Raw genomic sequence first — 71936 nt, 5'->3', positions numbered from 1 at the left:
CTCATGTTGATGTGGAGCCTCCTGGGCTCCAGTTTGTACCTGCTGTTCCTTGTCCTGTCACTGGGCACCACCCCAAAGAGCCTGGCACCTTCATCCTGACACCACTCCTCAGGTATTTATCGACATCAACCAGATCACCTCTCAGCTTTCTCTTCTCCAGACTAAACAGCTCCAGTTTCATCACAGGGATAGTTTTGTGTAACATTAAACTCTTACAGCCCACCTTTATGAGCATGACATGTTTAGAACCATCCCTTCCACTGGGAAATAAATTCCATTCTCCAATTTCTTCTTCTTACCACAAGGGCTCAGAGACATTTTTTCCAACTGTTCAGAAAAATCAGAACAAACTCAATATCATCAACAGCAATCAGGAGAAAAACCTAACCAGGAGGCTGAGCACCAGGAAAGCAACAGAGCTCCAAAAAACTCCTTCAGGAGAAATGGCAGTGCAGGAGGACAGCCAGAATGAGGGCATTATTTTAAACTGGAAAATAACAATGAGCCTCTTGGGGCTGGGTTTCAATTAGAAGCCTGGTTCAGTCCTGTTATTTATTATGTGTTTAGCCTTCAGCCTGAGCTGTGGGTCATTAGTAGGTTGGGTGAAATTAACAACCTGGTTACACTTGGCACTACTGGGCACTCTGCTAGTCTTGAATCTCCAATAACAACCACCAAAAAGTCAATTTAAAGAGCTCTAACTACACTGTGATTAACATCAAAAGGCGACTTTTTGCCTCCTAGAGATAATCTTAATGCTCGAATAGTTAAGCTGTGCTTTAAATCAGAGAGTGGGTGCTCAAGTGGATGGTGAATGTAGGAACTGATGTGGCATGTTCTGTAAGTGGACATCACCACTGCATTGCCTAATGGAGCCATAACTCACCAGCTACAGCAGATGCTGATGCACCTAGGATGAAAAGTGCAGCTTAGCACTTGCAATTTATTGTTATTATCTGCTAACAATAAAGTCTTCCTCATTAACAATAACTTTTCCTATCTTTTAACTGGTAATAGAGAGCCTTTCTGCTTTTTCTTTCCCATGCAGTGTTATAAGTGTCCTTGCTGACATTTAATGTGGTCTCCTTATCAGTTTAATGTCTTTTCTGCTTAGCCTTGCAGCAGGGTGTGTTGGGCTCTCTTAGCTCAGGGCTCGGGATGACATACAGCATTTTACTCCAAAGAAACAAACCATCTTTAGGGAAGTGCCATGTTTTCAGATCCCTCTCTCTAACTGCTGTATCTCAGCTCTATGTAGGCTCTGCCCTGGTGAGGCCACAGCTAGAGTATTTTGTCTAGTTCTGGGTCCCTCAGTTCAATAAGGACCTCAGGAAACTGACTGAGAGCAGGAAACTACTGTGTACAGTTTTGGAGCCCCCAACACAAGAAGGATATGGAACTGTTGGAGTGAGTCCAGAGGAGGCCATGAAGATGCTCAGAGGGCTGCAGCAGTTCTGCTATGAGAACAGGCTGTGAGAGTTGGGGCCCTGCAGCCTGGAGAAGTCTTCAAGGAGACCTTGTAGTAGCCTTCCAGTATCTGAAGGGGGCTACAGAAAGGCTGGGGAGGGACTGTTGACAGGGTCTTGTAATGGCAGGACAAGGAGTAATGGGTTTAAACTGGCAGAGGGGAGGTTTAAACTGGAAGTTAGGAAGTTCTTCCAGTGAAAGTGGTGAGACACTGGCACAGGTTGCCCAGGGAGGTTGTGACTGGGACCAGGGAGATGTTCAAAGTCAGGTTGGATAAGGCCTTGAGCAACTTGTTCTAGTGGGAGGTGTTCCTGCCTATGGCAGGGAGTTGGAGCTGGATGAGCTTTGAGGTCCCTTCCAACCTAAACCATTCTAGGATTCTATGAGGGAGTCCATCTCAGAGCCCCCAAGCTGCTGCAGGCAGTGGAATGTCTCTTGTGAGCTCAGGATGAGAGATCTGGGACTTGGAGCTTGGAACAGAGGAGCCTGAGGAGCTGCCCTCATTCATGGAATCTGAATGAAATCAGACTGTTCACATCTTAATTGCTCAAAATCAATCTCCTGTAACCCTTAAAAATTGGCAGTAGTCAGAATCTCTTTGGATTTCAAAGAACTTAGAGCAGCCTTAATTCCTATTGCATTTCGTAGCGTTTACATTCACTGACCTTTACCAACTCCTGGGGAAATCAACAGGAGAAGGAATAATCATTGTGCTGCTTTTGAAAAATGAAGAGGCCATCTGAGTTCTTGGGAATCATCTGAAAGCTCCTGGAAGAGGCTGCATTTGTCAAACACTGACTTTCTCTGCCAGCTCAGCTGTAGGTGCAGCTCCTGCTTGCAGTGCTCACAGGATCTCAGGATGTCAGGAATTGGAAAGGACCGAGGGAGACCATTGAGTCCAACCCTTGTGTTGAGGTGGAACCTCAAGTGCTCACCACTGTCAGGAAGGCAACAGGGCTTGAGAACTCTAAGGAGGATCTAAGGGAACAATGGAACAGAGAAAGAGGCAAAGGAAGGAGTTCCCATTTGACATAAGCCTTGTAACCACAGCCTGTGGAGTACAGTGAGGTCTATGTTCATCACACCACCCATCTCTCACTGCCATCACAGTGACAGGCAGAGCAATCAAAACAAGAGGAGTGTCTTGCAGTACAAAGCACTGTTTAATCACACAGCTGGATTCTGACAGATCAAAGGGAGAAGAGAACTCTCTCTTTGGGGGTTTCATTGTAAAGCAAGGTGTGGTACAGTCCTTACATGCACACACAGCCTTCAGCCAGAGGAGGAATTAGAAAGACAAGTGTGATGGCCCACAGGGGAGCTAGCATTGCTTTCCCCTTCAATCTGCAGGTAGCACCACAGAACTGAGGAATGGTTTGGGTGGGAAGAGGCACGTAGTATGCAATGAGAGTGACCAAAACGATGCTGTGCAGGCAGAAATCATTCAGCTCCCTGCCAAGGGGAAAGCAGCAAAGAGATAAAAACCCCATCTGAGTGGCAGAGGGGTGGGAATGGAAAGCAGCAGTGTGTTTTTATTTCTACTCAAGAATTGCTGACGAAGGTTTCAGCCCCAAGCAGCCTCCGTCTTGCCTACGTTGTCAGCTTATTTAACTCAAGGAGGTGCAACCTGCTGGAGGTTCTAGGTTAGAATCATAGAATCATTTGGAATGGAAACTACATTCAAGATCATCATGTCCATTCATCAACCCAGCACAGCCATGGCCATTAAACTGTGTCCCAAGGTGTCCTGTCTACATGGGTGTTGAGCACTTCCAGGTATGAATCATAGAATCAGTCAACCAGGTTAGAAGAGACCTCCAAGATCATCCAGTCCAACTTATTACTCAGCCTTATCCAGTCAACCAGATCATGGCACTGAGTGCCCCATCCAGTCTTTTCTTGAACACCTCCAGGGATAGTGACTCCACCACCTCCCTGGGCAGCCCATTCCAATGCCAATCACTCTCTCTGACAACAACTTCCTCCTAACATCCAGCCTAGACCTCCCCTGGCACAACTTGAGAATGTGTCCCCTTGTTCTGTTGCTGGTTGCCTGGGAGAAGAGACCAACCTCACCTGGCTTCAGCCTCCCTTCAGGTAATTTTAGTTAGCAAAGAAGTCTGCCCTGAGCCTCCTCTTCTGCAGGCTGCACACCCCCAGCTCCCTCAGCCTCTCCTCACAGGGCTGTGCTCCAGGCCCCTCACCAGCTTTGTTGCCCTTCTATAGACACATTCCAGTATCTCAACATCTCTTTTGAACTGAGGAGCCATGGACTCCATGTGCTAGTTTGTGGCTAATTGGAATATTTTAATGACAAAAATGAGATTATAGGCTGTGAAAAGGAAACAGTGGTGATGCCTACTTCACTGATAGTCTTGCTGAGATGTATGAAAGCAAGGACACAAACACAGATAAGACAAAGTTGTGTCTCTCTCTGTTGGAGTCTGTGTTTCTCCCTGGACTTCTTCTGTGTAACCAATCCTTCTGCTTATATCCCCCCTTGCCGATCCTCTAACTTCACCTCGCATGTAAGGCATACTCTGGGATAAGGTAGAGAGGTGGAAAGAAGTGGAAGGGTGGTTAGGAGCCCCTCCTGGGGACTCTGATTTCTGGGAGAAGTATTGTGTTTCCATCTTACTTTTAATTTGTGTATTTCCATCTATAGCTGTAAATATTGTAATACATTGTAAGTACTTTCTTGTATATTGTGCTGAGCTGTGAATATAAAGCTTTATTCTTTAGCTTCCAGCTGGCTGAGTCTAGTCTGGGTGATTTCATGGGAGGGGAAGGGGGGGCAGGTAACTCCCAAACCATCACACTCCACCAGCTCCCCAGGCAGCCTGCTCCAATGCTCACTGCTGTACTCAACCTTGGATGATTTTTTGTTGCTGCTTTATTGGAGATGTCACTTTACCAGATGGAACAACTGGTGGCAGTGAGATATATGTTTGCAATATGAGTGTACAACGAGGGGAAAGACAAAGGCAACATCAGCCTGCTGCAAGCCACCTAGCGCAGTGTTTTCCTGGGTGATGAAGTTTTAGTGCTACCAATGTTCTCAAAACATTGAATATCCTGAGTTGGAATTTTGGTTCCAATTGAAACGTCTTCCTTTTCAATATCAAATGCATAACTAAGTCAATCCATATGCTACAGACATCTATGGCATCAAAGTGGTGAGCACCCCAAACTTTCTGTGGCCCCTCGCTGCCAGCACCCCTCAGGAGCAAGATAGAAGCAGCTGCTGCTTGCAGTGAATCAGAGTTTCCTGTGCACTTTGCTGCTGCAGCCACCTCAAACTCCACTTTACTGACACTGTCTGCTAGCTGGCTATTCATCAGATATTAGCACACCCTTAACATGCACCCCCATGTCTTTTACTCTCCTCTTGCCATCTAAAAACAGTTCTGGATTTCTCTATTGAGCTTTCCTTGGTGTTTGCAGGTGACTGAATCTGAAGGGTGGAAGCGATCACACTACAGACACAGAAGTCAAAAGGGAAGTATTAGTGAGGGGACACAAACCTCTTTTCAGCCTATCTGGTGCTAAAACCCTTAATTCTTCCCAACCATTGCCTCTCCAGCTCACTCTAAAAAATGCTTTTCCATTATAGAGCAGTCCAGACCACAAACACTTCTGTTTGCTAGTTGGCTTTTTGGTGAATCAGCCTTTTTCTTCACTTTGAGAATCCCATTTTGTGCAGATAGCACAACTGAAGTGCTGTGACATGATCCTTCTGAGGCACATTCCCATCACCATACCTTTCTGCATTAGGAAGGAAGAGATAATTTTTTATCTTCTGTTTTTAATGAAGATTGAAGAAGGTGTTCTGCTTGGCTTGCCTTGGCACACCGTAGACTTTAATGGGTATTGATTTGTATAAATGTCTCATTTAGAACACATTTTTCTTAGTATTAATGGCTCCTGGAGAGATAAGATCAGTCCTCCTGTAATACAGCCAAACTCACTGGTCAGAGTTGAAGAACATATTACTCTGCTCTCAGATGAGAAAGGAGGACAGAGAGACAGCTCCTAAGACCAGAATATCAAAGGATTGATGCCCTCAGCATGAACAGCCAGCTCTACTTTGGACTGTGGGAATTTGGTGCCTGTTCTTGATCATCACTTATTTCCATGGTATCCCAAGCTGATTTGAGCAGGAAACAGATTTATAAAGCACTGCTGAAGGTGAGCTGGAATCCAGCAGAACTTTGATGCTGTCCAGAGGTCTGGGTTTTGTTAGGCTGCCTTCTGCTATGTGAGTGCACACAGCGTATGTAAATGAGGACAAGAAAAGTTCCCATTTTCAACCTGAGCTTCAAAACCTCTTCCTAAACTCCCACTTTCACAATTCAAGTAATCATAGAATCATAGACTCAACCAGGTTGGAAGAGACCTCCAAGATCATCCAGGCAACCTACCCCCCAGCCCTATCCAGCCATCTAGACCATAGCACTAAGTGCCTCATCCAGGCTTTTCTTGAACACCTCCAAGGACAGCAATTCCACCACCTCCCTGGGCAGCCCATTCCAATGGCAAATCACTCTCTCTGTGAAGAACTTCCTCCTAACATCCAGCCTATTCTTCCCCTGGCACAACTTGAGACTGGGTCCCCTTGTTCTTTTGGTGGTTGCCTGGGAGAAGAGACCAACCCCCACCTGGCTACAACCTCCCTTCAGGTAGTTGTAGACAGCATAAAATATAACACTTCCTAACCCTCTGGCCTCACAGTACAACAAAGAAATTAGACCCAAACCACATCCTAACAAGCTGCCCTGTATTTGCTGTTTATTGGGAGCTTTTTGTTACCTACTGTGGCCCGTTCAGGCATCAATGCTTTGTGATGTCCCACATGTGGACTTCTAAACTATATTATTGTGTGACCTCTTGTGTGATCCAAATACAACCTCACAACTTGCAGGTAAGAACCAGATCCTTTCTTCTTATATGACAGAAGAAAAACCAAGAGAAAACACTAACATAAAACACCTAATCCAGATCAAACTGTCTGCCTGTCTAAATGTCATCTCCTAGTTCTTTTTCCTTCTCATGAGTCACCACCTTCTAATTCCTGATGGCAAGCAAAGACACCTCAGCAATGGTTTAACACAGCCCTGTCTGCCATGGGTATAATCTCCTGGCAGAGTGACACATTGGAGAACTGTGATTGATGTTTCTCCAATATTCCAGCTGCTGTGACACTTGAGAGGTTCCCTTGCTGAGCAAGAAGCATCTTGATCTTTCATGTCAGACTGCAGAGTCCTCAGCATGTGACTGGCAATCCCATGCTCACCTGTCCTACAAACTGTGTGAATGCTCAAAACTCTCCTTTTGCTTCCTCCAGCAGATAAAATCCTTTGGGGTTCACATGAACTTCCCTAGGGATCTGACTACTTGCAATCAAAATGAGTCAACTCCTGTTTGCAAAAGCTGCTCTCTTCCTAGGCCATCCTCTCCTACCATAAAGACTCAAAGCCATTATAGCTGCAACCAATACATCCTGAGCCATCCAGCACTACCTGTGCCTGTTACCACAGTGAGATCATCTCATGCACAAATTGCCCATTTGCAACCTGACCCCTGCCTGTTGTTTCATTTTTCACCCAAGCAATGCAATTACAGATCAATGATGCTCTTTTTCTAGACCCTCTTAAGTGGATTTGACCATCCACACCCTTAATGGCCATCTCCTGAAAGGCACCATCCCTTCTCTGACAACAGATGTGGAGCAGAACCACAGGGCATGGAAGTACAAATGGAGGACAAACTTGAAATGCAATGTTCTAGAAAGAAAAGAGTAAATCAGGGAAACTGAGATGTGAAACACTTGCCAGCAGGGCAAGAGGGGATTCTGCCACTCAACTCTGCTCTGCTCACCTCCTATCCTGCCTCCAGTTCTGCTGTACTTAGCAGAAGAAGAATACAGAGCTGCTGAACTGAGTCCAGAGGAGGCCACAAAGATCATGCAAGGGCTGGAGCAGCTCTGCTGTGAGCACAGGCTGAGGGAGTTGGGGATGTGCAGCCTGGAAAGGAGAAGGCTCCAGGAGGACCTCAGAGGTGCCTGCCAGAGCCTGAAGGGATCCTGCAGGAAGATTGCAGAGAGACTTCTGCTGAGGGTGTTTGGAGACAGTACATGGGGGAATGGTTTGAAGCTGAGGCAGAGCAGGGTTAGATTGGAGCTGAGGAAATTCTTCAGGATGAGGGTGGAACAGGCTGTCTCCTTTATGGAGGCATTGAAGACCAAGCTGGATGAGGTCAACAGCTAGGACTAGTTGAGAGGTGTCCCTGGGCATGGTGGGGAGGTTAAAGTAGATGATCTCTGAGGTTATTTCCAGCCTGAGCTATTCTGTGATTCTATGATGACAATGAGTTTATGGGACTGACATCTGGACAGTCAAAGGAAGAAGGATTTTCATCAGAAACATCCTTACAATACAATGGTAAAATTCAACCACCTCCTTGAAATTCTGCCAACATTTAGCTTGGAAGGGAAATAAGAGAACTTCTTTATAGTAATTCTTAGAGATAACAATGCAGACAAAGATGATCCAAGGGCTGGAGAGGACAGGTTGAGGGAGCTGGGGTTGGTCAGCCTGGAGAGAAGAATACTCCAGGGGGACCTAGAGCTGCTTGCCAGTGCCTGAAGGGATTCTTCATGAAGACTGCAGAGGGACTTAGCTGAGGATATCTAAAGACAGGACAAGGGGGAATGGACTTAAATTGAAGGAGAATAAGTTTAGATTGGAACTTAGGAAGAAATTCTTCACTACGAGTGTGGCATGACTCTGGAATGGGTTGCTTAGGGAGTCTCTGGATATCCCCTTCCTGGAGATGTTCAAGATGAGGTTGGATGAGGCCTTGAGTAAGTTAGGCTAGGTGAGAGGTGTCCCTGCCCATGGCAGGGAGGTTGGATTAGATGATCTCTAAGGTGTTTTTCAGGCTGCACTGTTCTATGATTCTATGATGCTGTGATGGGAATGACATAGATAAGGTTAGAACATCTCTGGGGACCTGTGGTCCAGCCAAGGAAAGCAGTGGAACAAGTACCTCATTTTAAGTATAATTGACTAAAGTAACTGAAAATGCACACCTGCCTAAGTGCCTGCATGGCTCCATGCCTAATGAAATATTAATCACTAATGGGAGGGAGCCATGACACAGGGGAGCTCTTATTTATGCAGAATTGAATTACATCATAATTAAGGTACACATAATCAGCCACAGTAGTGTGTCTGTCACTGTTCTCATCTGAATCAGCACCTTTCAAGAGTGCTGCACCTCTAGTGAAACATTCCTGCCTCTAATTAACCTTGTGAGTGATTTCGTTTTGTAAAGAAGCTTGTAAAGCACCTGCAGCAGACGCAGCAACTGCTGGCAGCATCTTGCTCCTGAGGTGAAACTTTGTTCCCAGAGCCAGAGGAACACAGGACTGCAGGGTCAGGGAGCATTCACAGCTGAAAAGTGAGACTGACTTAAACTGCTCCAAATGATACAAATAGCGATTATGCTGTGCATGGGACTGGTAGCAAACATAAACACTGCATGGGGGGGGTTTAGTCTTTCTACTGCCTGAAGGAAATCAGAAGTGTAGCAAAGGTTTTCATGCCTCATTCATAGAATCACAGAATGGTTTGGGTTGGAAGACACTGTACTGTTTTGAGGCTGATTGCAATATTTTCAATGAGAGAAATCAGATCATTGGCTGTGAAGAGAAAATAATACTGATGTCTATAACACCCATTGGTTCTGCTGAGAGATATAAACACAGAAACATAAATAAAGGTCAGTCAGTCTCTGTCTGGCTGTTGCCTGCTTCATTAGTCCCTCTGTCTGGACCTGCATAACTCAAACTAATCACTTTGCTTCTAACTCCTTATCTGGCTTCACACATCTCACCTCTTGCACGGAAGAGATTCTGAGCTAAGGGAGGAGGGCTGGAAAGGAGGGGAGTTGGTTTGAAAGCCCTTCTGGGCAGTTCTGCTGTTCAGGAGGGGGTTTGCATTTCTGTATCACTTTTACTTTATATAATAATATCTAGCTGTAAATATCTGTATGGATTGGGTATATATGCTTGTAAATTGTGCCACACTCTAAATATAGCTTCAGTCCTTAACTTCCAGACAGATGAGTTAGTTTGGTGAATTTGTGGGGATATGAGAAACTCCCAAACTAGCACAGATACCTTTGAAAGTTGTCTAGTCCAACTTCCCTGCAGTGAGCAGGGACACCTGCAACTAGATCAGGCTGTTCAGAGCCCTGTCCCCTGACCTGGAATGCTTCCAGGGATGGGACTCCTACCACCTTGACCTGTGCACAGTGTTTTGCCATCCTCATTGTAAAACATTTCTTCCTTGTGTCTAATCTAAATGACAACAGACAAGTGTCATACTGAATGTTCTTCAGATCTGACACCAGATCTCTCAGATTGTTGCCACTGCACTGCACAGAACAGTCCAGCACTACTGGGAGCAGTGTCCCTGCTGACTCCAGTCACACTGAAACCATTACCCATTTTTACTCCTGACATCAAGTAAATAATGACAGCTGAGATAGAAAAAGCAGAGAAACCATTTCCTTCTTTACCACCTGGAATGCTAAACAGCTTCAAACAGCTTCGGAAACCTGTGCTACATAATCCCAGCACAGTGGGGTTGGCAGTGATCTCTGGAGACCTTCCAGTCCAAGCAGCAGCTTGCCTAGAGCTTCACAGAGTTGCTCCAGGCCCCTCAGCATCTTTGTAACCTCTGCTGGGACCTGTTAAGCAGCAAAGGAGTTCATTGTTCTGTGAAACAGAGGGAAATTGCTGCAATAAGGAGTGACAGCAGAACCAGAACTGAGTGTTTCCCACAGCAAGGGTTTCCCAAGGTGAGGCTGGTTTATAGACTACTCCTTTTCTTACTGTTTTGAAGTATAAAATATAATAATGGTAATTCAGAAAGAACCTTTTTCTTTTCTCTATATTTTGTAGATATGACTAAATTATGTTAGCAAATTTATCATAAACCCAGATAGATCAGAGTAGGAAGTGGCCCCAGATCTTATTTGGAGCCCTTCTTTGCTCAGTATTGTGGCAATTACTGCTCCTGCAGACTCTGCTTAAGATGAGGCTGCTGCTGCTGCTGGGCATTTGGTTTCTCAGCTCACAAGTGGAAGAGTCAGATGTTTTCCACAAGGTTTTCATGTGTCACAAATATTTTGTAACTAGGCTGGAGCACCTTGCAGATGAAATATTGCTCTGCCATCGGATCCAACCAAATGAATTCCTCCCAAATGGGGCTAGTTTTGCTCTGTGTGATTTTTGATGTGTGCCTGCCAAAGCAAAGACTGATGAGAGCTTGTACGTGTGTTGTATCTTGAGTAATCTGCTCATTCATCTCAATCTGGCAGAGCATTTGGGTTTAGAAAGATGAGAGCTTGGACAAGATAACCTTATGAAAATAAGATTTCACTGCACTGCAGAAAACAAACTCTTGCCTGAGGAGAGTTACTGATGTTGCTGCTTTTAAGTGTTGATCTTCTCAGAAGAGGAAACGAGTCAGGACTCTTGCCTGGTTTTATTCACGTTCCCCACATAAAGAGCACCTTGGGGCAGAAGAATTTACATGGTGTGACCCAGGTGCCCTGGGCTCTCTGTGCCATAAATCCACCCTGCACAAACAGTGATGTGGATCTGATGAACCAGCTGTCAGGCACTGCTCAGCCAGACTCAGCTGTGATGCTGGGGGCAGGGTGGGGGACTGGCTCTGGTGGGACTTGGTGCAGAATACCAATGTACAGAGCACAGCCTGACTGTTGAAGGGAGGATTTCCAGTTGGACTCGGGAGTGATTGGTACCAGATGAGGCAAATCCAAGGCACACCTGTTAGCTCTGGGAGGAAGGAATGAAGCTGAAGCTGACACCATAAGGCGTCACCAGATGAGTCACTGCAACACAAAGCAAGGAACAGCATTAAAGGAAAAGGCTGAATTCTGCCTTCAGATCTGCCAGCTACATAAGAATGTTTAATATTTGTCACATTCTCTCTAGTGGGACAGTGACTCATTTAGATCAGGATTCTTTCATAATTCATCTCCAAGTACATTACAAAAAGAGCTCTCAAACAAAGAAGGCAGAGAGGGTGAGTTGAAAGAAGACAACGCTCCAAAGGAGCGCTCAGCCACAGATGCTCCCTCAGACACTGTCAGCCTGTGTATAAATAGAGCTCGCAGGGAGGTGTTAGCAGCCATGTCTTGGCAGCTCTGAGGACACCTTGGAGTTTAAGGCAGGTGCAGAACTAAGCTTCTGCAATATAGACTACCAAGTGGATGACCACCACTGTGCTGGAAAGCAGGTGAGCAACCTGGGTCAGCAAGCCCAGAAGTGAGGCCACAGAATCACTGAGTGGTGTGGATTGGAAGGGACCTCCAAAGCTGACCTAGTCCAACCTCCTCTACAGTCAGCAAGGACATCCTTAACTAGATCAGGTTGCCCAGAGTCCTGTCCAGCCTCATCTTGAATATCTCCAGGGAGGTGATCCCAACCACCTGCCTGGCCAACCTGTTGCAGTGTTCTAGGTCTGTGGAAAGGTCTTCGGGGTGGCAGCTTGAATGTTACAGAGTGCATGGGCACAGGGCAAACCCTCCAGGAGGAGCTATCATTTAGCATGTTTGCTTTCTCTTTATAATCAAGCTCAGGGAAGGTTTTAGGTCCAAGTTTATAGTGAACCTTCTTTCTAACTACCTGAACAATGTGAACCATAAATACAAGCCCTGGCTGAACCCACACAGTCTCAAAAACCTAGAGTGTTTTAAGGCTGTGAGTTGGATTCTTCTTTTCATTCCCCAGACAGAAGTCATTTGTTACTCAGAGTTAAAATACTTCCTTTACAAATGCACTCAGGCTTTGTGTTACTGCAGGAGCAACACAAATGGCAGTTTGAGACATCCAGCTGTGAGGAAGCTACTGACCTACCTTAGATCATCTCCGTCATGTTTCAGAGCTTTCAAGTATCATCTAGAATGAAATAGGTCAGAAATAAATGGTCTGGGAAAACATTTAAGATTGCTGCAAAATCAATTGAGCACAAAAAAAAAAAAAAAGGAAGCCTTTTGTGATGTCTAACAATGCTGAAATGGAATTCCTGCTTTGATTCAAAATAATGATGATCAGCCAGAAACATCTTCTAGCACAAGTGAGTTAATGAAGGCCATCAATGGAGGGGTCAAAATTGCTTAAGCTCCTTTTGGCAGAGATGCTGAAAAGGTTAATTAAGGAAAGTGAAATGAAAATCCACCTCCAACCTACCCTCTGTCTGCTACATTTCTGCCATGTCTGTGCAAGCAAGGAGCTCCTGAGAGCCTGGTGTGGATGACACTGCTATTAGCAAAGGGTGGACAATAATAATGCCATCTAGGTCATAAAATCGTCTTGGTCTCCAGAATGTTGGCAGAGATCCCTGACAAGAAAAGCTCACATGGATTATTTTGGGAACCCAATGAACTGTGGGCAACTCCTGTCTGTAGAAGTTATGTTATTACAGGATTTAGAATATTAGTGCCTCTGAAAAATCCAATGCACTCAAAGACTTGTCCTGCTCTGAGTGGGACCAGCACCAGTTCTGCTAAGGGCTGGCACTGCCCAGCTTAGGCTCTGCTCACTCAGCCACTTGCTGAAGCTCAGGCTGCTGCTAACAGGGAGAAGCTGATGGGCACAGCTCCTGCCAAGTGCTGGGGGTAACAAAGGCTATGCCTGACATTTGCTCCTCTGCACACCAAGGGCACTGCCACAGCTTGGGGAGCAGAAAGTCAGAGGGGGTGTCTGTGGGTAGGACCAGCCAACACAGAGACCCACAAGGGATTGCAGCCCATGGATGACATCTTTGGAAGCAAGCTGGGGGATCCCCAGGGTGCCCCATGCTGCTGTCCCAGACGGATTCTGTCCCTTCTGCCTTCTATCCCCATCCCTGTGTTCCTGAATCTAGCTCCAGAATCCAGTTCCCTTCTGCTGCTTAATCCACTCTGGGACTTGCCTAGTGCCTGCCTCCTGCATCAGTGGTGACAGTGGTGCCATCCTTGCCTTCAGGGGTTGGGTTGCACATTGGTTTCATAGAATCATAGAATCAACCAGCTTGGAAGAGGCCTCCAAGCTCATCCAGTCCTACCTATCACCCAGCTCTATCCAATCAACCAGAGCATGGCACTAAGCACCCCATCCAGTCCCTTTATGAACACCTCCAGTGGCAGCAGCTGGGTTTGTGTCTGTGTGTTTCTATCCCATGGCATTGTTCTTCTTTCTGTCCCAGCTGGGTTAGTTTCTTTCCCAGTCAGTCTTTCTCCCTTCTTCCTTTTCTCTTCCCTTTGGAAAGTCAGAGAGGTTCCCAGGGAGCCTCTTGTATTTGTCTTCCCATCGTTCAGCATCCGTAGCACCATCACCAAACAGTCCCTGTCACACCACATCTCACCTGGAAAATGAATCTGACTCTCAGAGGTGGATGAGATCACTTCTCGTGCATTCCCTAGGAGTGCTGTGACAACACACAACAGCAGCAACCAGTCTGCTCCGAGTTGATCTTCCCCTGGTGTGAAGAGCCCTGCTGTGTGGCCCAGCTTGGGCACAGGGAGCAGAGAACTGTGCGCAGATGGCTCCATCGTGCCATGATCTCCTCCTGAAGGGAAGGCACCGCCAGCATTTACCTAAGCGAAATGAACCACTCCTGGAAGGTGACTCCCTGCCTCACTCATTTCCTTCCTCCCTGTGTCAGCTCTGGTTTGCTGGTGCTGTTTGCCTGGGGGCTGACACACTTCACCTCCTGTCCCCAGCTCGGGCAGCAGCTGCACTCCCGCGGTCCCTTTATACCTCTGCCGCCAGCCAATCCTGCTGCAGACGTTGCCATTATCCAGATAAATGTCTAATCCCTTTCTGAACCCCACTAAGCTCCTGGCTTCCCTCAGCTCTCCTGGGAGTTAATTCCACAGGTTAATTATGCATTTGTGTAAATACTTATTTTCCTTAATGGTTTTAATTCTGCTGCCTTTGGGTTTCATTACAAGTCCCCTGGTTCTTGTACCATAAGAAAGGCTAAGTGGATGTGCCAGATTTACCTCCTGTCTCTGCAATTCATTATTTGCATATCCCCAGCTTGTGCCCTCTTTATGTCCCCTCTCTGCACTAAACCATCCCCGAGTTTTAATTCTTTCCCCACGCAGAAGCCTTTCAAGCCATTTGCCATAATTAAAACAATTAATTTCAAGAAAAATGCAGAGTGCTACCCAGAGAAAGGGATGAGGAACAAGTGGAAAGGATGACTAAGCTGTCTCCATCTACTGGGACTTTCTGCAGGCCCTGCACTGCTCACACATCCACTCAGAGCCCTTCTGCTCTTAGGTTATTTAGCTAATAATATTTAAGGGATTTAATAATCCTGTAAAGTGAAATTAATGTCTTTAATTTATTAAGAGTTTCCTCAGCAGCACTGCTGGATTTAAATTTGTGATTACAAGAGCTCCAATTTGTGCATTTACTTCTCTGCCTAAACTGAAGAGCCTGTGCTAATTGTGGGCAGGAAGCTGAGAAGAAGAAAACTGGAAGGAAAAAAATATCTCTCTCCCCAGTAATCTTTGGGTACAGCACTAAAAACCACACAGTTGCTTATGCAACACTGAGACAAAGCCTTTCTGTAGCTGAGCTTCAGACCTTTAGTTCAGGTTCCATTTGAACAGGAGAAACCTCTTTGGTGTAAGGGTGCTGGAGCCCTAGAGCAGGCTGCCAGAGAGTTTGTGGAGTCTCTTTCTCTGGCTTTAAGCCACATGGGAGAGCATTTAGCAACATCAGTGAAAATAAACAGTGGATTTCCCCAGCATTCAGTGCTGGAGCCTGGCCTCTTTAGTGTCTTTGTCAGTGCTCTGGATGAGGACATCGAGGCAGCCTCAGTAACTCTGCAGATAGCACCAAGCTGAATGGCTGTGTTCATCTGCTAGAGGATAGGGAGGCTCTGCAGCAGGACCTAGACAGGGCAGAACCATGGGCCAAGGCTCATTGTGTGAAGCTCAACAGGGCCAAGTGCCAGGTCCTACACCTGGCTCACAACAACTCCACGGGGAGCTGCAGACCTGGGGCTGTGTGGTTGGAAAGCTGTGACTGGGAGAGGGCCCTGAGGGTGTTGGTTGGCAGTGACTGAACATGAGCCAGCAGTGCCCAGGTGGCCAAGAAAGCCAATGGCAGCCTGGCTTGGGTCAGAACAGGGAGATGACTCCAAGCTGTCCCAGGAGAGGTTCAGGCTGGATGCTAGGAAATATTTCTCCCCAGAGAGGGTTCTCAGACACTGGAATGGTCTGCTGAGGGCAGTGCTGGAGTCCACATCCCTGGAGGTGTTTGAGCAGCCTGTGGAGCTGTGCTTAGGGACATGGTTTGGTGCTGGCCTTGCAGTGCTGGGTCGAGAGTTGGACTGGGTGATCTTGGAGGCCTCTGCCAACGGGATGTGTTCTGTGATTATCTGGGATGGGTACTAGACAGGTGAGAGAATTAACATCCCTGTGTATGGAATGAGGCAGAACACTCAAACCAGAATGGTTACCTCACTTATTTCAGCAAGCAAAAGCCTTCAAATAAACCAATAGAAACTCCTTTGTTGATCTTCCTTGATAAATACAATCAGTACAGTCTAAACTTGTGTTGCAAGCAGTTCCACTCTGCTTAATTAGCCTGTCAGCCAGGGAAGCATCCCCAGCAGAAAGCTTTGATACTTTCCTTTTATTGCACTGAGAGGAAAGCAAGATGTTCCTGTGTAAGCCTCATCCAAAGGACAAGCACTGCAAGTTTATCAGGCTGGGGGCCACCCACCTCTGTGCAGTACCCTGGTGATTTGTTTCATTAAGCTAAGCTCCCCACCAAAACTCTGCAGAGGGGCTGGAAGTACTCTTCAAGATCATGAAAAGCCCTAAACAAAGATCTGTTTGAGCTGAACCATGTCTTTATTTGGCTTGCTTTGTAAATTCTCTTTATGAGAAACAAAAGCCTTTGGTTTATCTTTTATTTAGATAATCTACAGCAGAATGATTATTCTTTGCCTTGCTCTGAAAATAAGCAATGACTCCACATGAACCTATGACAAGGAAGCTTTGTTCTTGCAAAATACTGGGATCCTAGAATGGCTCAGGTTGAAGGGACCCCAGAGATCATCTGCTCCAACCCTCTGCCATGGACAGGGGCACCTCTCAGCTAGACTCAGCTGCTCAAGGGCTATCCAACCTGGCATTGAACATGCCCAGCAAGGAGGCAGCCACAGCCTCCATGGGCAGCCTGTTCCAAAGTCTCACCACTCTCCTACTGAAGAGCTTCTCCCTCAGCTCCAGTCTATCCCTGCTGTGCCTCAGTTTCAAAACATCCCCCTTTGGCCTGTCCCCAGACACCCTCAGCAAAAGTGCCTCTACAGCCTTCCTGCAGGATCCCTTCAGGCACCATCAGGCAGCTCTAAGGTGCTCTTGGAGCCTTCTCTTCTCTAGGCAAGAATCCTACACCCTGACCAGCCAAGTATCCTTTTCAAACGGTTAACTGTCAGTGAGAGCGCGTCCAGAGTAATGACTGACACCAACATGGACAGATCATTCTCCAGCTTCATTGCTGGTTTACAGCTACCTTTATGCTAAACTTAAAGAGGCATATTCAGCTAGCTTACTTAAGGTTGGTTAACATAGTACATGTGGAAGGCACAGATAGGCTGAGGCTGGGACACAAACAACAGTGGCGCCACCCGCTTGTGGTCAGCAGATCCTGTCCTTGCATCTGGAAAGTGGAGGTCTCTTGGGCTGCATCATCCTCTTAGCTCCTGCCTTCGAGGTGGGCTCAAGAACACTCTTCACAGCATGGATTGCTCATGTTTGTCAAAGCATGTCCCTTATCAGCAAGAAATGCATCCACATTTGACTGTGTCCTGTAATTCACTCACTTCAGACCCAGCTGGACTAGGAGCAGTGGCACCAAACCATCACAGCAGAGATTCATTTCTTTTGGTGGGCTTTGGTTCTTCAGAGCTGCTCAGAGAGAGTGACACAGTTCCAACTGCATCCCCTCTTCAAAGTGCACATCACTTTAATGAGCTTTCTTCAGAAGATGCAACTGTGGTATAGAAAAGAGGAGGAAAAAAAACCCAAACTGCCATAGTCTCCAAAAGTGAATCTGCATAATTCATGTGTTATCTGAGGTCTCTGCTGCTGAAGTCAGATAAGAAATGAAGAATCTATATTTTATTACAAGGATCTGCTTTAATTGCATGCAGAAATAATGTGCTCCTTTCCCTTTCTTCCTGCCTGCTCTTTTGTATGGAGCAGGAGAAGCAAATGAACTGTTTTGTGTGACAGAAGCATAATTATACACCATGCCTGCACCCTGTCTAGCAGGGTCAGACTGTACCCTGGCTGTGCCAGCAGGTTCCTCCACCCTCACACAGGGTAGGATCAGGCACACCATCTCCATGGTCACATCTGGAGTACTGTGTGCAGTTCTGGGCGCCCCAGTTCAAGAGGGACATAGAACTGCTTGAGAGAGTCCAGAGCAGAGCCACAAAGGTGATGATGGCAATGGAACATCTCTGTTATGAGGAGGTAGCTGGGGCTGTGGTGCTTGGAGAAGAGGAGGCTGAGAGGTGACCTCAGCAGTGTTTAGAAATACATAAAGGTGAGTGCCAGGAGGCAGGAGCCAGCTCTGCTGGGTGGTGCCCAGTGACAGGACAAGGGGCAATGGGTGGAAGCTGAGACAGAGGAAGTTTCACTTAAACATGAAGAGGAATTTTTTTCCCTGTGAGGGTGATGGAACCCTGGCACAGGCTGCCCAGGGTTGTGGAGTCTCCCTCTCTGGAGATATTCAAGACCTGCCTGGATGTGTTCCTGTGTGATCTGGTCTGGGAGATCCTGCTCTGGCAGGGGGGTTGGACTGGCTGAGCTTTGGAGGTCCCTTCCAGCCCCTGACATTCTGTGTCTGTGATTCTATGATTCCAACAGGAAGGCAGCCACAAGTGCTGCAGCGGGAGGTCAGCGCCTGGGCTTGCACTCTCTGCAGAGCCAGCTCTGCTGCCTGCTGTTTGATGACAAGAGCTGTTTAGCTGTCCAGCCTCCCCATCCCAGGCGTAACAGCCTTCTGGACAAGACATTGAATACTGCTGCCCTTGCCAAGAATTTAATTGTGTCCACTGATGCATCAGAAACAAAAGTGTTACCTAATGAAGTTTTCCTTACCAGTGGCTTTATCTTTTCTTCCTCGCTAATTCCTCAAGGTTATTGGACTGCAGGTCCTACCTCCTGCTACAGCAGCAGCTGCCTTTGCAGTCACCAGCACCTTCAGCAGTCTTGTTGGGTATTGGAGCTCCTCATCTTGGCAGTAATGGAGCTCTCCCGGTTGGTTTCTGGTATTCTGGGGGATGATCACTAAAGATTTGAGGTGGTTCACACACAAAGATGAACACCAGCCCAAGCTTCAACCTAACTGAAGACAAACAAACAAGCCACAAACGAAGAGCAGGATTTTGAGTGAAGAGAGCTTTATGCTTTCTTGGAAAATTAAACTCAGCCAAGCAGAACACCTTTGATGGGAGCCAGCCTGATAAGGAGAGCAGCTGGGCACCGGTCCAGATGAACAACATCAGCTTACCTGAAGTTAGAAACACAGTTAAATATCTGCTTCAACCAAAGCTGTCTCTTTTCTAACAAGCTGTGTACCAGGGCAAAGGGCTGCCCTGAGTGCTCCTCTGAATAGAACTCTAAACACACCCCAAATGTCTTTCTGGTGCTATGCCCTGGCTTGACCCTAAAATCATAGAGTCATAGAATCATAGAATCAACAAGGTTGGAAGAGTCCTCCAACATCATCCAGTCCAACCTCGCACCCAGCCCTAGCCAATCAACTAGACCATGGCACTAAGTGCCTCATCCAGGCTTTGCTTGAACACCTCCAGGGATGAGGACTCCACCACCTCCCTGGGCAGCCCATTCCAATGCCAATCACTCTCTCTGACAACTTCCTCCTAACATCCAGCCTGTACTTCCCCCACACAACTTGAGACTGTGTCCCCTTGTTCTGTTGCTGGTTGCCTGGGAGAAGAGATCAACCCCATCTGGCTACAATCTCTCTTCAGAAGGTTGGAGACAGCAATGAGGTCAGCCCTGAGCCTCCTCTTCTGCAGGCTGCACACCCCCAGCTCCCTCAGCCTCTCCTCACAGGGCTGTGCTCCAGGCCTCTCACCAGCTTCGTTGCCATTCCCTGGACATGTTCCAGTACCTCAACACCTCTCTTGAATTGAGGAGCCCAGAACTGAACACAATAGGAGACTTGTAGCTGGCCTGGTTCTCCTGAGAAAGCATCCTCAGCTTCTCCTCACTGACAAAGAGAAGAAACCTGATTCAGACTTGAGATTTCTGAGGAATAGCATAGATGGCTTTGGAAAGAAATCCAATGGCAGGTGAAGGACTTCCTTGTGTAGCTTTTGGGACTGCTGCTACTGGTATGAAGCTGTTTGAATCATGCTGAGCACTTGGGCAGTGAGATTGACTCCAAGCTTGTGTTTTCTAAGGTCGGAGCAGAAGCAGCTGAGAAGTTGACCTTTCCCAAAGCCAGGGATACTAACAGCACCACTATGACATTTAAATAGATGAAAGAGGCCTCTGCTGGAAGCAAGAGTTTTCCATCTCTCCAGCATGTGCTGTCACAGCTCTGAAGTGTCAAGGTCTGCTCTGGTTCACTTTGCAGCTCATGACAGACGAGCAGCTCCCTGCTCACCGAACACCGAGCCGCAGCTTGGGCTCACAAGGGGCTGCTTGCCACGGAGTTAAGAAGAGAAGAGCCCAGGAGGCCACTTGTGTGTGAAACAGTTCAGCAGCCCCACAGCAAACCTGCACACAGCACTGGCACCTCTGCTTCCACTGCCACTGCCAGCAAGCCACTGCCCTGACTTTGAAGAACACTCCCCTGGAGCACTCCAGAGGCAGGGCTGCAGAATCATAGAATCATAGAATGGTTTAGGTTGAAAGGCACCTCAAAGCTCATCCAGTTCCAATCTCCTGCCATAGGTTGGGACACCTCCCTCTAAAACAGCTTGCTCAAGGCCTCAGCCAACCTGGCCTTGAACACTTTCAAGAAGGGAGCATTCACAGCCTCCCTGGGCAACCTGTGCCAGTGTCTCACCACCCTCACTGCAAAGAACTTCTTCCTAACATCAGTCATGCTTGTGACTCAGGACTATGACAATGCCTGTTACATTACTGCTTCTTCTTCCTCTCCCTGCTCTGGTAAGGAACTTCATTACATTTATGTTAGAGTGAGTCCAAAGGAGGGCTACGAGGATGCTCAGAGGGCTGCAGCAGCTCTGCTATAAGGACAGGCTGAGAGAGTTGGGACTCTGAAGCCTGGAGAAGTCTTCAAGGAGACCTTGTAGTAGCCTTCCACTCTCTGAAGAGGGCTACATGGGGGATGGAGAGGGACTACTGACAAGGTCTTATAATGACAGGATGAAGAGTAATGGGTTTGAAATGGCAGAGGGGAGGTTTAAACTGGATGTTAGGAAGAATTTCTTTGCAGTGAGAGTGGTGAGACACTGGCACAGGCTGCCCAGGGTGGTTGTGGCTGCTCCCTCCCTGGAGATGTTCAAGGCCAGGTTGGCTGAGGCCTTGAGTGACCTGTTCTAGTGGAAGGAGTCCCTGTGTATGGCAGAGGGTTGGAACTGGATGAACTTCCAACCTACTCCATTCTATGATTCTGTGTTTTAAAAATAGAACTGCCCTAGGTGGCACTGGACAGTTGATGTAGCATTTAAGGAGATTCTCTGAGAGTCCCACTTTGAAGAATTTTCCAGAAGCAGCAGCAGCATACCTTGGATTCCCAATGGCAGCTGTTTCTGGGTTTCAGCATAATGCTGGGGTTAGGATTTTTGTTTTAAGTAGCAAGATAATTTTTGGGCTCAGAAAACGTCATTAAGGATTGTTCTTTGCTATTCAACTCCCTCTCAGATGAGACCAGAATGGTCACAGACACATTGTTTTTGTTCCTGCCCACAAATCAATATTTATGGCCAAAGGGGAAGGAAGGAAAGGAGGAAGAGGATGAAACTGGAACACAGAAGATGAAAACCCACACCCTGTTTTTAATGACAGTTCTTCTCTCTCACCTCTATTCTAGATGCTGTTTATCAAGAGTAAGGGGACAATGACTACAGAAGTCTAGGTCCTGTTGCTCTGGGAGCTTCAGCATCCTGATCATTGCAATCACTATCCAGTTCACCAATAAAATCAGGCCCTTTTCTACAGTGCAGAGCGTGGGTTGCACTGTCTGCAAACAGCACACAGTGGAGGAAACTGTTTCATCATTGCTTTATAGCTGCTTTGCAGTTAGATCCCAGCTAGAATTAAAGAAAGTACATCTGGAGGGCCAGCAGAGACTGCACTTCCACTGATCAATTGCTCAGGCGAAAGGAAGGAACTTGTGTGTTTTAAGCTGGAAGATCACAGAATCACAGAATGTTAGAGATTGGAAGGGATCATCCAGTCCAACCTCCTGCCAGAGCAGTGTCACCCAGGGCAGGGCACACTGGAACACACCCAGGTAGGGTTGGAAAGTCTGCAGAGAAGGAGACTCCACAACCTCTCTGGGCAGCCTGCTCCAGTGCTCTGTCATCCACACCACACAGAAGTGTATCCTCATGTTGAGGTGACACCTCCTGGGTTCCAGCTTCTACCTGCTGTTCCTTGTCCTATCAGCAGGCACCACCAGAGCTTGGCACCCTGGCACCATCATCCTGACCCCCACCCCTCAGATGTTTATAGGCATTGATCTGATCACCTCTCAGCCTTCTCTTCTCCAGACTAAACAGCTCCAGGGCTCTCAGGCTTTTTTCACAGCAGAGATGTTCAAGTCCTCCAATCACCCTTGTAGCCTCCATTGGACTCTCCAACAAGTCACTGTCTCTCTTGAAATGAGGAGCCCCAAACTGGGCACAGTATTACAGATGCTGGGTTAAGCTGATTTCCCTGCTGGAGGCTGAGCTAAGCAGGGTACTGGAGCTTAGACCACAAAATACCCCTAAATGGAGCCCTAGTGCCTCAGCTCTCTCAGTTACAACACCCAGCAGGAGAGGCTACCTGGGGAAGACAGCATGGTCTGTGGGGCTCCTGGCTGCCCCCATCTGCCACCATGTCCACTCCAGTAGCTTCAGCAGAGGTATTCCAATGAAAGCAGAGTTTGCTGTCTGGAGAAGGAGTGCCACGCTGGCTGTGAGCATAGATGGCACCACCCAGTGCTCCTGAAGTCACACCTGAGGTGCCCTCTGAGCACTCTTGGCATTCTTGCCCAGCACAGTTTCTTTGGGTCCTGATGGAGCATTTGTGGGATGCATCCTACAGATTTCTGCCCAGCAGATGATTTCAGGCCCTGAAATCTCATTGCTATCCTGTACCCAGGTCTAGGCACTGCAGCTTCCCTGCATTTTATTTACTTTGCTGGACCTTTCTCATGCTATTTGAGCTCCCATCCACTTGCAAACCATTCTGTATACTCACCCTGAAACAGCAAAGCTCATTTTCTTCTAAGAATCCCAAAGAAACAGAGATATTCTCAGCTTAAAAGAGAGCTCAATCTACTTGCTGCTAGATCATTTTGCTGAGTTAATAATTTAGTCATTTTCTATTCATCCTATTTTTCTTTCAGTCCATTTACTATTCTATATAATTTTTTTTTAATAATAATTAACCTTTCAAACCTTCTACTCCTTCCCCCCCCCCCTTTTTTTTTCCTCATGTATTCTATCTAATGGAGATCCTCAAGCTCACTACTTATAATCTGCATTTAAATTGTTGGTTGCCTGTTTTGCATTTCTCAAAGCAATTATTCAAATGCCTGCCAAGCTCCCTTTATCTTCCACTATCACTCTGGAATCAGCCTTGTTGTCAGCAGTATCAGTGCCAGTAGTAATTACATTATTCCTTCAAAAGGTACCCTTGAACCTAGACAAACCAGTACATTAGGAACCACTCTCAGCTGGTTTTTAATATCCTTTTTTTTCTTGTCCACTTCCTTCAGGCACTGTTATCATCTCTGCTTTCTACTGTAACAAATTGCCACCACCTGATATTAGACTATCATGACAAAAGCTGAGCAGGAAAAAGTTTTGCCTGATGCTGATTCCTGCTAAGCATAGACTCTTTCCCTGCCTTTAGTAATGCTCTTGACTGTCGACTGGATGAGGCACTTAGTGCCATGGTCTAGTTGATTGATTAGGGCTGGGTGATAGGTTGGACTGGATGATCTTGGAGGTCTCTTCCAACCTGGTTGATTCTATGATTCTGTGATTCTATGACTTGGACCCTGTGACATCTCAAAAGGCAGGAGTCACCTAGGAGTATCTCTGTTAGACACAGAGGCCAATGGCTTCACTTGGTGTGTTGATTGGTGTCTTGCAGACTGGGTGAAGAAGCCTGCTTTAGGGACAGCACTGCTCTTCATGCCAGTCAGCAAGTCTCTCTGTGCTCTACCCAGACAGGTATTGTTAGATTTGGAACATCAGAAACAAACAGATTCTGCCTGCTCCCAGCTTTGCTGCACCAGTTGCAGCTGCATCCTAGTTCTCACCTTTGCCCATTAGCAGGGAGACTTGAAACGCTTCTGTGAGCTCTCCCTTTCTGGCAGCTAAACAAACAAACCACACACATTAATTTTAATGAGCACCTCAAGGTTTTTTCTGTAAGAGAACTCTCAGGAATATTTAATAGCTGCAATAAACACTCAAACAAGGTAGGAAGGTTGGGAGGCTTCAGGTTGCTTGAATCCAATCCCTGTGGAACTCACATTGATCACTAAGAAACTGTAGCCACAGAAAAGGCAGGAAACAGCCAACTGACAGTGCAGATGGTGGGGAAAATGGGATGAGCAATGAGAAGGAAATGTGTTTGGCCTCTGAGAAGGAGTCAGAACATCTTTGTAGGCACACAAGGAAACTCAGGCATCTTCCTGAGGACGCCTAACCTGCATGACTACAGGCACAGGCCCCCTCTGAACTTCAGCCACTTGACTCCATGCACAGCAAATGAGAAGGATCTCTGATATCTAGCCACAGAAGCACAGAATGCTAGGGCTTGGAAAGGACTTTGAGAGCTCATCCAGTCCAAGCCCCCTGCTAGAGCAGGAACACCTACAGCAGGGCACACAGGAACACATCCAGGGGGATTTGAAAAGTCTCCATAGAAGGAGACTCCACAACCTCTCTGGGAAGCCTGCTCCAGGCTCCAGCACCCTCACACTGACAAAGTTTCCTCTTCTGTTCTCCTGGTACCTCTGCTCCAGCTTGCCCTCAGTGCTCCTTGTGCTGCCCTTGGCCACCCCTGAGCAGAGCCTGGCTGTGTCCTCCCAACACTGTCCTGCACATCTTTAGCACAGTACTGAGGGCAGCCCTCAGGCTCCTCTGCTCCCAGCTCCTTCAGCCTGGCCTCACAGATGTTCCACTGCAGCTTTGTGGCTCTGGGCTGGACTCTCTCAAGCAGTTCCTTGAGGTCCTTCTTGAACTAAGGGACCCAGAACTGGATACCATATCTGAGATGTGGCCTCACCAGAGCAGGAGGAAAACCTCTCTTGACCTAGACCATATTCCTGCAGACTGGCAGTTGAAGATTCATGAAGAGAAAGAGGCAGTTGTAAGGTAGTTTTAAATCTAATGTCTACAGAACTTCAGAGTGACCATATTGGTGCAATCAAATCCTTGCTGCCAACCCTATCCATGTTTCTGGCAGTAGCTCAGTGGCTACACTGAGAAAATACAACACTCAGGTCAATGCATTTTGAAACATTTGATAAATCTCAAATATGAGTGTAGGAAAACCCTTCCCTTGTGGCTGTGAAGATGATTATTGTATGGAAAACCACAGCACACAGGGATAAAGATGGTCCTGGTGGCCTTTCAGATGGAAAAAAGTGGTTCAACACACCAGGCAAGTGGCCATTCTGTTTGTAATGCAGGAGCTCACCACTGCCAAAACCATCAACATTTGGGTGTTTCACCACTTACAGACACCTTGTGACAACCACCTGAGAAGCCTAAAAGGAGGAAGACACTTTCTGGAGAATGGAATTAGCAGCAAGATGTAACAAATACCATCAAATGTTCTTTACATCAGCACTGACTGTGAGCCATGACAGTACAGAGATAATGGACAAGTGTCTGAACTCCCTTGAGTCCTAAGTTGTAGCAGAGGCTAACTAATTATCATGGAAGGCAATTATGACCATATTACACCACCTAATACATGTGGAGACAAAGCTGGCAAGGAGAAAATTCTTCTCCCAACCTGTTCAGGGCAAGCCACTTTAATGGAAGAAGAGAACATGCAATCATAAGCACAATAAAATCGTAATCACAATAGTCATTGCATCAGGAATTCCAGGCAGAGTTCTTTACCTTGAACTCTGTATCATCAAGTCTTTGAGTCTGCCTTTTTACTTCTTTCTTTGGGTCTACTTTGGCTTCTTTCTTCATGTCTAACTTCGCTCTTTCTTTGGGTCCATCTTCTTTCTTTGGGTCTACTTTGGCTTCTCTCTTTGGGTCTGCTTTGGCTTCTTTTCTAGGTCTACCTTTGCTTTTTTCTTTGGGTGTACTTTGGCTTCTTTCTTCATGTCTAACTTTGCTCTTTCTTTGGGTCCATCTTCTTTCTTTGGGTCTACTTTGGCTTCTCTCTTTGGGTCTGCTTTGGCTTCTTTTCTAGGTCTACCTTTGCTTTTTTCTTTGGGTGTACTTTGGCTTCTTTCTTTGGGTCTATCTTTACTTCTTCCTTTGGATCTGCTTTGGCAGATCCAAAAGCTTTGGCTTTTTTCTTTGAGTCTACCTTTGGTTGTTTCTTTGGTCTCTCTTTGCTTCTTTCTTTAGGTCTGCCTTGTCTTCTTTCATTAGGTCTACTTTGGCTTACTTCTTTGGTCCACCTTGGCCTCTTTCTTTGGGCCAACTTTCACTTGTGGGGTTGTCTCATCTCCTACACAAAATAAATGATGCATCATTAGAAGGACTTCTAAACAGATGAGAACACTCAGAAAAGCCTCATTTTGTCTGATATACAATGATGCAGAAGTGAGGCAAAATGCCAAGGCAGAAATGGAGTAAAAATAGCCAGGAGTATTTTAATCCCTAGAGCCTTTTCCCTCCATCACCAGCTGAACCATCTGTTCTGCAGTTGTTCAGGTCTGCAAGAACAAGAGCAGATAGACTGAAGTGTGTGGTGTCTATTGAAGCTGAGGCAATCTGCTGGAGAAAGGAATGTCTTTCTATATAATAATAACAATAATTTAGTGTCAGAACAATGTAACCAAAACAAATCTGCCACACAATTGAAGATGAAGATAAAGGATCTGATGATTGAGTGTGGCTCTAAAAAGGGTCTGATCTGCCCTCAGCCCCTGAGTATGTGACAGAAGCGATGTGCTGCTGTCCTTGCCCTGCATGTCCTCTCCCATCTCTCTTGACTAACTTACTGCTGGGTCCTCACACACCTGCTGTCTCTTTCTTCACAGGTCCAGCTAAGACAGAGCAGCACTAATTTTACCTGTTGGGGCTTTGTTCTTGCCCTTTCCCAACACAAACTTCCTCAAACACTTTGCAAAAGTCATTTACTTCTCCCATGCCTTAGTCTTCCCAGACTGCAAGGATAAAAGCACCAAAGAAGACTGAGAGTACTCAGCCAGTGTGGGTGACAACCATAAAAATACCACGTGTGGAAAGATGGATAATCTCCTCCGAGACTATCCAGGCGAGTGAAAGGTTCACGAGGCTGCAGAAAACCACATTCATCCTCAAAATAATCCTTTTACTTGATCAATAGAACCACTTTGCAGGCAAAGCAGTGCTCAGTGAAGTGTCGCAGCCAGCCATTAGCTGGGTGAACTGCAGAGACACAGCAGATGCCTACTACTCCACATCTAGGAACTTATCTCATCTGAGCACATGTAGCTACACAAGTCAGGCCATGAAGTCTTTACACAGCCCTACTCTTCCAGTGGCATTTTAGGTCATGCCATATAATAATTTTGGTTGGAAGAGACCTCTAAGATCATCCAGTCCAACCATTAACCCAGCAGTGCCAGGTCACCACTAAATCATGTCCCTCAGCACCACACCTACACACCTTTTAGATCCCCTCAGGGGTGCTGATTCTACCACTGCCCTGGGCAGCCTTGACAACCCTTTCAAGGAAGACATTTTTTCCTTATATCCAAACTGAAACTTCCCTTGTACAACCTGAGACTTCTTACTCTTGTCCCATCAGTTGTTAGAAAGGAGAAGAAACCGAACCCCTCCTTATTCCAACCTCCTGTCAAGGAGTTGCAGAGAATGAAAAGGTCTCCCCTGTCCCTTGTTCCTTCAGCTGCTTCTCACCAGCCCTGTTCTCCAGACCCTTCACCACCCTTCAACCTGCATTGAGCTTCTCTGGCCCCACTCTGGCACCTAAATGTTCTTCTTGGAGTGAGTGGCCCCAAACTGAACCCAGCCTAGTAGAGACTAAGCATTCCACAAAACAATTCAGACTTGGTAAACCATCAGAGTAAGTTAGGCTTGGCCTATGGAGTACAGCTGATTGTGTCCAAATCCTATCAGATGGGCTTAAATATGCCTCAAGGCTTAAGACATTGACTCAGTCTCCTGAAACCACTTCAAAATGTGACTAGTTTACTTTCTTCACCCAGCACATTTGACACAGACTACAGCATGTCGAGCTTTGCTGAAGCTCTTGGGCTATGCACTCTATGGTTCCAATAGGATGCTGATGGACATCTCTTTCTGCTTTCCAAGTAAAGTCAGAGGCACATCCCCAAGCCTCAGGGAAAAGCTTTTCAGAGCAAAAGCACAAGCTAATGAAGGATAAAGACCAACTTCTATCTTTCACATTGCCTTCCATACTTCCCAAAGCAATCAAAGAGCTTACCAAGGTCACAATTTGCAGTTCATGGTTAAAACAGAATTTGGCACATTCAAATCCCTACTGCTCAGCCCACTCCCCCTCTCATACATGTACCTGCCTTGACACTCAGGGGAAACTTTTGGATGGCTGTTGATGTGGAATAAAGATGGGAAGTATGGAAGTTGATGGAAAAAGGTGAGGGGTGAAGTGATATATCTTGCCATTAAAAAAAAGGAATAAAATGAAGTAAAATAAAACAATATATATATTTATGTCCACCCTTAAGAGCACAAACAGCACTAAATAAAGTACAATTATACATATATATATATCTATCTCACCTATATATATTATCTATATTGATATCTATATCTATCTATCTGTCCACCCTTAAGAGCACAAACAGCACTAAATAAAGTACAATTTTATACATATATATCACCTATATATCTCTCCATATTGGTATCTATATCTATCTGTCCACCCTTAAGAGCACAAACAGCACTAAAGTACAATTTATATATATATATCTCACCTATATATATATCTCTATATTGATATCTATATTTATCTATCTGTCTGTCCACCCTTGAGAGCACAAACAGGGGAGTTCTGAAGGAATCTGACAGGAAAGCTGAGTGTTTTCCAGCCTGCACTGTTTTTTTTCCCCTTCTTGCCTCTTTCATCAGTGTACATCCCTGAACCCCCCCATGCAGCCCTCTGTATGGGGCCAACAGGATGCACCAGTTCCACTCCTGACCTTTCCTGGCTGTCACATGAGTGGCAGCTTCCACTGAGCCAAATCAGTCTACAGGCAGGACTTTGAAATGCTGGAAGGCAAGCTGGGCAGCCAGGCAAAGCACATCTGTGATCTAGGATTGCGTTCTGGCCACTGCTAATTCAAGCCAAGGCTGCAAAGGCCAGTCCCTCTCCAGTCCCTGCAGCCATCTTCCCTGGGATTCCATCTAGCACAACTGCTATACATTAACCATGCACACTTTGCTTGGCTCCTGGGATGGGGCTCCATAACTCATTCATTATTTATGTCCTTTTAATATGCTGGAGACAGCTGCTAAGCATAGACTGGTTTCACCACTCTCAAATCTCTTCAAAGGCAATGCTGAAACCTTTCATTTCCCTTTAAGGGACGTTGGGTAGAATTAATAACAGCCATTAATAATGCAGGTTTTCTCTTTGCCTGTTGGTGGCTGAGCAGCTTTTACAGTGGCTGAGCAGCTTCCACGCAGTATTACCAACCCACATTAATAATGCATCTTCCTCTGCTCCCTTCTCCCTGGCTGCTTGATGGGCAGGTTGCTTATGAAATAATAGGCTTTGGTAAGAGGTAGTTCTGCTTCGCAGTGACTTAAAGCCAGGAGAGACTCATGATGGGTTGTAAATATTCACTAAAGATAGTGTCTGTCAATCTACCATGGGCTTGAGCACTGAAAGCATCCACCCACTGAGCACTTCTTTCCAGGCTTTCCACTGCTGTCTAGATAAACACTGGGAATCCTCACTCTCCTGCTGATCACTGGTGGGAATGTCTACCCTCACCTACTGATAGGAATACAATTAAAAATCGTTTCACCTTCCTGAGAGAGAGGAGAAAAATCAGCAATGATCTTTATACCACTTGGATTTGCTGACATCTTAAGAAGGCTCTCTTGGAAGAGACCAAGAAGATCCTCTTAAGGATCTCAACAGTTCACAGGAGGATGCTCTTAAGAATCTCAAAGGAGCCCAGGAAGTTCTTCTTAAGGTTCTTTAAAGTCCATGGGAAGATGCTTTTAAGAATCTCAAAGGAGCCCAGGAGGATCTTCTTAAGGTTCCTGAAAGTCCACGGGAGGGTGCTCTTACCAATGCTCAAAAGAGCCCAAGAGGATGCTGTTAAGGATCTCAAAAGAGCCCAAGGGAATCCTCTTAAGGGAGCCCAAGAGATCACAGAGACCGAGAGGAGCCCTTCTGCAAGCAGAGGATTTACGCTTAACCCTAGCCCAAAGGCACTCCAGACCTTCCCTGCAATCCTACCAAGAACCCCTTTCCATCCCACCTGCTCCCTTCCCTTGACTCTGGTTTATGAGGAGCCTGGCTGGAAATGTTTTGGTACTTGATGATTTCCTGGCTGGCTTTTGTGGGGTCTTACAGGGCAACATATCACAACAAACAAAAAAATCTTGCTAGGTGTTGGGACTAACTTTCATCAAAGCTGATTTATCAGGTAGCAGCTGGATTTTCATTGCCCACTCACCTCAGGGCCTGGACTTCTTTTAGTACATTAACAATTAGAAGTTGGACAGTGTCCACTTAAAGAAGATAGCAATAGATCACCTGGTGCTGTTAAAACACGGGCAGTTCAAATGCTGCTTGTGCTAGTTTGAGCCTAGCTGAGATATTTTGCTGAGAAGAATTGGATGATAGGCTGTGAAAAGGAAACAGTGCTGATGTCTACTTCACTCATAGGTTTGCTGACATGTGTGAAAACAAGAACACATAGATTACAGAGTTGCTCTCTGGCTCTGGCTGCCTCCCTTCTCTCTCTAACTTGCTGTCTATGTAACTAATCCATCTGCTTCCTAACCCCCCTGGCTGATCCTCCAAACTCTCCTTGAATGCAAGGCAAAGTCTGGGATAAGGTAGAGGGGTGGAAAGGAGGTGGAAGGGTGGTTGGGAGCCCCTCCTGGAGACTCAGGTTTCTGGGAGGGCTGCTGTGTTTCTGTGTTACCTTTTTAACTTGTATATTACTGTGTCTAGCTATATCTATTGTAAATACCTGCTTGTATATTGTGCTAAGCTGTAAAGATAAAGCTTCATTCTTGAATTGCCAGCCTCTGAGTCTAGTCTGGGTGATTTTTCCTGAGTGTGGTGGGGTGGGTAACACCCAAACCATCACACTGCTGAGCTGCATAATCTTCACAGTTGCTAGGAATGGTCAAACCATGAGAAAGTCTAAATGGAGTCACTCCAAAAGGACAAAACCAGAACAAACACAAAGGAGAAGGAAATGGTTTTATCTGCCTTTGCAGTTTAACTGGGAATTATTTTTAGCTAATGATAACAGACTCCCAGAAAAGCCAAGCACTGAGCACTACCAGGAGTGTCACTTGGAACAGAGTTAAACACAATTTTGCTATCATTAATCACAGCAAAAATGACAGGAGAAAAATGAGCTGGCTTGGTGTATCTAATGTATTAATTCTCCCTGCAGATTGGCTCCATGCATGAGCAAGTGAAACAGGTAAAGCCTGGGAAAAAGAGAGCAATGTTGGTGTGAGGCTTCCTGTTGGTAAGAAACCAGACCCTTTTCCCTCAAAAAAAGCTAAAGAAAAGCTAAAGGGAAGGCAAAAGTAAATGAATAACATGGCCAAAGACTCTGCTTCTGAGCAGCACTCAGCAATTACAACAGCAAAACAGCTCAGCTAGAGCATCATAACCCCATTTTCAGAGGGGCTGAGCAGTTTTTCCTCTGTCATCTGCATCAGGTCCTATCTACCTGCAAAGGGTTGATTGCTATTAGCCAGCTGGAGAGATGGAGAACTTTGTCCTTCAAAGCTCCCCCCAGAGCTGTGACTTCTCAACCCAAATGATTCAGTTGTATCCCTAATTCTTGGTTATATTTATGAAAACATCTGAGTTGTGTTCACAAGGAGAGGAGCTGTATGAGTCTGCAGACAAATAAAGAAACAAAGAACTTTATCATGGTCCACAGGAGGCCACAAAAGTGATCCAAGAGCTGGAGCAGCTCTGCTGTGAGCACAGGCTGAGGGAGCTGGGGATGTGCAGCCTGGAGAGGAGAAGGCTCCAGGGGGACCTCAGAGCTGCCTGCCAGTGCCTGAAGGGATCCTGCAGGAAGGCTGCAGAGAGACTTTTGCTGAGGGTGTCTGGAGCCAGGTCAAGGGGGAATGGTTTGGAGCTGAGGCAGAGCAGGGTTAGAGTGGAGCTGAGGAAGAAGTTGTTGAGTGTGAGGGTGCTGAGAGTCTGTCCCAGGCTGCCCAGGGAGGCTGTGGCTGCCTCCTTCCTGGGGGTGTTGCAGTCCAGGTTGGATGAGGGCTTGAGCGGCTGAGTCTAGCTGAGAGGTGTCCCTGGGCATGGTGTGGAGGTTGGAGCAGAAGAGGCCTGAGCTCCCATCCAACCTGAGCCATTCTATGTTCCTGTGATCTTTCCCAGCTTGAGTGCAATTCCAGCCAGCCAAGCTGGCTCCTTTCCTGCTGCTGCAGCACACACAAGGTAAGCCAATAGTAATCAAAGGAATATTTTCCTTTAACTCAGGCAAAATTCAAAGCTGACAATTGCAGATATGAACATAAGCTTCCCCTCTGTTCCCTGACATGTTCTAGCAGTTCTGCTGCACATATGGAGCCCTTCCTAAAAATACCAAACAGAGACCTACTTTCAAAATCTGGTGACTGTTGAGACGCTGGAGAAACATTACTGTGCAGCTTCTGACAGCCCAAAATAGGCAAGCAGATTCTTTACCTTCAAGTGCAAAGTTGACCCAAAGGAAGCAGAAAAGCAAAATGAGGAAGTGGAGCACAACCTAAGGCTTATGTCCTGCCTGCTGGAGCCAGGACAAGTTCTCCCTCTTCTGACCAATGACCTCAACCAATCTGCTCCTGGTGCAATAGGAAGACAGCAAACTTTGTCCAGCTCATAGACTACTGTGCCCCAAGTTATTAATCTACTTCATCAGTATCTCACATCTGCCTTTCTCCTACCATTTCTCTATCCTGGGGAGGCATAAAAAGTAACTTACTGCTACACAAAATGAGGTGAGAAAAGGAGGGGCTGCAGTGTGATACAGCCCCCTCCTAGTTCAGAAACTATTCAGATTTGTCAGACCATGAGAACATTAGAGAATAGTTTTAGCTGCACCTTCAGATTTGTGGGTCCTGTGCTGTACTGGGGCTCTCATCCTGCACTTGGGTCACAACAACCCCCTGCAATGTGACCAGCTTTGGGTGGAGTAGTTGAAAAGATGTCCTGCAGAAAAGGCCCTGGGGGCGTTGGTAGGCAGCAGCTGAAGATGAGCCAGCATGTGCCCAGGTGACCAAGAAGGCCACCAGCCTCCTGGCCTGGATCAGCAATGATGGGGCCAGCAGGAGCAGGGCAGGGGGTGTCCCCCTGTACTGTGCACTGGTAAGGCTATGCCATTAGTCCTGGATTCAGTATTGGACCCCTCATTACAAGAAGGAAATTGAGGGACTAGAGCAGGTTGAAAGAGGAACCTAATGAGGTTCAACAAGGATAAGTGCAGAGTCCTGCACCTGGGGAGGACTAATAAACTGCACCAGTACAGGCTGGAAGGTGACCTGCTGGAGAGCAGCCCTGTGGAGAGGGACCTGAGAGTGCTGGTGGGGAGCATCCATGGCACAGCAGTGTGCCCCCTTGTGGCCAAGAGGGCAAATGGGACCCTGGGGTGCATTAAGAAGAGTGTGTCCAGCAGATCAAGGAAGGTTCCCTTTCCCTCTACTGCGCCCTGGTGAGACTTCATCTTGAGTAATGCCTTCAGTTTTGGAGTCCTCAGTTGAAGAGGGACAGGGATCTGCTGGAGAAGGTCCCCCCTCAGGGTTCAGTGCAGGAGGCTGTCTTCTTTAATGTCATTGTCAACGGTCTGGGTGAGGGCATTGAGGCAGCCTCAGATAGCACCAAGCTGAATGGCTGTGTCCATCTGCTAGAGGGTAGGGAAGCTCTGCAGCAGGACCTGGACAGGGGAGAACCATCAAATAAAGTTCAACAGGGCCAAGTGCCAGGTCCTGCACCTGTGTCACAACAACCCCATGGGGAGCTACAGACCCCAGGATGTGTGGTTGGAAAGCTACAACCTGGACAGGGCCCTGGGGGTGTTGGTTGGCAGTGACTGAACATGAGCCAGCAGTGCCCAGGTGGCCAAGAAAGCAATGGCAGCCTGGCTTGGGTCAGAAGCAGGGTGAGCAGCAGGGACAGGAGCGGATCATCCTCCTGTGCTAAGCACTGCTGGGGCCACACCTTGAGTGCTGTGTTCAGCTCTGGTTCCCTCACTGCAGGAAGGACACTGAGGGGCTGCAGCCTGCTCAGAGCAGGGCAGCAAAGCTGGAGAAGGGCCTGGAGCAGCTGGGCTGTGAGGAGAGGCTGAGGGAGCTGGGGGTGTGCAGGCTGCAGAAGAGGAGGCTGAGGGCAGAGCTCATTGCTCCCTGCAGCTCCCTGAAGGAAGGTTGGGGTGAGGAGTGGGTAGCCTCTGATGCTTGGTGGCAAGGGACAGGAGCAGAGGAGGTGATTTTAAGATGCTCCAAGGGAGGTTCAGGCTGGATGCTAGGAAATATTTCTTCCCAGGGAGGGTTCTCAGACACTGGAATGGTCTGCCCAGGGCAGTGCTGGAGTCACCATTCCTGGAGGTGTTCCAGCAGCCTGTGGAGCTGTGCTTAGGGACGTGGGTTGATACTGACCCTGCAGTGCTGGGTTGAAGGTTGGACTGGATGAGCTTGGAGAGCTCTTCCAACAGGATGTGTTCTGTGATCTTAAAGCACTTTTTCAACCAAAACCATTCTATGATTCTATGAGAAGGATTTGTTCATTTAGCTCAGGAATGATTTAAGCTACCAGGTCAATAATCAGTAGGGGAAAAAAAGCAATTAGTTTTAGCAAGACAAATTTCATTATTATTGGGTTCTTCAGATGAGAGCTAAAATGTGAGCTGGCATGTTAGCAGCTGTACTCTGCTTGGTGGATAAGACCTATACTGGCGTAGAACAACTGTGTCTTCAGGGAGTATTTGAGAGTGTCTCCAGCACAGCTCTCTGAGTCATGATTTTCTTCCTTCCAGCTCGATGCTGAGGGGAAACATCCATAAATCTGGTGGCTGGAGCTGTGTTGCTACTGCCAACCACTTCAGTCAGAAAATGCTGACACTGTCAAGCCAAAACTTCTTGCAAAGGTGACACTTGTACAGATTTCCTCAGACTTTTCCTGTGCAATAACACTGCAGTCTGGGGCTCCAACTAATTACAGCAATAAGGAGAGTGTCAGAAGGGAGCAGCAGTGCTGCTGGAAAGCTGAAGAAAGGCTCTGGTGTGACCTGAGCAGCTTTATTTTGTTTTCTGTCTCAGGGTTTTTTTTTCACTGAGATTTCAGTCCTGCGTCTCAGTTAAGGAATTGTTTGTGGTTTGTTACTAATTTGTACACCCAGGAGGTGATAATTCCAGGGATTGAGTCCTGTGTTCAGTTTTGGACTCCCCAGTTGAAGAGAGACAGGGATCTGCTGGAGAAGGTCCAGTGGAGGGCTACAAGGATGATTAGGGGACTGGAGGGCTGCCTGATGAGGAGAGGCTGAGGGACCTGGGGCTGCTTAGTTTGCAGAGGAGAGGACTGAGAGGGGATTTGGAAATGTCTATAAATATCTGAGGGCTGGGGGTCAGGAGAGAGGGATAGGCTCTGCTCACTTGCTCCCTGGCATAGGACAAGGAGCAATGGATGGAAGCTGCAGCACAGAAAGTTCCATCTTCACACAAGGGGGAACTTCTTTCCTGCAAGGGTCCCAGAGCACTGGAACAGGCTCCCCAGAGAGGCTGTGGAGTCTCCATCCCTGGAGACTTTTAAGGCCTGTCTGGATGTGTCCCTGTGTGACCTGAGCTAGATTGTGTGGTCCTGCTCTGGCAGGGAGGTTGGACTCGATGATCTCTTTGGGTCCTTTCCAACCCCTGACACCCTGTGAGCTGTGATCCTGTGATTTTTAGGCAAGTATAAGGACATTAGCAGACTTAGAGGAAAGAAATTCTTAAGCAGTGGGTAGGAGTGCTCAGAGCTCAGACATCAGCTACCTGACTAACCGTGTGTGGGCTCCAAGAGTAAAGAGATATTCTATGTGATACATAGCCATAGAATTGTTCTGGTTGGAGGAAGCCTTTAAGATCATAGAATCATGGAATTGTTTGGTTGGAAGAGTGCTTTGAGATCACCAAGTCCAGCTGTTAACTGACTGCTAAACCATGTCCCTCAGCACCACACTTATATGGCTTCTGAAACCCTTCAGGGGCTCCACCACTTCCCTGAGCAGCCTGTTCCAGGGTTGGACAGTCCTTTCCAGCAAGAAGTGTTTATCCAAGCTGAACTCCTCTGAGATGTGAAGCTGGACACTTTGTCTGTGCCTCAGCTCCCCTGCCAGGCTCTCCTATATAGACCATCAGGTTTCCAACAAAGCAGAACAAGTACCAAGACTGTTAGAAACAATCATCAAAGATCCTCCAGTCCAACCATTAACCCAGCACTGCCAGGTCACCACCAAACCATGGCCCTCAAGACCACATCTACATAGGATCACAGGATCACAGAATCACAGACTCATCTGGATTGGAAGGGACCTGCAAAGCTCATCCAGTCCAACACCTTGCACTCAGCAGGGACATCCTCCACTAGAGCAGGTTGCCCACAGCCCTGTGCAGCCTCACCTGGAATATCTCCAGGGATGGAGCCTCAACCACTTCCCTGGGCAACCTGTTGCAGTGTTCCAGCACCCTTCTGGTGCACAATCTGTTCCTCACATCCAATCTCAGTCTGCTCTGCTGTAGTCTGAAGCCATTGCCCTCATCCTATCCCTGCAAGCCTTTGCAAACAGTATCTCTGCTGCCTTCTTGTAACCCCTTCAGGTACTGGAAGTCATTATTAGGTCTCTCCAAAGTCTTCTCCAGGCTAAACACCCTCAGTTCCCTCAGCCTGTCCTCATAGTAGAGCTCCTCCAACCCCTGATCTCTGGACTCTCTCCATCAGGTTCATGTCCTTCCTGTGTCGAGTACTCCAGACCTGGACACAATACTCGAAGTGAGATCTCACCCTCCACCACTGCCTGCTCCTCACGTCCAACTTAAACCTCCCCTGGGGCAACATGGAGCTATTTCCTCTTCTCCTATTGTTACTTGGGAGAAGAGACCTACTTAGAACATCTGCAAAGAGAAACTGCTTTCACCATGTCAAAGCTGCATCAGATTATGCAGCTTCAGATCTTCCTTCTGTCTGTTTGTTGCGTCTTGTGTCTGTTGCTGGTGTCTTGTGCCTGTCTGTAGAGGAGTCAGCTGACAAAAGGATTTCTGCACTACAAAAGGCTTGATGACAAGAAAGGTTTATAAATCTTCACTAAGAGCTATCAAATCAGTGTAAAAACGCTGCCTTAAAAAGCCCAGAGTGAAGCATTTTAAACATTTGGCACTTCACAAATATTTACCTCCTTTGCTGTTTCACCTTTCCCCATTTTTTTTCCCCTAGCTCTTATCCAAGGCAGAAACAAAAATGCACTTAAAAAAAATATATCTTTTGCAGTTAAGAAACTTAGAGTAAAATCTGCTCATATAAAAGGTTTTTCTCTAAGATCACAGAACCTGAAAGGCTGAAAGGGACCTTGGAGATCATCTGCTCCAACTTCCACACCATGGGCAGGAGAAGCCTTGGGATCACAGTGGGAATGGAGACACTTCCAGGAGACTAGAAATGGGTTTAGAACTATCCAAGTTCCCTAGCCAAATTCCACTGACTTCAGGAAATATTAACACTGAAGAAACTTCTTGGAAGTCTCCAGAGACCAGAGGCAATTGAATTATTGACAGACTTCATGAACTCATAGAATCATGTGGGCTTGGTCTCTTCTCCCAGGCAACCAGCAACAGAATGAGGGGATACAGTCTCAGGTGTGCCAGGACAGGTTCAGGCTGGATGTTAGGAGGAAGTTCTTGACACAGAGAGAGTGATTGGCATTGGAATGGGCTGCCCAGGGAGGTGGTGGAGGCACCATCCCTGGAGGTGTTCAAGAAAAGCCTGGATGAGGCACTTAGTGCCACGGTCTAGTTGGTTGGACAGGGCTGGGTGCTAGGTTGGACTGGATGATCTTGGAGGTCTCTTCCAACCTGGTTGATTCTATGATTCTATGGAATGGCTTAGGTTGGAAGGCAGCTCAGAGCTCATCTGCTCCAACCTCCACACCAGGCCCAGGGATACCTCTCAGCTAGGCTCAGCTGCTCAAGCCCTCATCCAGCCTGGTCTGCAACACCCCCAGCAAGGAGGCAGCCACAGCCTCCCTGAGCAGCCTGGGACAGACTCTCAGCACCCTCATACTGAAGAACTTCTCCGCTCCAGTCTAACCCTGCTCTGCATCAGCTCCAAACCATTTCCCCTTGACCTGGCTTCAGACACCCTCACCTAAAGTCTCCCTGCAGCCTTCCTGCAGGATCCCTTCAGGCACTGGCAGGCAGCTGTGAGGTCCCCCTGGAGCCTTCTCCTCTGCAGCCTGCACAACCCCAGCTCCCTCAGCCTGTGCTTACAGCAGAGCTGCTGCAGATCTTGGATCACTTTTGTGGCCTCCTCTAGGCTCTCCTATACCAAGTTATTTATTTACCTGCATAATCGTACAGGAGCCATCCTTTCATTGTCCCTTTTGTTTAACTGATTTCTTTAAAGAGCCAGGAAAGGAGGAAAACCACTTTGTTTTAACAAGGTCGTGCTGCTTGTTAAATTGTTTGCATATCAAAGGTGAAACTCTTATCTCTATAGGGTAAAGAGTGGATTTTTCAGTCCCTCAAGACTGGAAAAAGGAGAAGGGAAGGTTTCAGGAATGGTGAGCAAAACACATTTGTCTGTGTTTTCTGGCACCTGCAAAAGTTACTCATTATCTGAACAGCAGCTGTCTGAACTGAGTGAGCTGGGGCTGCTTTGCTTGAAACAGAGGCTGAGGGAGACCTATTGCCAGCTATAACCACCTGAAGGGACATTATGGGGAGGCTGCTGCTTGTCTCTTCTCACAGGTAGTTGGAGACAGAACAAGGGGGAATGGCCTCTATCTGAGGATGGGGAGGTTTAGATTGGACATTAGGAAGAAGTTTTTCATGGACAGAGTGGTCAGGGACTGGAATAAGCTGCCCAGGGGGGTGGTGGAGTCACTCACCCTGGATGTGTTTAAGGGTGGTTTGGATGTGGTGCTTGAGGGGTATGGTTTAAGGTGAATGTTGTAGAGTAGGGTTCTAGGTTGGACTTAGTGATCCTGAGGGGTTTCTCCAACCAGGATGTTTCTGTGATTCTGTGATTGCCAACTGTAGTATCTCCCTTTGGAAAGCCAGAGGGTACTTTGCAGAGTTTCTAATGCAATAACCCCACCCACCAGAATTCCATAGCTTTTTTCCTTCTGATTCGCTCTTACACTGCCTGTCACTGCTGCTGCAACAGCTGTAGGAGACAGGCTGTAGGGCACTGCCTGCCTGCCATGGTCACCTGCAGCTTCTCCTCCAGACACCACCTTGTGCCCAGCAGGGCAGCTCTGGTGGCTCTGGGAGCTCTGAGAACTCCAGGAGCACTGGGAACACTGAGAGCACTGATAACTCTGAGAGCACTGGGAACACTGGGAACACTGAGAACTCTGAGAGCACTGGGAACACTGGGAGCTTTGGGAGCACTGGAAGCACTGGGAGCATTGGAAGCTCTGAGAGCACTGGGAACACTGGGAGCTCTGAGAGCACTAGGAAGTCTGGGATCTCTGGGAACTCTGGGAGCACTGAGAACACTGGGAGCACTGGGAGCTCTTGGCTTGCTCCCTGTAAGTCACATCCCTTGCTGCAGCTCCTTAACCACACCAGCAACTACAGCAGCCTCCATGACATACTCTCCTCCTGGCAGCCCAAAAGTTGCCTGCCCAAGCCAAGGTGTGAAACACAACAAAGGCTTTTTCCTTTTCTGACCTGGGCATTATTTTTCCCTTGCAAGAGAGCCCTGATTAGTTTTGTTCAGAGGCTTTGCCCCACTGCTGTGCTGAGAGCAGCAGCATGTTCCTCACTCAGTTCTTAAGGCTCCTCCAGCCTGCTGCTGCCTGTTCATTCATCTCTCTGCCAGGCCCAAGGGCTTTTAATGGTTTATTAACTCTTTGATGCTTGTCTCAGACCAGGGGGGATTAAGCCACCAGCTTCATCTGCTGGGAGCAGAGTGGAGTCTCTCTGTTCATTACCCTGCTCCCTCCTGCCCTCTTCTCTGCCGCTGTAGCCGTTCTGCTTCCTCTCTCCCCATGCTTTTCATGGTGGCTTTATTGGATTTAACACCATGAAGCCAGGAACCAAAATGCAAACTGAAGCCCAGCCTTTATTTCCACACACTGCTCACTCTTCCTGTTAGTCTAGAAGGGAAGTTTAACTCACTGCCATTGACACTCAGCCTCGGAGCCAAGCAGCACCGCCTGGACCCTGCCGCGCAATCAGCAGCAAGCAGCACAGCCCAGTTCCTTCACAAGCATCTCTGCTCATAACAGAGATGTTCCATTCCCTCCATCATCTCTGTGGCTCTGTGCTGGACTCTCTCTAGCAGTTCTGTGTCCCTCTTGAACTGGGGGCCCCAGAACTGGACACAGTACTTCAAGTGCAGCCTCACCAGGGCAGAGTAGAAGAGCAGGAGAACCTCGTTTGACCTACTAACCACAGCCCTTCTAATACACTTGAGAATGGCCACCCGAGCACACTGCTGGCTCATGGTCAACCTCCCATCCACTAGGACCCCCAGATCCTTTTCCTCTTCACTGCCTTCCAACCGGTCAGACTCCAGCCTATACTGATCTATGTGGTTGTTCTTTCCCAGGTGCCAGACTCTGCACTTGCTGTTGTTGAATTTAATGAAATTTCTCCCTGCCCAACCCTCAGCCTGTCTCAGTCTGGCTGAATGGCAGCACAGCCTCTGGTGTGTCTCAACCACTCCACCCAGTTTGGTGCCATCAGCAAACTTGCAGACAGTGCACTCTGTGTCCTCATCCAGGTCATTGATGAATCTATTGAACAGAGCTGCTCCCATTACTGAGCCCTGTGGGACTCCACTAGTCACAGGCCTCCAAATGGACTCTGTCCCATTGACCACAACTCTCTGACTGCTTTCCTTCAACCAGCTCCTGTGAAGGGAATAGATGAAGAGGCTGGATGGAAAGAAAGGAAAGGATCATTTGGACAGACCATGGATGTTCCTGTGAAACACTTTTTGTCTGCAATAGTGATTATCTATATGAAAGCAGACATCAGAGGCAGCTGAAGTTGCAAACTATATGCACTGGGAATAAAAGATACAGAGATGTGCAAGATGTGAGGCTTGAGAAGGACTTCTAAAGACATCTAAGATGTGAGGATTGAGAAGGATTTCTTATTGAGACACTTCATCAGTAGAAGAGCTTCTGACAGCAGAGAAGAAACAAAAGGTTAGGCAGCATTGTGAGGGCTGCCTTTGAGCAGATTGTTTTGATGTGATCCAGACCTGGCTACATGGGATGGTGTTTATAGAGAAATCCATTTGTAACAGCAATTGTTTCATGGCTGAATGAGTGAGGAGGTAGTTTCTGTACTGTAATGAAACTAGGCTGTAGTACAACGTAAGGGGGGGGGGGGGGGGTGGGGGGGGGGGGAAGCTGAGCTCTGCAAATGGCCTGAAAATAGAAACGACATAAAAAGAGCACAAGGGGCAACAACCTCTGCCTATAAAAGTCTTTTTGATTTCTGGATTTTCATTTTGTTTACTGCCATGGAAAATTATCCTGTGCCAAATTTTAGAGCTGTGGCATCCCTGAATCAAAAAACGTGGGCTTATTGGAGGCTGTCGAGTGCAGCGCAGGAGCCTTGGACCTCGTTCAAAAAGCAATCCAATCATGGGGCTCAGATAAAAAGCCAAGCCCGTGAGACCAAAAGACAAGCACAGCTGTTGAGGAGCACAACTTAGCTGGATGTCTCTATTAAAAATAAAGGCCTGGATCCATATTCTGGAGCCAAGAACAGAGCAGGACACAAATATTTTACAGAGGTTCCACCCAGCACAGGAAAACAAAGGAAAACCAAAACCAAGCAGTGCCAGCTAAGATGTACCCCAAGCAGCATGATGAAGATGTCACCTGCCACAGGTCTCTACAAGCTGCTGCATCAGTACTCCTCTAGGAGCCTTCGTGAAACAACCCAGCTTTGGAGACAGCACATCTGGTGCCTGCGAGCACAGCGCAGAGAGGGGAGAAGTTAAACCAGAGAAGCCTGCTGTCATCAGCAGTCTGGGGAAGAGAACTCTCCAAGGAGACTTTGTAGTGGCCTCCCAGTGCCTGAAGGGGGGCTACAAGGCCAGGGAAGAGATTTCTGACAAGGGTTTTAGTCATAAGAAAAGGGGCAATGGATTGAAACTTGAGGAAGCCAGACTGAGACTGGAGGTTAGGAAAAAATCGTTGCCAGTGAAGGTGGTGAGACACTGGAGCAGGTTGCCCAGGGAGGCTCTGGATGCCTCCTCCCTGGAGGTGATGAAGGCCAGGCTGGATGAGGCTTTGAGCAACCTGGTCCAGTGGGTGGTGTCCCTGCCCATGGCAGGGGGTTGGCAGTGGCTGATCTGTAATGTCTCTTCCAACCCAAACAACTCTGATTCTATGCTTAATAGTTCTTCTTACTGGTGCCATCATCTGTTGCTCACAAACCTCACCCATCCTGGTCAGAGCAGCACAGAAGTGCCAGCTTCAGAGTCCCGAAGGAAGAGTAGTTTCAGGGCTTTATTTCTCATGCTGAAGAACAATTTGCCTGTGAGCTCATATCACACAAAAGCCAATCAGGTAACTTGCTCTTCCTTCACTCGAGCCTTACCTTGCCTTGTAGTCTTTCTTTCCCGCTCCCCAGCACTGCCCTTACTGCTGATCAGTGCTACCTCCCCAGGCAGGGCAGCTGAAGTGCTCAGGAAAAGGCATTGATCTCCTCTAATTCATATGGATCAGGGTTTTGCAATGTTTTAAAAGATGTATCAGGGTTACCAGTTGGAACAATGAATTTACCAAATCACTCTCCAGGTGACTGCAAGTGCTGAAAAAAACAGGACTGGCACTCAGTGAGACTGGATTTTGCTGTTGGTGAGGAAGGGCAGTGTGAGTGGAGCACTCTGAGCAGCAGTGCATTCAGGTCCTTGCAAATCCTAACTGCACAGAGACTTCCCAGTCTGACAGAGTGAAGAGAAGGAGGTCCTCAGCACAAAAATTAAACACTTAGAGAAATAAGCTGTGAGATCTGCTTCATTTCTTCCATCAGTTTGCATGTGGTGATTAGGGCTATGCTTTAAGGTGAATCTTGTCACATAGGGTTCTAGGTTGGACTTGGTGATTCTGAGGGGCTTTGCCAACCTGGATGTCTCTGTGATTCTGTGATTTCTGCTGACAGTGCTCCTGGCAGGTAACCCTGCACTGTTCCCATTCTAAATTGCATACAGAATCATCATGGCTGGAAAAGGCCTCCAAGATCACTGAGTCCAACAGAACAATCTGTGGCCTTCATTTCATAAAACCATAGACTGGCTCAGGTTGGAAGGGACCTTAGGGATCATCTTCTTCAACCTCCCCACCATGCCCAGAGTCACCTCTCAATTCGACTCAGCTGCTCAAAGCCTCATCCAACTAAGGCAAGAGGCGGCCACAGCCTTCCTGGGCAGACTATTCCAAAGTCTCAGCACCCTCCTACTGAAGAGCTTCTTCCTCAGCTCCAGTTTAACCCTGCTTTGCCTTGGCTTCAAACCATTTCCCCTTGTCCTGTCTCTAGACATCCTCATCAAAAGTCCCTCTGCAGCCTTGCTGTAGGTTGATTTATGAAGGACTTTTCTAGAGCTACAGAATGGTTTGGGTTGAAGTGGACTTTTAGAGACCACCTAGTCCAACCTGCCTGCAGTAAGCAAGGGCATCTTCAACTAGAGCAGGTTCTTCAGAGCCACATCTAATGTGATATGGAATATTCCCTGAGATGGGGCATCTCTCACCCCTCTGGGAATCCTAGAAGAGAAGAGGAGTGGTGGGTCCTTGTTTGTCAAGAATGAACCATTTGCACTATATGCAGAAGACAGGAGAGGGTGGAGTAAGGCAATGCTCTTAGGTAGATCTAGATGAAATTTGTTTTTGAGGAGGTGAGAACTCACAAATGCTCCTAATGGAGAGTGTTCAGAGCATTTAGAGGAGCAAAGGAGCACTTTGCAGATGTGTTTGTCTGATCAGTCTGCTCTCCCAGCCTCAGAAGGGAGTCAGCAGAGCTGCAGAAATCAGCCCTCTGCCTGAGCCCCAGACAGAGTGGATTTTGCCCAGGCTCAGAATATTTTGCAGCTGAGGTGTAACTAAATCACATTTTACCCACGTTGCCTTCTCATCCCTCTTTTGAAGTCTAAAATGCAGCTTGACTCTGGGCAGTGTTGTAACACAGTCCCCACCTACGCCCCTCCACTAAAGCCCATTTTCTGCTTCACCTGCTGCCAGTGCTCTAAAGGGATTGGGACCTGCAGAGGAACCCCCTGAGAGAGAGGGAGGGAGGGAACAAAAATGAAGAACCACACCACGATGGACAGCAGAGATTTACTGCTGGAAAAGAGAGGAATTTTCTCCAGTTCATTGTCCTAGGTTGTGGTAGAAAAGAACCAATCCTCAGGGCTGGCACTGCCCAGCTCAGGCTCTGCTCTCTCGGCCACTTGCTGAAGCACAGAGCAGCTTTGCACAGCCAGGGGCTGCTGCTAGCAGGGAGAAGTTGATGGCACAGCTCCTGCCAAGGCATGGAAATGAAGCAGATAATTGTTCCTTTTCCAGAGCTACTTTGACACCAAAGCAGGAGAACCACCAGGCACAGTGACTGAGCAGCTCAGCTTTACTGGTGGATCCAAACAGCCCAGTATTGGCAACAGGAATGCCATAATCTGGCTACCAAAAGTCAACGTGGGCCTCATTGTTGAATACAGAGGTCGCAGGGGAGGTCCTGTGGTAACTGCAAAGAATAAAATCGTTTGTCCAGTGGCAAGGAACAGAACAAGGGAAAGCAGTGAAGGGAGCATTAATCACAGAGAGGCCACCCTGGTGGTGGGGAAGATGCCACTGGGAAAGGATCTGGAAAAGGATCTGAAGTTCTGGCGAAGACAGAAAGGCACTGCAGAAACCAAGCAAGGGCAGAGCAGAGCAATCACTTCACACATTGTGGAGATGCTGCTGGGCTCTGCTCACAGGTAATTGGAGACAGAACAGGGGGGAATGGCCTCAAGCTGAGGCTGGGAAGGTTTAGATTGGACATTAGGAAAACTTTTTTCATGGAGAGAGTGGCCAAAGACTGGAATGAGCTGCCCAGGGAAGTGGTGGAGTCACCCACCCTGGATGCGGTTAAAGATTGTTTGGATGTGGTGCTTGATTTAAGGTGAATCTTGTAGAGTAGGGTTCTAGGTTGGCCTTGGTGATCCTGAGGGGCTTTGCCAGCCTGCATGCTTCTGTGATTCTGTGTAATTCCCAACAGCATTCTCATCCCAAGCATATGGACCTGGACACAGAGATAGGTATGTGGAGAGATGGATGATCAGAGGCAGCTTTCCAGGGACTCACTCTGCAAACTACTTTATTTTATTCTTAAAAAGCAGCTCACAAACTCATGGAATCTTTGCAGCAAATTTCCTCTCTCAAAGGGTTGTCAAGCCCTGGCTCAGGATGCCCAGGACACTGGTGGATCCCCCATCCCTGGAGGTATTTAAAAGCCATGCAGATGTGGTGCCCAGGGTATGGTTTACCATGGACTTGCTAGTGTTGGGATCTGTCAGAGGGCAGGAAGGCTTTGCAGAGGGGCCTGGACAGGCTGATAGATGGGCACAGTCCAATGTCAGGAGTTCAAACAAGTCCAAGTGCCAGGTTCTGCACTTTGGCCAAAACAACCCCATGCAGTGCTAGAGACTGGGAACAGAGTGGGTGGGGAGCAGCCAGATAGAGAGGTGCCTGGGGATGCTGGTTGACAGCTGAACAGGAGCCAGCAGTGTGCCCAGGTGTCCAAGAAAGCCAATGGCATCCTGGCCTCTATCAACAATGGTTTGGCCAGCAGGACCAGGGCAGTCCTTCTGTCCCTCTACTCAGCACTGGTCAGGCCCTACCTTGAGTGCTGTGTCCAGTTCTGGGCCCCTCAACTTAAGAAAGATGTTGAAGTGCTGGAAGGTGTCCAGAGAAGGGCAGCAAGGCTGTGGAAGGGGCTGGAGCACAGCCCTGTGAGGAGAGGCTGAGGGAGCTGGGGGTGTGCAGCCTGCAGAAGAGGAGGCTCAGGGCAGATGAGGCACTTAGTGCCAGGGATGAGTTCATTAGAAGGTGTTAGGTGATAGATTGAACTCAATGATCTCAGAGCTCTTTTCCAACCTGGTTAATTCTGTGATTCTCTGAAAGGTTGACCTCAATGACCTTAAAAGTCTTCTCTGATGTAAATGCTTCTAAGATCATCCTCTGTGACTCCTTTTCCATGCCAGTGGTTGCTATGAAGGCACTTGTCCAAAAACTCTGAATTTTCAGAGCTGTTTAGTACTCCTCTAAGCCCACATTTCCCTCCAAAGAACAAGGAGGACTTCACTCAGATAGACTGAATGTGCAGACACCAATCTGGTCTTCTACAGTCCTTCAAAACACTAACCACGACTCCAAATGCTGACTTGGTACTGTATGACCTCCTCAGCTCTACACAGAGCTGTGTCATCACCTTGAATCAATAACAAAATCAGGCTGGTTTATACCCTTTTAATAATGCATGCCAAATCTATCTGGGGCTGGCCAGGATACGATTCATTTATCAATCACAAAGCATTATCTCCAACCAGGAAAGCCCTCAGCAGCTTCCATTTGCTGTGCAAGGCTAAATAATTCAGGATATCAACTCACTTGGCTCGTTTTGTTGTATTATGGGTTTTTTCAGTCTTATTAGAATCAGAATCAGAATTAATCAGGTTGGAAAAGAGCTCAAGGATCATCAAGTCCAACCTATCACCTAACACCTTCTAATTATAGCTAAACCATGGCACTAAGTGCCTCATCCAGTCTCCTTTTAAACACCTCCAGGGATGAGAACTCCACCACCTCCCCAGGCAGCTCATTCCAATGCCAATCACTCTTGCTGGGAAGACCTTCTTCCAAACATCCAGCCTGAACCTGCCCTGGCACAGCTTGAGGCTGTGTCCTCTTGTTCTGTCCCTGGGGCCCTGGCAGAAGAGACCAACTCCACCTGGCTACAACCTCCCTTCGGGTAGTTGTAGAGAGCAATAAGCTCTGCCCTGAGACTGCTCATCTCCAGGCTGCACACCCCCAGCTCCCTCAGCCTCTTCTCACAGGGCTGTGCTCCAGGCCCCTCCCCAACCTTGCTGCCCTTCTCTGGACATGTCCAAGCACCTCAACATCTTTCTTAAGTTGTAGCTTTTAATCAGAAAAAGAAGCTGACAGACCTCTTGCAAAGGGTCCAAGAGCCATCTTGTATTGTTCAAAAGGGCCCAAAAAAATCACCTCCCAAGGACCCAGGAGCTGCTGTCTGATTCCTAACTCTTAGAACACCAGCTCTAGAATCATAAGAATAGTTTGGGTTAGAAGTGACCTCCAAAAGTCATCTCATCCAACCTCCCTGCAGCCAATGGCAACATCCTCCACTCGATCAGGTTGCTCAGAGCCTTGTTGAGCCTCACCTTGAATGTCTTCAGGGATGGAGACTCAACCACCTCCCTTCGGCAACCTGTTGAGTGTCTTTACCCTATGCATTCATGCAGCCTTTCATGGGTATTTAACAACGACTACAACAGCAGCAAATGACTCTGAGTGCTTGTCAAAAGGACGCTTTTGCCTTCCCACTTCTTAAATGTTATCTGCTTCATTTTGCCTTCAGACTGGGACAATTCATCCCTGCCAATTCTCAGCGTGAAAGCAGAAATTTTGCCCAGGTTTGAGAGTTGAAAAGTAGATTTAAATATGCAGGAAATGGTTGGTAATTTGTACTGCAGCTATGCACTCCCTCCAAAGGTGAATTCCTGAGGAAGGCACTGACAAACTGCACAGCTTTGAGATTTGCAGGCTTATCTAGGGAATATTTTAATATTCATGAATTTCCAGCAAGGTTAGATTTTTATTTCCCCTCTCTATAATTAGCAGGGGAGGAGAAGAAAGGATGAGAACAAATAGATGCTGTGGTGATACTGAAACAAGAAGAGAGGCAAAAAGACAAGTGGAATAAACAGAGGCAGAGAAGTTAATTAGGAGCACTCTGCAGCACCTCAGGCCTTGGAATGGTCAGTTCATAGATAAGTTATCATGGAAAGATTATTGCAGAGTTCTACAGATCAGCAGTCAAGGATGAGATCAGGTTTTGGGGAGAAAAATTGTGCTACGTGAAACAAATGAAGAGGAGCATGTTTGCAGCACTGCCAGGAGAGAAGGCACAGGGACACACTCCAAAGTCATCCCAGAGTGCCTGCAAATTAATCACCTTACTAACTAATAGTCTCCTTTAGGACTTCTAGGATCATCAGCTGAAGTCATGTTTTAAAGTGCTTCTGTCACCACAGAGGGTTTAAGAAGGCAAAGCCATCAAAAAGCCACAGGCTGCCCAGAGAGGTTGTGGAGTCTCCTTCTCTGGAGACTTTCAAGACCCATCTGGATGTGCTCCTGTGTGACCTGAGCTAGGCTGTGTGGTCCTGCTCTGGCAGAGGGGTTGGACTCGATGATCTGTGGAGATCCCTTCCAACTCCTACCATCCTGTGAAGTGCCAATCCAAGGAGTTAGTGGATGCCAAGGCTGTGCAATTAGATGCTGAATTCTTTTCTAACCCATACCCACTCTCTCCTGACTGCTGTCTCCTTCCACCTTCCCATACAGTCACCCTCACCAGTTCTGACATTTGATGTAATTAAAGAAATGCTCAGCTAGTGCTGCAAAGGTGACCTAAGCAGCAGGGTGATGCTGTGCCCTGCACCCCTCTGCCATGGCCTCCTAACAGCACAGATGTATTTACCCCTTGCTTTGTGTTTCAGAGTCACTAAGTCATAGTGTCACCTCTTACAGAGCTGCTAAGTAGCTCCAATGACTCACTTGTGTCCAACCATCTCTGAATGCAATGCTCCTGTCCTTCAATACTCTCTGTACACAGGACTCTTTCTCTGGTGTCAAGGAACCTGTGCTGTGCAGCCATGGGTAAGATACTGCATCTCCCAGAAGGAATGCAAAAGGATCAACATGCAGAGTTGCATGGACACCTTAATTCACCTGGATGTTAAGCAGCTCTATGAGCAGCTGTTGCTTTTACACAGTGAAGGAAAGCCTGCAAACACTCAATTCCTCTCTCCAAGCAGAGAGTGTGACTCTAGAGAACCAATATCTGTAATATAGTTTATAGAATCATAGAAACATTGAATAGTTTAGATTGGAAGGGACCTCAAAGTCCATCCACATCCAACCCCCTGCCATAGGCAGGGACAACTCCCACTAGAACAGGTTGCTCAAGGCCTCATCCAACCTGGTCCTGAACACCTCAAGGGAGGTTGTGGAGCAAAGAATCACAGAATGTGATCAAGGATTACTATTGGTAATTCTGCAATCCACAAGCTCCTTGGCAACCTGTGCCAGTGTCTCGCCACCCTCACCATAAAGAACTTCTTCCTAACATCCAGTCTAAATCTCCACTCTTCCAGTGTAAACCCAGTACTCCTCATCCTGTCATTACCAGACCTTGTAAACAGTCTCTCCCCACCCCTTCTGTAGCCCCCTTCAGATACTGGAATGCCACTCCAAGGTCTCCTCAAAGCCTTCTCTTCTCCATGCTGAAGATTCCCAACTCTCATAGAATCATAGAATCATAGAATCAACCAGGTTGGAAGAGACCTCCAAGATCATCTAGTCCAACCTAAATAGCCTGTCCTCATAGCAGAGCTGCTGCAGCCCTTGGAGCATCTTTGTGGCCTCCTCTGGACTGGCTCAAAGAGTTCCATGTCCTTGTTTTGGGGGCTCCAGAATTGTACACAGTACTCCAGGTGTGACCTACCTGAGGTAGGAGCCAGGATACCTGCTAAAGCCAAGCTCTTTGCTTTCCTTCTTATGGGAGACACCCCCTAGGGGGTCAGATTTTCAGTATAACAACCTGTGTGAAGACTAAAAATAAAAGCCAGAACTTGTCCACAGTTGACATCCAAATCCATGGATGTACAGAAACTCAGGCAGTGCTTTACAGCTCCAAACAGCATCCACAGCACCAGAATGGAACTGCTGAGGTCTGCTTTCCACCAGGGCGTATCTGTAGCTACAGCAATTAGATTAGAAACAGTTGAAATCATGCTTGTTCTGCTCTTGATTGTGTCTGGGAGCTCCAGCACACCAGTGGAGATGTTTTAATACAGTGTCTGTCCTGGAGATTCAATTATCAGCCCTGCTTCCATGTTCTACAGACAAGGTCTGTTTACAGGAGCTGTTAACAGCTATGCAAATCTCGGCAGAGCTGAAGCAGTAGAGTGCAGAGCAATGCTCAGGGTGGAAACATAGAATCACAGAAAACTTCTGCTTGGAAAAGTCTCCCAGGATCACCAAGCCCAACTGTTATCCCTACTCTACAAGGCTCACCCTAAACCGTATCCTCAAGCACAACACCTGAACGACTTCCAAACACCTCTAGGGTTGGTGACTCCACCACCTTCCTGGGCAGCACATTCCAGTGCCTGACCACCCTTAATGGGAAAAGTGTTTCCTAATGTCCAGTCTAAACCTACCCAGTCACAGCTCCAGGCCATTCCCTCTTGTTCTATCACTAATTACATGTGAGCAAAGACCTCCAACAGCCTTTCCACAGCCTCCTTTCAGGTAGCTGTAGACAGCAATGAGATCTCCCCTCAGCTTCCTCTTCATGTGAACCATTCCAAGCTCCCTTAGTCACTCTTCATCAGATCTATTCTCCAAGCCCTTCACAGTTTCCTTGCCCTCCTCTTCACTGGCTCCAGCTCCTCCACATCTCTCTTGTATTGACATGCCCAAAACTGAACACAACACTCGAGGTGTGGCCTCACAATCACCTCCCTGGTCCTGCTGGACATAGCATTTCTAATCCAAGCAGGAAAAGGAAAATTAAAAGGGAAAGGGAAAGGGAAAGGGAAGGGAAAGGGAAGGGAAAGGAGAGGAGAGGAGAGGAGAGGAGAGGAGAGGAGAGGAGAGGAGAGGAGAGGAGAGGAGAGGAGAGGAGAGGAGAGGAGAGGAGAGGAGAGGAGAGGAGAGGAGAGGAGAGGAGAGGAGAGGAGAGGAGAGGAGAGGAGAGGAGAGGAGAGGAGAGGAGAGGAGAGGAGAGGAGAGGAGAGGAGAGGAGAGGAGAGGAGAGGAGAGGAAAGGAGAGGAGAGGAAAGGAGAGGAAAGGAGAGGAAAGGAGAGGAAAGGAGAGGAAAGGAGAGGAAAGGAGAGGAAAGGAGAGGAAAGGAGAGGAAAGGAGAGGAAAGGAGAGGAAAGGAGAGGAAAGGAGAGGAAAGGAGAGGAAAGGAGAGGAAAGGAGAGGAAAGGAGAGGAAAGGAGAGGAAAGGAGAGGAAAGGAGAGGAAAGGAGAGGAAAGGAGAGGAAAGGAGAGGAAAGGAGAGGAAAGGAGAGGAAAGGAGAGGAAAGGAGAGGAAAGGAGAGGAAAGGAGAGGAAAGGAAAGGAAAGGAAAGGAAAGGAAAGGAAAGGAAAGGAAAGGAAAGGAAAGGAAAGGAAAGGAAAGGAAAGGAAAGGAAAGGAAAGGAAAGACAAAAGAAACAAAAAATTGCAAGTGTTTCATGATTTTATGCAGGAGAGAACTGTGTCCAAAGATGACCTACGTCTGGGTGACCCTCAAAACAGAGGAGATCTCATCAAATCTTAGTATGATTTGAGTGTGAATGGACCTTTAGAGGTCATCCAGTCTACTCTACTTGCAGTCAGCAGGGACATCTACAACTAAAGCAGGCTGCTCAGAGCCCTGTCCAGCCTCATCTGTGATGACTCCATGGATGGGGCATTCCCCAACTCTATGAGCAACCTGGGTTGGTGTTTCACCATCTTCATCACAAACTGTTTCTCCTTTCTCTGAGGAGTCTGAATCTCCCTCTTTTAGTTTAAACCATTATCCCTTGTGCTGTCACAACAGGCCCTGTGCAAACATCTGTCTCCATTTTCCTTACCGTCCTATTTCAGTCCTGGAAGCTGTCAGTGAGGTCTCCCTGGAGCCCTCTCTTCTCCAGACCGAGCAAACCCAACCCTCTCAGCCTAGCTGTGAGGTCATCGTTGTGCCCTGTGTCTGAAGGGTATGGGTATTTCTGAGGAAGAGAAGAGAGCTGTGGCTATTGGGCATCCTGCAGAACCTGTCTGCTAGCTGAGACAGTTGCCAAGAGGCAGGTAGGAAGAGGAGAAGCTGCAGAATTCCAGCCTGGGAGAGGGGCATCTCCTGCATCAAACTGAGGCCTTCTATGGACTTTGCAACAACTGAGCTTTTGCAGCTGGGCAACCTCAAGGGGAAGTATCAGGGAGGTCCTTCATGTTAAACATAAGTTAAGACAATGGACTTCAACTTGTGCAACAGGAGCCAGGGTCTTAACCTTCAGCTGGATTTATGCTTAGAGGCAACAACAACAGTTTCTGATTTTTTCTACCTGCTGACCACATTTCTAGAGAGCAGCAAAGAACTTTGGTCCTACAAGGAATAAATATTGGCAGGTCACACCCAGCTGTACTTTCAACCAAAGCATCACTTATGCCTCAGGGACTCTCCGACACCATTGCTGCAGTTCTGCTCTCTTAGGGCACGGAAATAACTTCTGCCACTTTCCCTCACCATAGAATCCTTGAACGGGGTGATGCACAGCTCCTCTTTCAGTAGGATGGAGCATTCATAAAGGAGGTAAAATATTAACTCTGAACGTTGCCCAGCAGCTTGGGATCTCCTCTCCACTATTGATTTTGGTTTATTGTGTTTTAATAAGTGAGACCAAGCTCCAGATCCTCTTCTATGGTAAATGACTTTTAATAATGTAAAATCTACTCTATGTACCTCAACATTTCACAGCTCACATTGGCTTCAGAGGGCACTTCTGAAGGCAGAGGCTTTGCAGGATCACAGAAACACAGAACTGTTTTGGTTGGAAGGGGCCTTTAAATCACTGAGTCTAGCCTTCTTTCTAAAGCTACCATGGCTGCTGCTAAGCCATGCTAAGCACCACATCTCTACAGGCTTGAGGCAGTGTGGCTGGAGAGCTGCCTGGAACAAAGGGACTTGGGGGTTGTAATAGACAGGAGATGGGCCAGCAGTGTGCCCAGGCAGCTGAATGCCATCCAGCAGTGTACCCTGGCAGCTTAATATCAGCCAGCAGCGTAGCCAGGTGGCCAAGAAGGCCAATGTCATCCTGGCTTGTATCAAAAATGCTGTGGCCAGCAGGGAGCTGATTGTCCCAGTATCACAGTATCACCAAGGTTGGAAGAGACCTCACAGATCATCAAGTCCAACCCTTTACCACAGTGCCCAAGGCTAGACCATGGCACCAAGTGCCACATCCAACCTTGCCTTGAACTGCCCCAGGGACGACGACTCCACCACCTCCCCAGGCAGCCCATTCCAGTGTCCAATGACTCTCTCAGTGAAGAACTTTCTCCTCACCTCGAGCCGAAATTTCCCCTGGCGCAGCCTGAGGCTGTGTCCTCTTGTTCTGGAGCTGGCCACCTGAGAGAAGAGAGCAACCTCCTCCTGGCCACAACCACCCCTCAGGTAGTTGTAGACAGCAATAAGGTCACCCCTGAGCCTCCTCTTCTCCAGGCTAAACAACCCCAGCTCCCTAAGCCTCTCCTCGTAGGGCTTGTGCTCAAGGCCTCTCACCAGCCTCGTCGCCCTTCTCTGGACACGCTCAAGCATCTCAGTGTCCTTCCTAAACTGGGGGGCCCAGAACTGAACGCAGTACTCGAGGTGTGGTCTGACCAGTGCAGAGTACAGGGGCAGAATGACCTCCCTGCTCCTGCTGACCACACCACTCCTGATACAAGCCAGGATGCCACCGGCTCTCTTGGCCACCTGGGCACACTGCTGGCTCATGTTCAGGCGGGTATCAATCAGTACCCCCAGATCCCTCTCTGTCTGGCTGCTCTCCAGCCACTCCGACCCCAGCCTGTATCTCTGCATGGGGTTGTTGTGGCCAAAGTGCAGCACCCTGCACTTTGAGCTATTGAACCCCATCCCATTGGCCTCTGCCCATCTGTGCAGGCGGTCAAGGTCCCGCTGCAGAGCCCTTCTGCCCTCCAGCTCAGTCACATCTGCCCCCAGCTTAGTGTCATCTGCAAACTTGCTGATGACTGACTCGATGCCCTCATCCAGATCATCTATGAAGATGTTAAAGAGGATGGGGCCCAGCACTGATCCCTGAGGGACACCACTAGTGACTGGCCGCCAGCTGGATGTGGCACCATTCACCACCACTCTCTGGGTCCGGCCCTCCAGCCAGTTCCTAACCCAGCACAGAGTGTTACCATCCAAGCCGCGGGTTGACAGCTTAGCCAGCAGTTTGCTGTGGGGGACAGTGTCAAAGGCCCCTTGGACTCGACTCTGGTGAGGCCACACCTCGAGTGTTGTGTTCAGTTTTGGGCACTGCAATACAAGACAGATGTGGAGGTGTTGGAGCAGGTCCAGAGGAGGACAACAAAGCTGGGGAAGGGCATGGAAAATAAATTCTATGAGGAGTTACTGAGGGAGCTGGAGATGATTGGTGTGAAACAGGAGGCTAAGGGGAGACCTCATTGCTGTCTACAGCTACCTGAAGGGACATTGTGGAGAGGCTGCTGCTGGGCTCTGCTCAGAGGTAACTGGAGACAGAACAAGGGGGAATGGCCTCAAGCTGAGTCTGGAGAGGTTTAGATTAGACATTAGGAAAGAGTGGTCAGGGACTGGAATGAGCTGCCCAGGGGGGTGGTGGAGTCACTCACCCTGGATGTGTTTGGGGCTATGGTTTAAGGTGAATCTTGTGGAGTATGGCTCTGTGTTGGACTTGGTGATCCTGAGGGGCTTTGCTAACCTGCATGTTTCTGTGATTCTGTGAGAGCAATTTGTACAGTCCTTCCAGGAGGAGTACAGGCAGCTGAGGAAGAAAAGAAGACAAAAATGCTGGTGCCCAAAGTTTGGTAGGTGGTGAAGCACACAGCAGATTTCAGCACCTTCTTTACTCTAGCAGAACACCAAAGGAAGGAATCATAGAATCATGGAATCAGAGAATCACAGAATGCCAGGGGCTGCAAGGGACCTTGAAAGCTCATCCAGTCTAACCCCCTGCCAGAGCAGGATCTCCTAGACCAGATCACACAGGAACACATCCACGTGGGTTTTCATTATCTCTGGAGAGGGAGAATCCACAACCCCCCTGGGCAGCCTGTTCCAGGATTCTGTCATACTCACAGGGAGAAAAATTCCTCCTCATGTTTAAATGAAAATTCCTCTTCCTCAGCTTCCACTCATTGCCCTTGTCCCGTCACTGGGCATCACCCAGCAGAGCTGGCTCCAGTCTCCTGGCACTCACCCTGCACATATTTATAAACATTGATGAGTTCACCTCCCAGTCTCCTCTTCTCCAAGAAGCACAGCTCCAGCTCTCTCAGGCTCTCCTCGTAACAGAGATGTTCCATTCCCTGCATGCATCCAATCGTTACATGCATCCGATCCCTGTATGCATCCAATCACTTCATGAATCTGATCCCTGCATGCATCCAATCCCTACATGCATCCAATCCCTGCATGCATCCAATCCCTGCATGCATCCAATCACTTAATGAATCAGATCCCTGCATGCATCCAATCCCTACATGCATCCGATCCCTGAATGCATCCAATCTCTGCATGTGTCCAATCTATGCATGAATCCAGTCCCTGCGCGCATCCAATCCCTGCACGCATCCAATCCCTGCATGCATCCGATCCCTGCACGCATCCGATCCCTGCGTGCATCCGATCCCTGCGTGCATCCGATCCCTGCACGCATCCGATCCCTGCACGCATCCGATCCCTGCGTGCATCCGATCCCTGCACGCATCCGATCCCTGCGTGCATCCAATCCCTGCATGCATCCGATCCCTGCATGCATCCGATCCCTGCGTGCATCCGATCCCTGCACGCATCCGATCCCTGCACGCATCCGATCCCTGCGTGCATCCGATCCCTGCACGCATCCGATCCCTGCACGCATCCAATCCCTGCACGCATCCGATCCCTGCACGCATCCAATCCCTGCACGCATCCGATCCCTGCACTCAGTGCTGCTGTAGAGTGAGGAGAGAGGCTTGCCTGCGCAGAAAGACACTGATTTGTGAGACTCTGAACCGGGCAGAACATCCTCAGATGTAATCATCTTTTAAGATGTTATTTCCTCAGAAGAAACTATGCAATTATTTACAGAGGCCCATAAAGAGGCAATAAAAGTCAGGCCTCCAATTGCCCGTGCACATGCCATCTGTCAACACAACTCTGAGGAGCAAGTCACACGTTGGAAATTTATTTCCCTGCTGATGGCAGATGCAGGAGGGCTGAGAGCAGCAGGGTGATAGCCTCTCTCCACAAACCCTTCAGTCCTCATTCCTCACTCAGGGCCTGGCCCTCACAGACAGGAGACGAATGAAGTTATCAGCCTGAAAGGGCTTTGCCCATCTATAAGGAAATCATTTACAGAGAAACAAAACCAAATTAGCAGTCAGACAAAATGACCCTATGAGGAGAGGCTGAGGGAGCTGGGGGTGTGCAGCCTGCAGAAGAGGAGGCTTAGGGATGATCTCACTGCTGTCTACAACTATCTGAAGGGAGGCTGTAGCCAGGTGGGGTTGGTCTCTTCTACCAGGCAACCAGCAACAGAACAAGGGGACACAGTCTCAAGTTGTGCTGGGGGAGGTCTAGGCTGGATGTTAGGAGGAAGTTGTTGTCAGAGAGGTTGACTGGCATTGGAATGGGCTGCCCAGGGAGGTGGTGGAGTCACCGTGCCTGGATGTGTTCAAGCAAAGCCTGGCTGAGGCACTTAGTGCCATGATCTGGTTGACTGGCTAGGGCTGGGTGCTGGACTGGACTGGATGAGCTTGGAGGTCTCTTCCAACCTGGTTGATTCTGTGATTCTGAAATAAAAATGTCCTCCTCCCCTCAGCTCACTCTTTCAAACTCTCTCAAAAGCTGCAGGGATTTTTAACTGCATGATGCTGGTTCTTTCTGGAAGCTCTGAGTCAAAAATAGGATTCCAGCCTGGTTGAATCACAGAATCACAAAACGGGCTGTGTTGGGTGAGATCTCCAAAGCTCATACAGACTAACCCCCTCTGCACTCAGCAGGGACATTCTCCACTACAGCAGGTTGCCCACAGCGCTGTCCAGCCTCACCTGGAATACCTCCAGGGATGAGGCCTCAGTCACCTCCCTGGGCAACCTGTTGCAGGGTTCCAGCACCCTCTTGGGTGCAAAACTTGCTCCTCATATCCAATCTCAATCTGCTCTACTCTAGTTTGCAGCCATTGCCCTCATCCTGTCCCTGCAGGCCTTTGCAAACAGTCCCTGTGCAGCCTTCCTATAGCCCTCTTCAAGTCCAGACATAGCCACAAGTGCCTATGGGCAAAGCCAAGAGCACAACCATCAGCCCAGACTTAAAATTCCACATTTTGCAGCTATGGAACAGTATTTTCTTCTGTCCCAGTAGTGCTAACAGCATTTATAGGCAGAGGACCTGAGATCTGTAGATAGAATCATAGAATGGTTTAGGTCAGAAGGGACCTCAAAGCTCATCCAGTTCCAACCTCCCACCATAAGCAGGGACACCTCCTGCTAGAACAGGTTGCTCAAAGCCTCATCCAACCTGGCCTTGAGCACCTCCAGGATCTTTGATCACATGCTGTGATTCTGAGATCCACAACCTCCCTGGACAACCTGTGCCAGTGTCTCACCACCCTCACTGCAACACCTCCTAACATCCAGGTGAAATCTCCCCTCTGCCAGTTTAAACCCATTACTTCTCATCCTGTCATAACAAGACCTTGTCAATAGTCCCTCCCCAGTCTTCCTATAGCCCACTTCAGATACTGGTATAGCCCACTTCAGATACTGGAAGGCCACTCCAAGGTCTTCTTGAAGCCTTCTCTTCTCCAGGCTGCAGAGCCCCAACTCTCATAGCCTGTCCTCATAGCAGAGCTGCTGCAGCCCTCTGAGTATCTTCGTGGCCCCCTCTGGACTCACTCCAACAGTTTCATGTCCTTCTTATGCTCCAGCAGGCTCCTGACTGCTGTGTCAAGTTTGACTTTGTTAGGAAAATGAAACCAAACAACAACCAAACAACTGAAGTATACAAATAAGAATCACAGAGTGGTTGGGTTGGAAGGGACCTGCAAACCTCACAAATCACATATGTGATCACATCCCAAGATGCTGCACCATCAGGACTCGCTCACACTGGCACTTTCCACAGCCCTGTGAGAGCTCTCTGTGCCCACACAGCACATGGCACCCACAGCCAACAGCTCTCTGGGTGTGCCAATTGATTTCACACTGCATCTTTATTTCAGCACTTGAACACTGACTCACAGAAGGGACCTCCAAAGATCATCTCAGTCCATAAAGATGCCTTCCAGTAGCTGAAGGGATCCTGCAGGAAGGCTGCAGAGAGACTTTTGCTGAGGGCGTCTGGAGCCAGGCCAAGGGGGAATGGTTTGGAGCTGAGGCAGAGCAGGGTTAGAGTGGAGCTGAGGAAGAAGTTGTTCAGTGTGAAGGCACTGAGAGCCTGTCTCAGGCTGCCCAGGGCGGAACCACACAGTCTAGCTCAGGTCACATAGGAACACATCCAGACAGACCTTGAGAGCCTGCAGAGAAGGAGACTCCACAACCTCTCTGGGGAGCCTGTTCCAGTGGTCTGGGACTGTTGTGGTAAAGAAGTTCCCCCTTGTGTTATGATAAAATCTCCTGTGCTGCAGCTTCCATCCATTGCTCCTTGTCCTATGCCAGGGAGCAAGTGAGCAGAGTCTGTCCCCCATCTCCTGACCCCCAGCCCTCAGGTATTTATAACCATTCATTAAATCCCCTCTCAGTCTTCTCTTCTTCTGACTAAGCAGCCCCAGGTCCCTCAGCCTCTCCTTATCAGGTAGCCCTCCAGTCCCCTTATCATCCTCGTAGCCCTCTGCTGGACCATCTAGAGTTAACCACACAGGAACATGTCCAAGGAGATTTTGAATGTCTCTAGAGGTGTCCATCATATGAGGTGATTTGAATCCCTGCTTAGTATGGCTGAGATAGGACTGTTGGTTTTTTTCCTTGCTATGATACCAAATTATTCTAGAATCAATCTTCCTTTGCATATTCACTCCATGATTCTCTGGAGGCTTCATTAGAAATTCCATTGCATATGATTTAAAATATAGACTGACTCCAAACTCTCTGAATAAGTAATGAATAAGAGAAATTTCATCCATCTTTATTAATGAAGCCATAAATCAAGGTGGGGTGGTTAAGAGCTGCTTGTATTTATTGCTCATCTTGCATTATGGACATGGTGGAAACTACTAAGCAGTTTCCTCCTCCTGTCAATACTTTAAATAATTCACAGAGGAACCTCAGCTTGACTTTTCCTCCATGCAGACCTCCTTGGATAACTCTGTACAGACAGATTTGCAGTGCAATGGTGTCCAAACTCTGCAGCTCTTTGCTCCAACTACTAACTTCTGTTCCAAAGTCCTCTGCTTCTTTTCTCACCTCACTAAAATGAAGCCTAAATGATGGTCTGAAAACATTTCTCTGGGCTCTGTCCCTTGAAATTCCTGATAACCAGGGGCACCTCAGTGACACTGAGAACTGTAACTTTCCTCTCTGACACATTTATGATTCTCCTGCCGTAAGTCTCAGTTGGTGAGAGTTCAGGAGACATTTCTTCTTCCTGATGAACAACTTTTTAGGTGACCTTTTCACTTTTACCTCTTGAAACTTTCCTTTAGTGACTTTTCCCCTGCCAGCCAGACACAATGTGCAGAGGAGAACCTCATCCTGCCTCCTTCCAAGCTGGGCTCTCAACCTCCAGACAGCACTTCCCTTAGTAACCTAAGACACACAAAAAAAAGGGCACATTCTTGAAATGCTAAATTCATGGTCAGGTAATATGAAATATTTATCATAAAGCTGCATGAAATGATATAAAATTAAAGGTTTAAGTAGAAAATTTGTTTAAACACATGGACAAGCAGAAATTGGGATCCTCCTTCCCTGTATTGCAGTGGGAGCATTGCTCTGGGGTGCTAAAAAAAAGAGAAAGGCAATAAAGACCCTTGCAAATAATTAAAGACTGCAGTTCAGACTGATCATTTATTAATGAAGACAAAGGATTCTGTCACCAAGACCTTGAAAATCTGTTTTACACTTATGACACAGCTGAGCTTGCCTTGCACCAACTCAAGACTATTTGCCTCCTCTAGCCATTTGCCACCCTCTGCTGGCAAGCATGGATGAGAGCTTTATAGTGCAACCATCTGGTTTCAGCAAAGCTCTTTCACAGCTTACCATTGAAAGCAGAAATGAGAAGTTCAGAAGAGTTAAGCCTGGCAGACTAGAGGTCATCCTGCTGGAGAGAAAGCCCTTGGAGTGCTGGTGGGCCCCAAGCTCTGCATGGGCCAGTAATGAGCCCTTGGGGCCAACAGCACCAGTGGCATCCTGGGGTTCAAGAAGAGTGTGGCCAGCAAGGCTAGACAGGTTCTCCTGCCCCTCTACTCTGCCCTGCTGAGATCACACCTGCAATATCGCATCCAGTTCTGGACTACTCAGTTCAAGAAGAACAGGGACTTGCTGGAGAGAGTCCAGTGGAGGCTACAAGGATACTGCAGGGACTGCAGCATTGCATGATGAGGAGAGGCTGAGAGCCCTGGGGCTGTTCAGTCTGGAGATGAGAAGGCTGAGAGGGGATCTGAGCAATGTCTGTGAATAGCTGAGGGCTGGGGGTCAGGCTGAAGAGGACAGGCTACAAATAATAATGGGTATAAGTTAGCATCCAGGAGGTTCCACCCAAACATGAGGAGACACTTCTGTATGGTGAGGGTGCTGGACCCCTGGAGCAGGCTAGTCAGAGAGGTTGTGGAGTCTCCTCTGCAGACATTCCAAACCCACTTGGCTGTGTTCCTGTGTGCCCTGCTCTGGGTGACCCTGCTCTGAGACCAGATGATGTCTGGAGGTCTTTTGCAGCCTCTCCCATTCTGTGACCCTGTGGTTCTGTGTAACTGGGCTGAGAGGCACTCAAAGAGGTACCATTACTTGAGCAGCATTTTCTGAATAAAAGAATGCAGCAGTGCTGAAGGACTTGGGTACAGACTGCACTGACAGAGCAGCTGTAGGCTGGGTCGGGTTAGCTCCTGTCCTGGTTTGACCAAGACCAGGAGTGATCCTGGCCAGTGCTTTGACCCCTCAGTTCAGCCTCAGCACTTTCTGAAGCTCAGGGCCTGTCTGCACAGACAGTGGCTGCTCTGGCAGGGAACACTTCTAGCAGTTCCTGTCTGCTGCTGAGCCCAGCCTGGGACTTGCCCTGTGCACCAAGGGCACTGCCACAGATGTGCTACACCTTAGAAGGCAGGAGGGCAGAGGAGGCAGCTGTGGGGAGGAGCAGCCAGCACAAGTGAGCCTCAATTGCCTATCAAGGGATTTCAGCCCCTAGATGGCATCTTCAGGAGCAAGCTGAGGCATCCCCAGGGTCAAGTCTCTTCTTCCCTGGCCACTGTCCCAGGAGGACTCTGTTCCTTCTTCCTTCCATCCCCACCCCTGTGTTCTTCAATCCAGCTCCAGAATCTGACTCCTGAATTCAGTTCCCATCTGCTGCTAAATGTAGGCTGCCTGCCTGCCCCCAGTGCCTACCCCAGCATCAGTGGTGCCCTCAGGGGTTGGGTTCCATGTCGGTTTGTGTCTCTATGTCTCTCTCCCATGGCATTGTCCTTCTTTCCACCCCAGCTGAGTTCATTTCTTTCCCAGCTTTCCCAGCCCATCAGCCTCTCCACCTTCTTCCCTTGGGGAAGGCAGAGGGCTCCATAGGCAGCATTTGTCACTCACCTAGTGGCCTGCCCAAGCTCAACCCTTGATAGTTCGTTGGTTATGAATGATGAGATGGAAGAAACAAACATCACTTGTTTGAGGTACAAGTAGGTTCCTGTTCCCAGATCAGCTCCTTTGAACTGGAAAGCCTGGATGAGGCACTTACTGCCATGGTCTAGTTGACTGGCTTGGGCTGGGTGCTAGGTTGGACTGGATGAGCTTGGAGGGCTCTTCCAACCTGGTTGATTCTATGATTCTATGAACTTGAGTCTCCTCAGGTTACTCTGAAGCTTGGTTGAATGGGGCAGCTGCAGAGGCAAAGGTGAGCCGAGGGCTGCTCTTTGGAGCTCAACACACTGCACGTGTTCAGCTGCAAAGGCTGTGGGAAGCTCACAGAATTCCCTTGCCTCAGGAAGAGCATATTGGTTCACTAGATCTTGGAGAAGAATTTGGCAATTAAAGCTGAAATGTATCCACAAAGGAAATAATTAAAAATATGATTAGCTATTGATGCTAATACATTTAACTGGGGTGGCTGTGTGAGCTCTGCTCAGCTGCTGCTGGTTATCTCCTGTGCAAACAACAACAATCTTCTGCTTAGGAAGAAATATGGTCTGGGCTGGTTTGCTGGGGCATGTTTAATGGGTTTCAATAGTAGAAAAGGGGTGAGGTTTGACAATTAATTTGCTTAATTTCCTCTTAAGTGGTATTCACATACAGATTCCTCTACAACTGCCATTAAATAGTGAAAGCAGAGGCAGCTAAAATACAACATAGAGAGGGAGCAAAGCTGGAAATGTGACAGATTGGATTTTGCCAGCAATGCTATGAGGCTGCCATTAAAGCTGCAGTGGTGTCATGAAGAAATGAGAAACACATCCATGGCATTTAAGGCAACTAGATACATCAAAGATCAAAGGAAACAAGGAGGAAAAGTGAAGTCCTCTCTGAAGCACTTTGCTTGCAGTGTTTTTTGCTGCAAGCACTCTCATCCCCAAATGCAGGCAGCCCCTTTTCCTCAGGGAAGCATCCTGCAGGCTGTGTATTAGATATTTTGGATGGACTCCTCACTTGAGGCAGCCCCAGAGCTTGTGCTGCAGGGCGTTGTTAAGGGTTGGGGTTGGGCTGGCCTCTAGACAAGTGCTGGAGGCTCTCCCTGAACACCTCTGCCTTCCCTAACAGGAGTGAAAGGGAAAAGAGAGAGAGAGAGGCTGATGGGTGGGAAAGAAACTAGCCCAGCTGGGATGGAAAGAAGAACAATGCCATGGGATAGAGACACAGAGACACAAAGCAACACGGAACCCAACCCCTGAGGGCACCACTGATGCTGGGGACAAGCACAGGGCAAGTCCCAGACTGTAGATCATCAGCTATAGATGAGAATAGGATTCTGGAGTTGGATTCTGGAGCTGGATTGAGAAACACAGGGATGGAAAGCAGAAGGGGCAGAGTCCGCCTGGGACATTGGCCAAGGAAGGAGAGACTTGATGCTGGGGATGCTATCCGTGGGCTGCATCTGTTGTTGGGTAGCTGAGGCTCACCTGTGCTATCTACTCCTCCCCACAGGCCATCTCTGCCTTCCTGCCCCCTCACTGTAAAAAGTTTCTTCTCTCTACTCTAAATCTCTTCTAGTTTAGAGCCATCACCCCTTGTCCTGTCACAGCAGCCCCTTCTAAAACCTGTCTCCACCTTTCTTCTTAGCCCCTTTAACTACAGAAAGGCTACAGGGTCTCCTCAGAGCCTTCCTTTCTCCAGGCTGAACATCCCAACTCTCTCCACCTTTCTTAAAGAAGGCACCTTGCTTTGGGTTATGTTATCTGGACCTGCCAGTACCAGCAGCCAAGTGACAGACCACCCATTGTGTGGGTTTGAGGCTAATTAGAATATTTTAATGAGAGAAACTAGATCATTGGCTGTGAAAAGAAAACAGTAGTGATGTCTATTTCACTCACAGGTTTTGCTTAGACATATAAAAGCAAGAACACAAAGATAAAGCCAGCCTGTGGCTTGCCTGCTTGCAGCCCATGGATGGCATCCCCAGGATCAAGCCTCTCCTTCCTTGGCCAATGTCCTAGTGGACTTCTCTGCCTGAATCTGTGTAACCCAAGTAATCTTTTCCTTCTTAACACCTTTTGCCAACCTTTTCCAGCTCACCCTGCATGTAAGTGGGATCCTGAGATAAGGGAGAGGGTGGGAAGGCTGGAAAGAGGGAGGGGAGTTAGTCAGGAGCCTTCTCGGGCAGTCTGGCTGCTTGGGAAGGGGTTTTGTATTTCTGTATTACTTTTAACTTGTATATAGCTGTAAATATTTGTAATGTATTGTATATATATATATATCTCCTTGTAAGTTGTGCCAAGCTGTAAATATAGCTTCCTTCACTTCCAGCCAGCTGAGTCTATTCTGGTGAATTCATAGGAAGGGGGAGCAGGGAACACCCAAACCACTACACTCATGCAAGTCTTTCCTTCCCCCTTGGTCAACATCTCTCTTCATTCTGTCAGAGAGAAGCCACACAGAGAGACACACAACCCCCTCCTCTCCCTGGCATCTTGTTGCCTCTAATTCTGCTTTACTCTTTGATGTAAGTAAGCTCTAAGCTTACTCTTCGTTGAGAGTCACTGCTCAGTGTTGCTGTGAAAACTACCTCAGCAGCAATTAGCAAAGAGCTCCCTGCACTGCTGGTGTCTCTTTGCTTTCTCCATCCCCGAGGAGCACCCCAGTCTGCAGGCAGAAAGCCTGCTGCTCAGCTTTGCTGTCAGCTGCTCAGCAAAGAGCTGCCACTTAGTGAGGACTTCAGCAAGGGCTCTGTGCTGTGTCTAATCCACACACTGTGAAACACAGCTCTGGCTGCAGGGAGGGACTGCAAAAGCAGCTCAGATTCAGGATGTCCTGCACAAACAAATGCTCTCTTCACCCAGCCAAGCATCACACCGGGCTGGGACACAGCTCCTCCTGATGAAATGCTAGCTTACAAGTGTTATAACAAGCACTTGGAGTCTTCCCAGCTGGCCCTGGCAAAGGCCCAGACTGCAGTCAGTGCCAGACAGGAGCTAGATTCAGAAGCTGAATTCTAGAACTGGGATCAAGAAGACCCAGTTCACCATCAGAGGCAGAACAGAGTCCTCCTGGGACATCTATCACTAAAGAGGCTTCACCCTGGGCATCCCTCAGCTTCCTCCTGAAGATGCCATCCAGGGGCTGCAGTTCCTGAGTGTCAGGCAGAGCCTTTGTGCCCCCCAGCCCTTGGCAGGAGCTGTGGCATCAGCATCGCCCTACTAGCAGCCATCCCTGGCTGTGCAATGCTGCCCTGAGCTTCATCAAGTGGCTGAGTGAGCAGAGCCTGAGCTGGGCAGTGCCAGCCCTGAGCAAAACTGGTACTGGCCCAGCTCAGAGCAGGCCATGTATGTTCTCTTCTCCTTAAGAAACAAAATGCTTGTTTGTTTGTTGTTCCTAAGTACCTCTGCTGGGTTCCAAATTCCCACATCTGTGTAATTTTAAAGCCTCTTCAGCATGCTAAAACACAACCTGTGGGGCTGAGCAAGAGAGGTAGCAAGAAATCAAACAAACACAGGTCTGTAACCACGATCAGTATTTTCCTCTGAGTCCTGTCTCACTTTATACACACAAGGTCAGGAAAGCAGAGGCTCATTCCAGCACTTGGGAGACATCCTGGTGGCTTCAGATGAGCAGGAGCTGGCAGCTGTCTATGCCTTGGAAATCTCCAGCATTTTACACTGAAGGGAATGAGCTCAAATATCTATTTCTGGGTTGTTTTTGTTTAATTAAACTGTTACCTGATCTGCTCTGCCAAACATTGCCATTTGAAGAAGCTTGCTGCTTTACATTAAGCTGCTCCAAATGCCCACTGAGCAAGACATCTTTATTTCTTAAGTGACCACATCAAAGCTGATAATGGGCACAACTATTAAAATCAAGCTGCTCTTTACAGAGACCTCAGCAAGCAGCTTGCCTTGTGGGTTCCTATCTCAGAACACTCATCTCACCCTGGATTTTATAATATCACTTGAAAGGTTTAGGACCTAGCATAAAGAAGAGGAATGCCAGAGCCCAAGGATGAATTATACATGGAAAAAAGTGAAGAGATTGGTTTGAAATTGTTATGAAAGTTTCCAGTGTGACCTTCTCAGAGGATGGAGAAGTGGGCCTCGTAAATCTGAGCTAATTCTTCCCCTCTTCTGCAGGGATCCACCAGATCAGCTCCCTGGCATGAAGTGCTGCCTGTGCTGATCATCACAGGCTTACAGGATGTCAGGGGTTGGAAGGGACCCAAAGAGAACATTGAGTCCAACTCCCCTGCCAGAGCAGGACCACACAATTTAGCCCAGGTCACATAGGAACACATGCAGACAGACCTTGAGAGCCTGCAGAGAAAGAGACTCCACAATGTCTCTGGGGAACCTGTTCCAGTGCTCTGGGACCCTTATGGTAAAGAAGTTCCCCCTTGTGTTAAGATGGAACCTCCTGTGCTGCAGCTTCCATCCATTGCTCCTTGTCCTATGCCAGGGAGCAAGTGAGCAGAGCCTGTCCCCCATCTCCTGACCCCCAGCCCTCAGATATTAATAACCATTCATTAAATCCCCTCTCAGTCTTCTTCTGACTAAGCAGCTCCAGGTCCCTCAGCTTCTCCTCAGCAGGCAGCCCTTCAGTCCCCTAATCATCCTGATAGCTCTCCACTGGACCCTCTCCAGCAGATCCCTGTCTCTCTTCAACTGGGTAGCCCAAAACTGAAGGCAGTATTCAAGATGAAGTCTCACCAGGGCAGAGAAGAGGGGGAGGAAAACTCCCTTGATCCACTGGACACATTCTTAAGGCACCCCAGGGTCCCATTTGCCCTCTTGGCCACAAGGGGGCACACTGCTGTGCCATGGATGCTCTCCATCAGCAGTCCCAGGTCCCTCTCCACAGGGCTGCAGGGGGGTTAGAACTATGTGATGCTTGTGGTCCTTTCCAACCCTGATTGATTCTATGATTCTAAATGGCCTCAGCTTATGCCAGGGCAGATTTAAGTTGGACATGAGGAACAATTTCTTCGCCAAGAGAATAGTCAAGCCCTGGAATAGGCTGCCCAGGGATCCCCTGGAGGGATTTCAGAGCCATGTAGATGTGGGGCTGAGGGACACAGATTAGCAGCAGACTTGGCAATGCTGGGTTCATGGTTGGGCTCACTCACAATGGCCTTTTCCAGCCTAAACAATTCCACAATTCTAAACCAAACATCCATTCCTCTGCAGCAATATGAAAGGAGCACGAAAGCACCACCTCCAAAGCAGCTAAATGCTGCTGCTTGTACATTTGAGCTTAGCATGACACAAAAAAATACCCCAACACATCTTTGAAAGGCTTGGTGAGTGAGCTCTGGGTGAAAGTTAAACTGTTGCTATTGATTCAAAAGCTGGGCTGCTAATCTCTTATTATTTAAAAGGAGAAATAAGTCTGCATGGGAGATAATCTGCTGGGCTTATAGCCCACATCTCCTGCAAGAGTCGCCTCGCTCATGCATAGATAGAGTCTTATCTAGCCCTGGCTCAAGTCAATAGCAGGATGCTTGCTTGTTTTTTAAGTAGCAGCTGCATTGAGTATCTACAGGGAATGAAAAAGTGGCAGGATTAGAGTTCTGACCTGTTCAAATTGATTTATAAGAAGGAATTTCCACACATCCCCCCCCCCCCCCCCCCCTCCTATTATGTCCAAGTGATAAATTGGTCTTTCAGTCAAGGCTGTGTGAAAAACTGATTTGTCAACTGTAGCCTGACCAAAACATTGGAAAATTACCCACTTTGATTAGCATATGCAGTGAGTTTTGGGGTTTTCTCTTTCCTCACAGGTATGACAGAAAGAAAACAGCAACAACAACAACAAAAAAAGTCTTTCTGGAATGATTCAAGTTGGGAAGCAACAGAATAGAGATTGAAGGAGGAGGCACCATGTACAAAGGGAAGGAGGAGCAGAGAACCCTGGGCAGGACACACACCCCAAGAAAGGAGCTGGGCAACATCTCAACTCCTGTCTCAGAGGGACCTACAGCGAGGGTGGAGAGACACTGGCACAGGTTGCCCAGGGAGGCTGTGGATGTTCACTATCTGGAGGTGTTCAAGGTCAGGTTGGATGAGTTCTTGAGCTTTCTTGTAAGTCCATTTTCAGTACTGAATGGCCACAAAAAGTTCTTTCTGGAGCCTTTTCTTCAGGTTGAAGCACCCCAACTCTCTCGTCCTGTCCTCACAGCAGGGGTACTCTAGGCCCCTTGTAATTTCCATGGCCTTCTCTGGACCTGGGCCAGCAAAACCTGGGCCCTCTTGCCCTGGGCTTTCAGCCCCTCTGCTCTGGGAGGGTGAGGAAAGAGTCCCACTAAGCTCTCTAAGCATGGCCAGCAAGCAGTGCCTGTGCATGGTTGCTGGCTTTTTGAACAAGTGAAGGGTGCCTTCTGCCAGGCAGGGAAGGAGAGGCTAAGCAAGGGTTGGAGACACCAAGAGCCATACAGCCAACCTGCCTGCCTTCCCCTGTCGTGCTGGGAAGCCTACAGCAGTCTCCCAGCCCTGCTGCACCCAGGCACCCTCTCAGCCCAGCTCTCTTCTACCCTTGGCCCCACAGCCTTGCTGGGACAGCAGAGGAGCATCATGGCTTGCTCCAGGTGTGCAAATGCTCTCAAGCCCTCGTCAACCAAACTCATTTGACTTCTGTGCAGCTTTGAGTTCAGTCAGACTGGGATTCCACTCCATGCATGGTCTTCTTTTTTTTTTCCTCCCTCTTGTAATCTGTTTCATTTCAATAAATATGAATAATCTGAAATGAGTTCTCTCATCTTTAACAACAACAACTACTTAAGAGGCACGTTGAGAGGATTAATTCTGAAGTACTCTGAAAATGTCAAGTGCTTATTAATTATAAGTTAATTGGAGCTAGAATTACATTATGGAAAATAATAATAAATTAACATAGCTGATGGGCAAGAGGGAAGGAGTAGGTTTGGACTGTTCAGATGCAGGCTTTTAACAAGCAACATCTGACTGGTGATGTTGGGTGAAATTAATCCTGCTAAGCATTCTTCCACACGTGGGGAACTGAAATTTGTTTCTTCTCACCTGTCAACAAAGAACCACTCTTGGTTTCCTCTGATCTATGGCTTGGAGCAAAAGGCCTCCATGACTTTCAGGAAAAACACAGGCTTCAGCAGCCCTTCATCTCGGCTGAGAGCCTTTCAGGTAGTGCCAGTTTACTGATGGAGGATAACAGCTTCACCCTGCAGTGGGAATAACAGTGGCCTTAGCATGTGTGAGGGGAGAAGGCATGCTGGAAATCTGCTGAGTGGGCAGAGGGGAGTGCAGCTGGGAAAGGGAAGCTGAAACCTTTCCCTTGCAACTGAATCTTCATCTTGAACTTCAGCTCTGCTTCAAGGCTCCAGGCAGGAGTGACATGAGTGAGCCTCCCTGGGCAGCCTGTTCCAGAGCCTCATCACCCTCATATTGAAGAATTTCTTCCTCAGCTCCAGGCTAACCCTGCTCTGCCTCAGCTTCAAAGCATTCCCCCTTGGCCTGTCTCTAGATGCCCTCAGGAAAAGTCTCTCTTCAGGCTTCGTGCAGGATCCCCTCTGGAAGGCAGCTCTGAGGTCCCCCTGGAGTCTTCTCTTCCCTAGAAAAAAAGAGCCTTTTGCTCCAGTTCTGCCAGTGGTTAAATGGTCCCTCTGGCTATAAAGCATTAGCAGCAGACTAATCCCAAAGTGTCTTTCCAGGACCAAACCAAGACTGCTGAAGTGAAAAGGAGCAAATTCCCCCAGGACCAGAGTTACAGTCCTCACTGGTGCTGGATGTGGACCTTTCTTTCATCATCTTGTTGGTTCCTGCTATGTAGCAATCACACTTCACAGAACTGTCAGGTTTGGAAGGGACCTCAAACATCATCCAGTTCCAACCTCCACTTCCACAGTCACAGCTCCAAGGCCTATGGTCAAAGCTTGGAGGTGCAGCATCTCCTGTGCTGAAGAAAACAACAAGGGACATATCTCAGACTTGAGTAAAGATCCTTGGTAAAGATCTTCTGCTTCATTTTCTAAGCATCCTGCCTAAAAGCTGTGCCTGCTTGGTATAATTCCTGATCTAATCAGAAAAGCAACATGACACAAAAGCCTATTTCCTCTGGACATGCATAAATTCTCCTGTGATTTTGTAAAGCATAAATAAAACAGCTTAGTAAAGCAGAGGTGACACTAGACTAGTGCCTCACTATTCATTTTGTTATGTCCTCATCCCAGCAGTGTGACCTCAAAGGCAACTCATCAGGAAGAGTCTGAAGTCTTGCAGTCCACAGGTTATGACTCTTGGCTTCTGGAACAGTTGGGGATGTTAAAACTCCTTAAGAAGCTGTCCTGTCCTGGGCTGGGCCAGCACCAATCCTGCTCAGGGCTGGCACTGCCCAGCTCAGGCTCTGCTCACTCAGCCACTTGATGAAGCTCAGGGCAGCTTTGCATAGCCAGTGGCTGCTGCTAGCAGGGGGAAGCTGATGCCACAGCTCCTGCCAAGGGGCTGGGGGTAACAAAAGCTCTGCCTGACACTTGCTCCTCTGCACACCAAAGGCACTGCCACAGCTGTGCCACACCTTGGGGAGCACGAAGGCAGAGGTGGCAGCAGTGGGGAGGCTTGGCCAGCACAGGTGGACCTCAGCTGCCCAGCAGGGAGGTGCCAGGCCTTTTGCCTTCCTTTCCTGCAGTTGTTTCTTCCCTCAGCAGAAGAGAGGAGGAGCAGGAAACATGTTTGGGCAAGCCAGGATATGTTTTAGGCCTATTTTGGCCTTCCACAAGACCTTGGCTCCTCAGTCCTGTCCCCTGAGCCAGTCCCAGCTTTGACACCAAAGAGGTTCTTTATTCACAGACTTGGGTTGTAGATGTTTAATAAACCCTGATTACTGGCTGGGACTTGTTGCAGGAAGCACTGCACAGACCTCACAGAGCAGAGTCTCTGTTCCACAGAGCAGCTGGTAATTTATGGATTGGGATCTAAGGGGTGGATGCAGGGAGGGTTGAACAAGTGATAATATGGCTGTGGACAGCAGTGAGAGCCCTCAGCTCCCTGTTCTAATCACTGCTCATTTGCTCCTGGCACCACTACAACTGCCAGTGCTAATGAAGCAGCTGAAGCACAGCACTGAAATGCAGGCCCATGCAGGATCAAAAGTCAAGGTGCAGCCCCCAAAGCTACAAAGGAACCAAACACTTGAGTCACTACAAAACAAAATTCGTCTTAGTTGTACCAGTGGCTGCTGCTTGGTGCTGGGAGCACAACTGGGGATGTGATCTTTGGGAATGCAGATTGACCCCAGAGCTGTGTCATTCCCCAGGGGTCACTTTTTTCCTCTAAAGCTAGTGACAATTTCACAGAATCCCAGAGTCACAGAATGTCAGGGGCTGGAAGGGACCTCCAAAGCTCATCCAGTCCAACCCTCTTGACAGAGCAGGATCACCCAAAGCAGATCTCACAGGAACACATCCAGGTGGAGTCTGAATATCTCCAGAGAGGGAGACCCCACAACCCCTCTGGGCAGCCTGTTCCAGTGCTCTGACACCCTCACAGGGAAAAAAAAATCCTCCTCACGTTTCCATGGAACTTCCTCTGCCTCAGCTTCCACCACTGCCCTTGTGCTGTCACTGGGCACCACCCAGCAGAGCTGGCTCCAGCCTCTGGGCACTCACCCTGCACATATTTATAAGCGTTGATGAGATCACCTCTCAGTCTCCTCTTCTCCCAGCAGCACAGCCCCAGCTCCTTCAGGCTCTCCTTGTAACAGAGATGTTCCCTTCCCTGCATGCATCTA

Source organism: Pogoniulus pusillus, chromosome 13 (genome assembly GCF_015220805.1).
Source record: "Pogoniulus pusillus isolate bPogPus1 chromosome 13, bPogPus1.pri, whole genome shotgun sequence".
Classification (NCBI taxonomy): Eukaryota; Metazoa; Chordata; class Aves; order Piciformes; family Lybiidae; genus Pogoniulus; species Pogoniulus pusillus.
Note: the sequence above shows the minus strand (reverse complement) of the source record.